This window comes from Microtus pennsylvanicus, chromosome X, assembly GCF_037038515.1.
Source record: "Microtus pennsylvanicus isolate mMicPen1 chromosome X, mMicPen1.hap1, whole genome shotgun sequence".
Taxonomy (NCBI): Eukaryota; Metazoa; Chordata; class Mammalia; order Rodentia; family Cricetidae; genus Microtus; species Microtus pennsylvanicus.
The window spans coordinates 43,607,530-43,679,618 of record NC_134601.1 but is presented as its reverse complement, the minus strand read 5'-3'; the positions used below and the strand labels follow the sequence as shown (position 1 = coordinate 43,679,618).

The window sequence follows — 72,089 nt, the reverse complement described above, 5'->3', positions numbered from 1 at the left end:
CCACACCACCACCTTCAACCCACAGCAACCACCAGGCACCTCTCAAGAAACTTTTCTCTCCTGTCTCCAAAGTCGCCAAGACCCCCACCCCCAGACATGGAACTCTCTGTATCCTCTCAGATACCTGCTTGCGGACGGGCCTAGGCAGCCAGGGGACTCACAGCTCTCTCGAAAGATTCCAGGAGACCCAGGACAGCCAACCTAGACACCAAGGGAGAAATGAGCTCTTCTCATTTGTCGCACTTGGATGCCTATAGCACATACCCACCCCTGTCCTTTTCTGTGACATCCTTCCAAAAAGATCCAGGTGAATCCAAGTCCCCTGGCCAGGGGCCTTCAAATCCCCCGCCCCTCCCCAAGGGACCAAGACCCATGGAAAAGAAACGCATGGCCATGGACAGAGTGCCTCTGCCCACCCACCGGCAAGGCAAAACGCCAACACACATTAAAAAAACACCCAACAGGCCAGACTCAGTCTCTTTCTGCCGCCCCATCCCCGTCTCCTTCCCTCTATCTATGTATCTGCCTATCCACCTATCCTCCGAATCCACCTCTACCATTATTATCTCGGCTGTCTCCAGCCCTGGCATCTGGGCACAGTCCCATCCGTGGTATCCTAGGAAGCTGGACCTGTCTGGACACCAGGTGAGAGACGGAGTTCATTTGGGAATTGCTTTTCATGCCCAACAGGAATCCTACCCGTGTGGGCACTCAGAGGCCGGCCTCCACAGGTCCACACTCCCGAGAATGTCAATGAAGGGACTTAAAGGTGAGCCCTCTCCCCGCCTCCTGGAGACAACCATGTCTAAGCTCTTCCAAGTCGCCCTCTCCACGAAGCCTCCTGGAGTCTTCTGCACTGAGACTAGAAGTGGAACCCCCAGGGAATGTGTGTGTGTGTGGGGGGGGGGTGGCAGGGACACACGTCTGTGTTGGGCAGCCGGCTCTGAGATCGTAGAAATGCCAGTGTGGCCAATGATAACGAAGGTACTGCCACTTCCGGGTGGCTCCCACAAACTGCTCTCATCCATCAAGAAACATGGACAGACACCCCCTGACCCCACCAAAACGCACCGTTTCCTGGACCACGCCATACTTCTACCCACATGAGCTGGAACTGAAGGATGCAGCCTTAAAAGTCTTCACCTACGTGCCATACACCATTAAGCCTGAGCTGACCAACAGAGCTGTTACACGCTGTGACCTCTGAGGCACTTCTTAGGGCATGTCCCAGGACTGATACCCTCTGTTAATTTCAGAGTCTTCTCTGAGTATTCTTGTAGCTGAGCTGATGCCTGGACAGCCCAGGGCTGGTGAAGGGGCTTTTGGACCCTAGACCCTGTGACTTCTCCCTGGGAGTTACTCAGGGTGTCCTCGGCGGGAGAAGACAGGTGTATGCCGCCTGCATGGGCGCCCCTTATCAAAGATCGGGGGTTTGCCTTGGAGGGCAAGGGCACTGAAGCCTGGCCTGGATGGTACCCACAGGCCTGCCTGGCCTCTTTTCGGCAGCCTCCATTCCACACCCTGACCTGGCTACTTCTACTCGGATTCACCCTGAGCCATCAACCCGAAGTGAGCTCGTTGCCCTCTGGGTATGCACAAGCAGGTGGTCCATGATGGTGTTGGTGGCGGGTGCCTTCTCACAGACCCCTTGTAGGGTTCTGCGGAATTAGCTGTGGATCAGAAACCTCTTCTGGCCGGTCCCGGTCCCGGTCCCTGAATTGCTAGCCCAGCACGGCTCAAGGAAAAGCCATCTCACAGAGAAAGCAAAGGGAAAGAAAGGAGGGCCCTGCAGAAAGCGAAAGAGAGGAGAGAGGATGGCAGGGAGGGAGTTGTGTGGATGACAGACACTGTGTGTGTCACAATGGTTAGCTGGCCCTGAGACCCTGAGCACATGGCCAGAGATGCTGGGCTGTGTGTACGGTTTCAGGCAGGAGCTGTGTGTGCTGCTGGAGAGGCTGAGCCAAAAGCTAGAGGTTCCCTGGGCGGGCCTGTGCACAGGACGTGGGGTGGCGGGCACCCCGAGGTCCCCAAAGGAATCCGGAGGAGGCCCAGGATGCAGAATGTCCTGCAGCGAGCAAGGTTCTCTGATCCTGCCAGACATGGCGGCCTCAGGACCCGGGAGGCCGTGCTCCCGGTGCCCAGCAAACCATGGGCGGTGGCGCTCGGCGCGGGTCACCTAGGTCCGGCTTGCTCCCACACCTCTCGTGGGTCAAGGAAACTGCGGGGAACCATCTTAGTAGCACTGGGGAGCTGCCCTTTAGCCAGCCCGCCGCCATGTTCACGGGAGCACGGGAAGCTGCTGGCGGGATCGGCAAAACAATTCCTCTTGATGGCAGTAGTGCACCGCGAATGCCTACTGTAGCGGGGCACGGGCACACGCCCTCCGCCCTTTCCGAACAGAAAAAAGAGAAAGCCAAGCCCAGTTAGCCAAGCTCCAAGATGGCCGCCCCCAACCAACCCACTGGGCCAGGCCTGGCCAGAGATGGGTGCCTAGGCCTTTTGCAAGGGATCCAAGGGCCTGTGGACCCTGAGGGGTGGAGGAGTTCAGTGCGGAGATGGGCTCCGGGAACCTCTAAGCTTCTCCACCACACTGCCTGGAGGGAGACACTGGGCTTTGTGCTTAGGCCAGCCCCTGAAGGCTCTGCCTTTGGTTCCAGGGGTGCTCTGCTTGCCAGCCTGCAGGCCACTGCATGCCAGTCTGGACCACGGGGGAGGAGCCTCAGAAGCAAATTCCAATTCGTGGACTTGGGAACATGGAGCCCAGGGTCCCCACCTAGCTGTGCAGCCAGAGTGTTCTGAGAGCCGCCCCCTGGCCCTGTCACAGGTCCAGCAACTCCTTCCTTGACCCTGTCCCTCTGTGTGAACAAGAAGGCTGCCAGGTAGGCCTTGGGTCTGCTGACACCTTAAATTAAACCGGGGCAAAAACCAAGCTTCCAGGTCCTGGTGGCCAGCCAAGAAGGGGCCTGCCTCCCAGGCTGACCCCGTCCGTGCTCCTAGGCTAGGGCAGCACCTAGGTAGGGACTGGTGGGCCCAGTCTGAGAATTAGGGCCCCCAGGGAAGATGGGCAGATGCCCCAGAGCAGACCACCACCCACCTGAGTGTGTCCGCAGCCCCCGGACCGGCTTCCCACCTGGCAGAAGGCAGCAACGGGATGGACGGACACAAGGCAATGGGCAGGCAGCTGTGTGCGTTCGTGAGGGCTCCAGTTTCGCCGGCCTGAGCCCCGAGGCCCAGGGTCCCATGGGTCCCATGCTCCTAGGGGAGAGGAGAAGAGCCACAGGACACCTTGGACTTCATGCCCAAGCTCCCCGCCATGCGGCTTCAGGTGGCTGTGACCCCACAGCGGCCTCAGCTGGGACCCGAGCAAGCCAGGGTTCATCTGCGACCTCGCACCTGGCAGGCCCCCAGGACCCTCTTGTGAACACAAGGACACATGGAAGAAGACACATTCCATCCCACGTGCCCCCTTGCCTACCAAACCCTGGGCAGGCTGCCAAGCCTAGCACTCTCTTCTAGGCATCGCCAGGCAACCATTGTGAACTGCCTCCAGCTCTGTCACAATCGGTCCTCTCCCCCACAGGCCTCCATCCCCCACACCACCACCTTCAACCCACAGCAACCACCAGGCACCTCTCAAGAAACTTTTCTCTCCTGTCTCCAAAGTCGCCAAGACCCCCACCCCCAGACATGGAACTCTCTGTATCCTCTCAGATACCTGCTTACGGACGGGCCTAGGCAGCCAGGGGACTCACAGCTCTCTCGAAAGATTCCAGGAGACCCAGGACAGCCAACCTAGACACCAAGGGAGAAATGAGCTCTTCTCATTTGTCGCACTTGGATGCCTATAGCACATACCCACCCCTGTCCTTTTCTGTGACATCCTTCCAAAAAGATCCAGGTGAATCCAAGTCCCCTGGCCAGGGGCCTTCAAATCCCCCGCCCCTCCCCAAGGGACCAAGACCCATGGAAAAGAAACGCATGGCCATGGACAGAGTGCCTCTGCCCACCCACCGGCAAGGCAAAACGCCAACACACATTAAAAAAACACCCAACAGGCCAGACTCAGTCTCTTTCTGCCGCCCCATCCCCGTCTCCTTCCCTCTATCTATGTATCTGCCTATCCACCTATCCTCCGAATCCACCTCTACCATTATTATCTCGGCTGTCTCCAGCCCTGGCATCTGGGCACAGTCCCATCCGTGGTATCCTAGGAAGCTGGACCTGTCTGGACACCAGGTGAGAGACGGAGTTCATTTGGGAATTGCTTTTCATGCCCAACAGGAATCCTACCCGTGTGGGCACTCAGAGGCCGGCCTCCACATGTCCACACTCCCGAGAATGTCAATGAAGGGACTTAAAGGTGAGCCCTCTCCCCGCCTCCTGGAGACAACCATGTCTAAGCTCTTCCAAGTCGCCCTCTCCACGAAGCCTCCTGGAGTCTTCTGCACTGAGACTAGAAATGGAACCCCCAGGGAATGTGTGTGTGTGTGAGGGGGGGGGGGTGGCAGGGACACACGTCTGTGTTGGGCAGCCGGCTCTGAGAACCTCGAAATGCCAGTGTGACCAATGATAACGACGGTACTGCCACTTCCGGGTGGCTCCCACAAACTGCTCTCATCCATCAAGAAACATGGACAGACACCCCCTGACCCCACCAAAACGCACCGTTTCCTGGACAACGCCATACTTCTACCCACATGAGCTGGAACTGAAGGATGCAGCCTTACAAGTCTTCACCTACGTGCCATACACCATTAAGCCTGAGCTGACCAACAGAGCTGTTACACGCTGTGACCTCTGAGGCACTTCTTAGGGCATGTCCCAGGACTGATACCCTCTGTTAATTTCAGAGTCTTCTCTGAGTATTCTTGTAGCTGAGCTGATGCCTGGACAGCCCAGGGCTGGTGAAGGGGCTTTTGGACCCTAGACCCTGTGACTTCTCCCTGGGAGTTACTCAGGGTGTCCTCGGCGGGAGAAGACAGGTGTATGCCGCCTGCATGGGCGCCCCTTATCAAAGAGCGGGGGTTTGCCTTGGAGGGCAAGGGCAGTGAAACCTGGCCTGGATGGTACCCACAGGCCTGCCTGGCCTCTTTTCGGCAGCCTCCATTCCACACCCTGACCTGGCTACTTCTACTCTGATTCACGCTGAGCCATCAACCCGAAGTGAGCTCGTTGCCCACTCGGTATGCACAAGCAGGTGGTCCATGATGGTGTTGGTGGGGGGTGCCTTCTCACAGACCCCATGTAGGGTTCTGCGGAATTAGCTGTGGATCTGAAACCTCTTCTGGCCGGTCCCGGTCCCGGTCCCTGAATTGCTAGCCCAGCACGGCTCAAGGAAAAGCCATTTCACAGAGAAAGCAAAGGGAAAGAAAGGAGGGCCCTGCAGAAAGCGAAAGAGAGGAGAGAGGATGGCAGGGAGGGAGTTGTGTGGATGACAGACACTGTGTGTGTCACAATGGTTAGCTGGCCCTGAGACCCTGAGCACATGGCCAGAGATGCTGGGCTGTGTGTACGGTTTCAGGCAGGAGCTGTGTGTGCTGCTGGAGAGGCTGAGCCAAAAGCTAGAGGTTCCCTGGGCGGGCCTGTGCACAGGACGTGGGGTGGCGGGCACCCCGAGGTCCCCAAAGGAATCCGGAGGAGGCCCAGGATGCAGAATGCCCTGCAGCGAGCAAGGAGCAAGGTTCTCTGATCCTGCCAGACATGGCGGCCTCAGGACCCGGGAGGCCGTGCTCCCGGTGCCCAGCAAACCATGGGCGGTGGCGCTCGGCGCGGGTCACCTAGGTCCGGCTTGCTCCCACACCTCTCGTGGGTCAAGGAAACTGCGGGGAACCATCTTAGTAGCACTGGGGAGCTGCCCTTTAGCCAGCCCGCCGCCATGTTCACGGGAGCACGGGAAGCTGCTGGCGGGATCGGCAAAACAATTCCTCTTGATGGCAGTAGTGCACCGCGAATGCCTACTGTAGCGGGGCACGGGCACACGCCCTCCGCCCTTTCCGAACAGAAAAAAGAGAAAGCCAAGCCCAGTTAGCCAAGCTCCAAGATGGCCGCCCCCAACCAACCCACTGGGCCAGGCCTGGCCAGAGATGGGTGCCTAGGCCTTTTGCAAGGGATCCAAGGGCCTGTGGACCCTGAGGGGTGGAGGAGTTCAGTGCGGAGATGGGCTCCGGGAACCTCTAAGCTTCTCCACCACACTGCCTGGAGGGAGACACTGGGCTTTGTGCTTAGGCCAGCCCCTGAAGGCTCTGCCTTTGGTTCCAGGGGTGCTCTGCTTGCCAGCCTGCAGGCCACTGCATGCCAGTCTGGACCACGGGGGAGGAGCCTCAGAAGCAAATTCCAATTCGTGGACTTGGGAACATGGAGCCCAGGGTCCCCACCTAGCTGTGCAGCCAGAGTGTTCTGAGAGCCGCCCCCTGGCCCTGTCACAGGTCCAGCAACTCCTTCCTTGACCCTGTCCCTCTGTGTGAACAAGAAGGCTGCCAGGTAGGCCTTGGGTCTGCTGACACCTTAAATTAAACCGGGGCAAAAATCAAGCTTCCAGGTCCTGGTGGCCAGCCAAGAAGGGGCCTGCCTCCCAGGCTGACCCCGTCCGTGCTCCTAGGCTAGGGCAGCACCTAGGTAGGGACTGGTGGGCCCAGTCTGAGAATTAGGGCCCCCAGGGAAGATGGGCAGATGCCCCAGAGCAGACCACCACCCACCTGAGTGTGTCCGCAGCCCCCGGACCGGCTTCCCACCTGGCAGAAGGCAGCAACGGGATGGACGGACACAAGGCAATGGGCAGGCAGCTGTGTGCGTTCGTGAGGGCTCCAGTTTCGCCGGCCTGAGCCCCGAGGCCCAGGGTCCCATGGGTCCCATGCTCCTAGGGGAGAGGAGAAGAGCCACAGGACACCTTGGACTTCATGCCCAAGCTCCCCGCCATGCGGCTTCAGGTGGCTGTGACCCCACAGCGGCCTCAGCTGGGACCCGAGCAAGCCAGGGTTCATCTGCGACCTCGCACCTGGCAGGCCCCCAGGACCCTCTTGTGAACACAAGGACACATGGAAGAAGACACATTCCATCCCACGTGCCCCCTTGCCTACCAAACCCTGGGCAGGCTGCCAAGCCTAGCACTCTCTTCTAGGCATCGCCAGGCAACCATTGTGAACTGCCTCCAGCTCTGTCACAATCGGTCCTCTCCCCCACAGGCCTCCATCCCCCACACCACCACCTTCAACCCACAGCAACCACCAGGCACCTCTCAAGAAACTTTTCTCTCCTGTCTCCAAAGTCGCCAAGACCCCCACCCCCAGACATGGAACTCTCTGTATCCTCTCAGATACCTGCTTACGGACGGGCCTAGGCAGCCAGGGGACTCACAGCTCTCTCGAAAGATTCCAGGAGACCCAGGACAGCCAACCTAGACACCAAGGGAGAAATGAGCTCTTCTCATTTGTCGCACTTGGATGCCTATAGCACATACCCACCCCTGTCCTTTTCTGTGACATCCTTCCAAAAAGATCCAGGTGAATCCAAGTCCCCTGGCCAGGGGCCTTCAAATCCCCCGCCCCTCCCCAAGGGACCAAGACCCATGGAAAAGAAACGCATGGCCATGGACAGAGTGCCTCTGCCCACCCACCGGCAAGGCAAAACGCCAACACACATTAAAAAAACACCCAACAGGCCAGACTCAGTCTCTTTCTGCCGCCCCATCCCCGTCTCCTTCCCTCTATCTATGTATCTGCCTATCCACCTATCCTCCGAATCCACCTCTACCATTATTATCTCGGCTGTCTCCAGCCCTGGCATCTGGGCACAGTCCCATCCGTGGTATCCTAGGAAGCTGGACCTGTCTGGACACCAGGTGAGAGACGGAGTTCATTTGGGAATTGCTTTTCATGCCCAACAGGAATCCTACCCGTGTGGGCACTCAGAGGCCGGCCTCCACATGTCCACACTCCCGAGAACGTCAAAGAAGGGACTTAAAGGTGAGCTCTCTCCCCGCCTCCTGGAGACAACCATGTCTAAGCTCTTCCAAGTCGCCCTCTCCACCAAGCCTCCTGGAGTCTTCTGCACTGAGACTAGAAATGGAACCCCCAGGGAATGTGTGTGTGTGTGAGGGGGGGGGGGTTGGCAGGGACACATGTCTGTGTTGGGCAGCCGGCTCTGAGAACCTCGAAATGCCAGTGTGGCCAATGATAACGAAGGTACTGCCACTTCCGGGTGGCTCCCACAAACTGCTCTCATCCATCAAGAAACATGGACAGACACCCCCTGACCCCACCAAAACGCACCGTTTCCTGGACCACGCCATACTTCTACCCACATGAGCTGGAACTGAAGGATGCAGCCTTACAAGTCTTCACCTACGTGCCATACACCATTAAGCCTGAGCTGACCAACAGAGCTGTTACACGCTGTGACCTCTGAGGCACTTCTTAGGGCATGTCCCAGGACTGATACCCTCTGTTAATTTCAGAGTCTTCTCTGAGTATTCTTGTAGCTGAGCTGATGCCTGGACAGCCCAGGGCTGGTGAAGGGGCTTTTGGACCCTAGACCCTGTGACTTCTCCCTGGGAGTTACTCAGGGTGTCCTCGGCGGGAGAAGACAGGTGTATGCCGCCTGCATGGGCGCCCCTTATCAAAGATCGGGGGTTTGCCTTGGAGGGCAAGGGCACTGAAGCCTGGCCTGGATGGTACCCACAGGCCTGCCTGGCCTCTTTTCGGCAGCCTCCATTCCACACCCTGACCTGGCTACTTCTACTCGGATTCACCCTGAGCCATCAACCCTAAGTGAGCTCGTTGCCCTCTGGGTATGCACAAGCAGGTGGTCCATGATGGTGTTGGTGGCGGGTGCCTTCTCACAGACCCCTTGTAGGGTTCTGCGGAATTAGCTGTGGATCAGAAACCTCTTCTGGCCGGTCCCGGTCCCGGTCCCTGAATTGCTAGCCCAGCACGGCTCAAGGAAAAGCCATCTCACAGAGAAAGCAAAGGGAAAGAAAGGAGGGCCCTGCAGAAAGCGAAAGAGAGGAGAGAGGATGGCAGGGAGGGAGTTGTGTGGATGACAGACACTGTGTGTGTCACAATGGTTAGCTGGCCCTGAGACCCTGAGCACATGGCCAGAGATGCTGGGCTGTGTGTACGGTTTCAGGCAGGAGCTGTGTGTGCTGCTGGAGAGGCTGAGCCAAAAGCTAGAGGTTCCCTGGGCGGGCCTGTGCACAGGACGTGGGGTGGCGGGCACCCCGAGGTCCCCAAAGGAATCCGGAGGAGGCCCAGGATGCAGAATGCCCTGCAGCGAGCAAGGTTCTCTGATCCTGCCAGACATGGCGGCCTCAGGACCCGGGAGGCCGTGCTCCCGGTGCCCAGCAAACCATGGGCGGTGGCGCTCGGCGCGGGTCACCTAGGTCCGGCTTGCTCCCACACCTCTCGTGGGTCAAGGAAACTGCGGGGAACCATCTTAGTAGCACTGGGGAGCTGCCCTTTAGCCAGCCCGCCGCCATGTTCACGGGAGCACGGGAAGCTGCTGGCGGGATCGGCAAAACAATTCCTCTTGATGGCAGTAGTGCACCGCGAATGCCTACTGTAGCGGGGCACGGGCACACGCCCTCCGCCCTTTCCGAACAGAAAAAAGAGAAAGCCAAGCCCAGTTAGCCAAGCTCCAAGATGGCCGCCCCCAACCAACCCACTGGGCCAGGCCTGGCCAGAGATGGGTGCCTAGGCCTTTTGCAAGGGATCCAAGGGCCTGTGGACCCTGAGGGGTGGAGGAGTTCAGTGCGGAGATGGGCTCCAGGAACCTCTAAGCTTCTCCACCACACTGCCTGGAGGGAGACACTGGGCTTTGTGCTTAGGCCAGCCCCTGAAGGCTCTGCCTTTGGTTCCAGGGGTGCTCTGCTTGCCAGCCTGCAGGCCACTGCATGCCAGTCTGGACCACGGGGGAGGAGCCTCAGAAGCAAATTCCAATTCGTGGACTTGGGAACATGGAGCCCAGGGTCCCCACCTAGCTGTGCAGCCAGAGTGTTCTGAGAGCCGCCCCCTGGCCCTGTCACAGGTCCAGCAACTCCTTCCTTGACCCTGTCCCTCTGTGTGAACAAGAAGGCTGCCAGGTAGGCCTTGGGTCTGCTGACACCTTAAATTAAACCGGGGCAAAAACCAAGCTTCCAGGTCCTGGTGGCCAGCCAAGAAGGGGCCTGCCTCCCAGGCTGACCCCGTCCGTGCTCCTAGGCTAGGGCAGCACCTAGGTAGGGACTGGTGGGCCCAGTCTGAGAATTAGGGCCCCCAGGGAAGATGGGCAGATGCCCCAGAGCAGACCACCACCCACCTGAGTGTGTCCGCAGCCCCCGGACCGGCTTCCCACCTGGCAGAAGGCAGCAACGGGATGGACGGACACAAGGCAATGGGCAGGCAGCTGTGTGCGTTCGTGAGGGCTCCAGTTTCGCCGGCCTGAGCCCCGAGGCCCAGGGTCCCATGGGTCCCATGCTCCTAGGGGAGAGGAGAAGAGCCACAGGACACCTTGGACTTCATGCCCAAGCTCCCCGCCATGCGGCTTCAGGTGGCTGTGACCCCACAGCGGCCTCAGCTGGGACCCGAGCAAGCCAGGGTTCATCTGCGACCTCGCACCTGGCAGGCCCCCAGGACCCTCTTGTGAACACAAGGACACATGGAAGAAGACACATTCCATCCCACGTGCCCCCTTGCCTACCAAACCCTGGGCAGGCTGCCAAGCCTAGCACTCTCTTCTAGGCATCGCCAGGCAACCATTGTGAACTGCCTCCAGCTCTGTCACAATCGGTCCTCTCCCCCACAGGCCTCCATCCCCCACACCACCACCTTCAACCCACAGCAACCACCAGGCACCTCTCAAGAAACTTTTCTCTCCTGTCTCCAAAGTCGCCAAGACCCCCACCCCCAGACATGGAACTCTCTGTATCCTCTCAGATACCTGCTTACGGACGGGCCTAGGCAGCCAGGGGACTCACAGCTCTCTCGAAAGATTCCAGGAGACCCAGGACAGCCAAACTAGACACCAAGGGAGAAATGAGCTCTTCTCATTTGTCGCACTTGGATGCCTATAGCACATACCCACCCCTGTCCTTTTCTGTGACATCCTTCCAAAAAGATCCAGGTGAATCCAAGTCCCCTGGCCAGGGGCCTTCAAATCCCCCGCCCCTCCCCAAGGGACCAAGACCCATGGAAAAGAAACGCATGGCCATGGACAGAGTGCCTCTGCCCACCCACCGGCAAGGCAAAACGCCAACACACATTAAAAAAACACCCAACAGGCCAGACTCAGTCTCTTTCTGCCACCCCATCCCCGTCTCCTTCCCTCTATCTATGTATCTGCCTATCCACCTATCCTCCGAATCCACCTCTACCATTATTATCTCGGCTGTCTCCAGCCCTGGCATCTGGGCACAGTCCCATCCGTGGTATCCTAGGAAGCTGGACCTGTCTGGACACCAGGTGAGAGACGGAGTTCATTTGGGAATTGCTTTTCATGCCCAACAGGAATCCTACCCGTGTGGGCACTCAGAGGCCGGCCTCCACATGTCCACACTCCCGAGAACGTCAATGAAGGGACTTAAAGGTGAGCCCTCTCCCCGCCTCCTGGAGACAACCATGTCTAAGCTCTTCCAAGTCGCCCTCTCCACCAAGCCTCCTGGAGTCTTCTGCACTGAGACTAGAAATGGAACCCCCAGGGAATGTGTGTGTGTGTGAGGGGGGGGGGTGGCAGGGACACACGTCTGTGTTGGGCAGCCGGCTCTGAGAACCTCGAAATGCCAGTGTGGCCAATGATAACGACGGTACTGCCACTTCCGGGTGGCTCCCACAAACTGCTCTCATCCATCAAGAAACATGGACAGACACCCCCTGACCCCACCAAAACGCACCGTTTCCTGGACCACACCATACTTCTACCCACATGAGCTGGAACTGAAGGATGCAGCCTTAAAAGTCTTCACCTACGTGCCATACACCATTAAGCCTGAGCTGACCAACAGAGCTGTTACACGCTGTGACCTCTGAGGCACTTCTTAGGGCATGTCCCAGGACTGATACCCTCTGTTAATTTCAGAGTCTTCTCTGAGTATTCTTGTAGCTGAGCTGATGCCTGGACAGCCCAGGGCTGGTGAAGGGGCTTTTGGACCCTAGACCCTGTGACTTCTCCCTGGGAGTTACTCAGGGTGTCCTCGGCGGGAGAAGACAGGTGTATGCCGCCTGCATGGGCGCCCCTTATCAAAGAGCGGGGGTTTGCCTTGGAGGGCAAGGGCAGTGAAACCTGGCCTGGATGGTACCCACAGGCCTGCCTGGCCTCTTTTCGGCAGCCTCCATTCCACACCCTGACCTGGCTACTTCTACTCGGATTCACCCTGAGCCATCAACCCGAAGTGAGCTCGTTGCCCTCTGGGTATGCACAAGCAGGTGGTCCATGATGGTGTTGGTGGCGGGTGCCTTCTCACAGACCCCTTGTAGGGTTCTGCGGAATTAGCTGTGGATCTGAAACCTCTTCTGGCCGGTCCCGGTCCCGGACCCTGAATTGCTAGCCCAGCACGGCTCAAGGAAAAGCCATTTCACAGAGAAAGCAAAGGGAAAGAAGGAGGGCCCTGCAGAAAGCGAAAGAGAGGAGAGAGGATGGCAGGGAGGGAGTTGTGTGGATGACAGACACTGTGTGTGTCACAATGGTTAGCTGGCCCTGAGACCCTGAGCACATGGCCAGAGATGCTGGGCTGTGTGTACGGTTTCAGGCAGGAGCTGTGTGTGCTGCTGGAGAGGCTGAGCCAAAAGCTAGAGGTTCCCTGGGCGGGCCTGTGCACAGGACGTGGGGTGGCGGGCACCCCGAGGTCCCCAAAGGAATCCGGAGGAGGCCCAGGATGCAGAATGCCCTGCAGCGAGCAAGGTTCTCTGATCCTGCCAGACATGGCGGCCTCAGGACCCGGGAGGCCGTGCTCCCGGTGCCCAGCAAACCATGGGCGGTGGCGCTCGGCGCGGGTCACCTAGGTCCGGCTTGCTCCCACACCTCTCGTGGGTCAAGGAAACTGCGGGGAACCATCTTAGTAGCACTGGGGAGCTGCCCTTTAGCCAGCCCGCCGCCATGTTCACGGGAGCACGGGAAGCTGCTGGCGGGATCGGCAAAACAATTCCTCTTGATGGCAGTAGTGCACCGCGAATGCCTACTGTAGCGGGGCACGGGCACACGCCCTCCGCCCTTTCCGAACAGAAAAAAGAGAAAGCCAAGCCCAGTTAGCCAAGCTCCAAGATGGCCGCCCCCAACCAACCCACTGGGCCAGGCCTGGCCAGAGATGGGTGCCTAGGCCTTTTGCAAGGGATCCAAGGGCCTGTGGACCCTGAGGGGTGGAGGAGTTCAGTGCGGAGATGGGCTCCGGGAACCTCTAAGCTTCTCCACCACACTGCCTGGAGGGAGACACTGGGCTTTGTGCTTAGGCCAGCCCCTGAAGGCTCTGCCTTTGGTTCCAGGGGTGCTCTGCTTGCCAGCCTGCAGGCCACTGCATGCCAGTCTGGACCACGGGGGAGGAGCCTCAGAAGCAAATTCCAATTCGTGGACTTGGGAACATGGAGCCCAGGGTCCCCACCTAGCTGTGCAGCCAGAGTGTTCTGAGAGCCGCCCCCTGGCCCTGTCACAGGTCCAGCAACTCCTTCCTTGACCCTGTCCCTCTGTGTGAACAAGAAGGCTGCCAGGTAGGCCTTGGGTCTGCTGACGCCTTAAATTAAACCGGGGCAAAAACCAAGCTTCCAGGTCCTGGTGGCCAGCCAAGAAGGGGCCTGCCTCCCAGGCTGACCCCGTCCGTGCTCCTAGGCTAGGGCAGCACCTAGGTAGGGACTGGTGGGTCCAGTCTGCGAATTAGGGCCCCCAGGGAAGATGGGCAGATGCCCCAGAGCAGACCACCACCCACCTGAGTGTGTCCGCAGCCCCCGGACCGGCTTCCCACCTGGCAGAAGGCAGCAACGGGATGGACGGACACAAGGCAATGGGCAGGCAGCTGTGTGCGTTCGTGAGGGCTCCAGTTTCGCCGGCCTGAGCCCCGAGGCCCAGGGTCCCATGGGTCCCATGCTCCTAGGGGAGAGGAGAAGAGCCACAGGACACCTTGGACTTCATGCCCAAGCTCCCCGCCATGCGGCTTCAGGTGGCTGTGACCCCACAGCGGCCTCAGCTGGGGCCCGAGCAAGCCAGGGTTCATCTGCGACCTCGCACCTGGCAGGCCCCCAGGACCCTCTTGTGAACACAAGGACACATGGAAGAAGACACATTCCATCCCACGTGCCCCCTTGCCTACCAAACCCTGGGCAGGCTGCCAAGCCTAGCACTCTCTTCTAGGCATCGCCAGGCAACCATTGTGAACTGCCTCCAGCTCTGTCACAATCGGTCCTCTCCCCCACAGGCCTCCATCCCCCACACCACCACCTTCAACCCACAGCAACCACCAGGCACCTCTCAAGAAACTTTTCTCTCCTGTCTCCAAAGTCGCCAAGACCCCCACCCCCAGACATGGAACTCTCCGTATCCTCTCAGATACCTGCTTGCGGACGGGCCTAGGCAGCCAGGGGACTCACAGCTCTCTCGAAAGATTCCAGGAGACCCAGGACAGCCAACCTAGACACCAAGGGAGAAATGAGCTCTTCTCATTTGTCGCACTTGGATGCCTACAGCACGTATCCACCCCAGTTACTTCGTGACCTCCTAAAAGATTCCAGGTGAATCCATAGGCCACAGGCCAGGGCTTTTCATATCCTTGCTTCCCCACACAGAAGGAGCCCAGACCCATGGAACAGAAACGTGTGGCCATGGACAGAGTCCGTCTGACCAGAAACCTGTATGGCAAAACACCAACATATGGGACATATGTCTGTGCTTGGCGGCCAGTTCTGAGGTCCTAGAAATGTCATCAATTTTTCCAATCATAATGACGGTACTGCCACTTTTGGATGGTCCCCATAAACTGCTCTCCTCATGGGTCACTTTTGGACCCATGGACCAGAAACAGGTTTCTATAGGCACAATGTTTTTGCCTACTAACCTTCATGATAAAACACTAGCACACATATGATACCCCTACCCTCAACATTCCTACACTATGTCCTCACCTGTGATTCTCTCGACTCTTAAGACTAGCTTCTAGAAATAAATATCCTCGGATAGACCTGCCCATGTCTCTCTCCTTTGTTTTATAAGCAACAGGAATTCAAAACGGTTCTGAATAAATTAAAAAAAATAGATTGTCTACGTTTGGTTTTGCTTTGTAAATATAGAATCAAGAGAAACCCTATGCCAGACAAGGTTGAAAATGACAATCAACTCAGAAAGATCTCCTCTGTCCCCCGTTAATAGAGTGGGTTAGGCACTTCATTTACATAGACTTTGAGAACACACACACCTTCTGCACACACACATAAGTTTCAAAAATAAAATAATTTCCAAAACAATTTTGCAGTTGTGGATGTATTAGAAATGCCTGTTTTCTCCCCATTGGTTTGATGAAAGCAAGAGTGTGTTAGGTTACAAGGCACTAAGTCTGAAAAAGAGAAAAATTTGAATGAAGAGAACCTTAAAGTACTCACCCACAGCTTCAGCTTGGAGTATGCACCAACTTAAGAAACATGGAATGGTTCATGTTCAAAGCCTTGTTCAAAGAATAAACCTTGATGAACTTTGTAGGGCTCCGAAACTGAAATGGAGATCTATTTTGTTTTCTATTGTTTTTATATTAGTTCTTTCCTTTATCATTCAAGACTATAGAGAAAGCTTAAGTATTTCTATGTTTGAATAAAAAGTGCAAAAATCAAAAGCCATGGACATATGCGTACATGATATTCAGAATGGCAAATTAAGTAGGAACTAGTATATGTATCTATTCAGAAATTAAAATTTTTCAATAATTCAGCTTTGGAGATTACTGCTTCAGGATGATTAACAAGAAATGCAAGGATATACGGGAACAGCTACAAATACAGACAATGCTGTTATTTGCAAATAATTAGCATTTTGGCCATTTTTTTCAATAAGACTTCCTCAACCTAGCCACATTATTTTTCTTATAGAGTTTGGTATCTGAAATTATTTCTTTTCCAAAAAATTTAAAATTTAATTTTTGTTACCTTTTTAAAATCTTTGGGAACATGTGACTCTATGACAAGGTAGTTTTATTTGTACAAGCAAGGTGCTGGTATCCCCAATGAGTGCTGTAAAATATTCATGAATATAACTTCATTTCTTCTGTAGTTCATAAAACCCTAGAGTCTAGAATCTGGATCAGTGAAAGTGTGAATGCCCTTTGTTGTGTGTCTTTCATCCCAGCAGTTGAGAGACTTAGAAAGAAGGATCTCTGAGTTGGAGGTCAGCCTGGTCTACAGAGCAAGTTCCAATACAGCCTGGGCTACACAAAACAACCATATCTCAGAAAACCAAAAAAGAAAAAATAACTTAATGGTCCCGATTTTGCGTGAACTTGCCAAGGGACATGCGTAAATGCTTTTTTATATTTTAATAGTCCTCTGTCCATTGAATATACACAGCAGCTGATGTTCAGTTTTGCACAGTAAACGACAGTAATGCAGGGCTTTTGTTTATTTGTTTGTTTGTTTTTTAGGGTTTTTTTGCTGCCTTTTTTTTCCTCCCTGAAAGATCCTTCCCATTAAAAGTCCTTACCAGTAAGTTTGGGGAACAAAGCCATGCACAGGGCGGCCACACTTTAACAATTGCTTAGCCAGGCTTTATCAGTCCCTTTGATTAACCCACCACAGCACCCGCGCTTCTCGGGCGGTGCATAGGAGCAGAGTAATGGGACCCCTGCTTAGTGTGCAGGTCCTTGAGCCCTCTCAGGCCTCCAGCAGTGTCCTCTGACCCAGGGAAGTGATTCCAGGTTTCCCGGGAGACCCTACTGGCAAGGCTTTCCAGATGCTGCCCGGTGCACAAAACTGCAGTGTTTCTAAACTCACGACCTAGGCCAAACCACGTGGTGCCTCCACCACCAACCCCTGGCGCTTTCTCAGTGAGATCCAAGGCCCAAGGTCCCAGGCTCAGGGTCACACACTCAGGCACAACAGGGTGGCTGCGGATGATGCAAAAATCTTACCTTGTCGAGGCCAGACTGTCCTGTGCTCCAATCTCAGACTTGGAAGGCTACAAAAGCCAGCAGCACCCATTCTGCGCCTTCTCCACAGTCTCCCTATGCTTAGATCGGGATAAGTAGGGAAAAAAGGGGAAGGTAATCCAATCCCTTTGAATGCTGGCCCCGCCCAGGGGATAACAGAGCTAGAGCAGATCCGCCCAGGAGTTTCAAAGGGGCGGGGACCTGTGGGCCTGGGAATGCCATGTGGGTTTCTTTGCAATTTGCTTAGAAAGGATTTGGTTCCCTTATGTGAGATGAAGGGAGGACAGTAGGACCCATACAATGGGAAATTAACCCTCAAGATCCTCGAAAGCATTTACGGAAAAAAACAAGCTTAAATAAATTTTAATAAGGATTAAAGTTTTGTGCTTCCATGCTCCTATGGATACTTTGCATGTATGTATGAACGTATGAATGTATGCATGTATACCTCATGCATTGCTAGTGTCCACAGAGGCCAGAGGAGGACGAGAGAGGGCACTGGAGCCCGTGGGTTTGGAGTTCTAGATACAGTTGGATGTGAGTTGCCTTACAAGTCCTGGGAATTGTGCCTGGGTGTTTTGAAAGAACAGTGATTGCTCTTAACTGCTGAGTCATTTCTCCAGCCCAGCAATAGGGTCAAGTCCTCAAGTTCTGGTAGGCAACCAGACCAATGTCAATAGCCTGTATTGTTCTGGGGGAATCTCTTGAAACATCAAACCACAAAACTTAAAGGGATGTTCACACAGCTGGCTCCAGATTTTTGTTCAAAAGTCTGTACTTTTGATGGGAGAACATCAATCCCCAAGATGGAATAATTTCAATTAAACTATGTGAACAGGGTTGTTTATGATTTCTATTGCTGCAAAAAGACACCATGAAGATGACAACTCTTATAACACAAAATATTTATTGGGGTGGTTTACATTTTCCAAGTTTTAGTCCATTATCATCTTTGTTGGCTTACAGGCAGAAATTATTATTTAGAATTATTTAGTGATATTCTTGAACTGTATCAGCAAAAGTATGCTCTTAAATATAAGCATCATAGCTTTCACTGCAGGGAAATGAAATAGTCAATGCCCATTTTTAAGTTCAAGCCTTGATGTTCAAAGAAAATACAAGTGCACAGAACTTATAGCAGAATTCGATAATCTGTATCATTTTTTTTGTCACACTGAACGCTGTGAGAGAAAAATTGTCTTGTCGGCTAGAGGGGGAAAAGAGACCCTCATGCTTACTTTTTGGCAAATTCACATATTATTTTAGATAAATTCACACATTTCATCTGCAAAGACATAAATTATTTTCATGTGTGAAACAGAGCCTGACATCAGTCCCACAAAGTGTGTGTTTTGTGCATACAAGCAAAACTGTTTGGAAAAATCATTTCATGATTGTGCTAATAATTGAGTTCATCACACTTCTTTCCAAGCAGAAATTGCTGCCTGTGTTGAGCTTTGGGTTTAGCTCCCAACATCACAAGAAAGGGATAGTGATAACAATAATGGCTATTTTTCTTTTTCTTTCTTTTTTTCTTTTTTGAGACAGGGCTCCTTTGGTAGTGTTTTCTGTCCCAGAATTGGCTATGTACACCAGGCTGGCCTAGAACTCAAGAGATCCATCTACCTTTGCCTCCCTTCAAAGTGCTGGTATTAAAAACATAGTTGCCCTTTATTAGGAATCTATAATTCTCTCTATTTACTTAATTGTGTGTCTTTTTGTTCATCACTGGAGTGAGGTAATTTTGAACTACATCCCTAGCACTTTTGAATTTGAAAAAAATGTTTTGAGATAAGGTCTGTGTAAGCATTCCAAGCTAGCTTAGAACTTTCTACCCTCCTGCCTTTATCTCTAGAGTAGCTGAAGTTATACATCACCAAGTAAAATTACTGACAAATATTTTAATGCATGTATCTTAATGAAGTTGGTCTGTTAGTTATTTTGTTCACTTTTTTATAGTTACTGAAAATATATTTGCATATCATTAAATATTTAATCCTTTTAAGGGTGAATATGCTGAAAACTGAATCTCCTGTTTAAGCTATATCCCAGTCTGTACAACTTTACATTAGTCTCTCATTCTTTACATTTCCTTATTAGTTCCCTACGTCATTTAAAGAACTGCCTATTGCTTAGCCTTTGATTAGGGCAAAAGCAACAACCTTTTTGCTCCTACAGGTTGAATGCCTGTAGAATCTGGATATCACATACTGGTTTAGAAAGTTACAACAAGCAGCTATCTTTGCGTATTGAAGTTGGACTTTTCCCAAATAACCACACAGGTACTTCTTATTAATTATAAATGCTCAGTCAATCTCTTGGATTTATTTTTTAGCTAGTTCAGAGAGCCTTAATTAACCTATTCTATTAACTATGTGCTTATAGGGATTCCTAAGAACACAGTTTATTGTTCATAGGCCACATTGTTATTAAGGTGTAATAGAAAAGTCCAGTTGTTGTGATTTGTGTAGGTAGGAAGGGTATTCGGCTAGGTGAGCAGGTTAAAGATTGGTTAATTTGAATGATTTCAGTAAATGAGTCCAGACTTACCTGGTAACTGGCCCTGGGGAGACTAGGGCTAGGGAAATACTCATGAAGGGGGTGGAGATGGAGGGCGAGTTGGCTTCTGTGTTTTTACATGGGAAAGGCACTAATCCAAAGAGTATTTACTATCTTTAGACCTTGGGCATGGCATTGTCTCCTGGATCAGCAAAAGCATATGAGGTCACACCATCAGAATCACAGACAAAAAAAGCCCGATTAAAACGATCTTTTGTAAAATATTTCTTTAATTTATTTTCCGTACGGATGTCTGATTCAGGGGTATCCCTTTGAGACCAGATCCATGGTAGAAAATAAAGGAGTAAAGGCACTGAAATCCCAAGGCAGGAGTGGTTATAATAGCCTTTGTTATCTAGAGCTGGGAGTGGAATCCGCGCTCTCAGAATTGCCAAGCAGGCTCTAACTGCTGAGTCACACCAGCAGTCTTGCAACTGACTTTTAAAGGCCACCATCAGTGTGGAGTTTGTTGCCTCCATTCCCTGTACTCTGCACCGCCAGTATTCTTTCCCAGTTGAATCCCCTGTTATGACCACCTGCATGCTGCTGGACCCAGCCTTGGGTCAAAGGCCCAGACTTCACTGGTTTTGTTTATCCCTCACTTATTTTCTGGCTGCTTAGGTAGAAGAAATAGAAGAATCAGAGGGAAGGGGCAGGAGAACAATAGAGCCCCTGAGGTTCTTTATCTTAGCCAAGCAGGTGACTTTGTACTTTAGGTCTGCAATATTTTCATTGCCTTCCCCTGGGAAGGGTTCATTCCTGTTGTTGATTATTTATATGTTTGTCAGGGATTGTGCTATGCTGTCATACTTAGCAGAGAAAATTGGGAACATAGTGGTGAGCGAAATAGTGAGGGAAGCAGAGGAGGAGGAGGAGAGAAGGGGAAGTGGGAGGAGAATATGAAAGAAGGGAATGATTGAGATGGGGGAAGGACAGAGAGGGAGAGCAAGGAAAGAGATATCTAGATTGAGGGAGTCATTGTGGGGCTAGCAAGAAACCTGGTATGAGAAATTTCCAGGCATCCACAAGGAGAACCCAGCTAACAACCCAAGCAATTGTGGAGAAGGTGCCTGAACTGTCCCTGCCCTATAATCAGATGGATGACTCTCTTATATGTCATCATAGAACCTTCATCCAGCAACTGATGGAAAGAGATGCAGAGATATACTGGCTAGCATTGGTCTGAGCTTCCAAAGTCTAGTCGAAGAGAGGGAGCAGTGATAATATGAAAACAGGAGTCAGACCATGATGGGAATACCCAGTGACACAGCTTACCTGAACTAATTAGAAGTTCACTACTTCAGGCCTAACAGTAGAGGAACCAGCGTAGGACCGAATTAGGCCGCTCTGAATGTGGGTGACAGTTGTATGACTGTGGCACCTGTGAGACCAGGATTTAACCATACTGCTTGTCTACTGGCTCTTTGGAACCCATTCTCTTTGGAGGGATAGCTTGCTCAGCCTAAATATAGTATGGAGGGTCTTTGTCCTATCTAAAAGCAATGGGCCAGACATTATTGACTTCCCATAGCAAGCCTCACCCTCTCTGAGGAGTGGATGGTGGGAGAGTTGACAGGGGTGGAAGGAGGTTAGGGAGCAGGAAATATTATTGGTATGTAAAAAGAGAAGCCTGGCGGTGGTGGTGCACGCCTTTAATACCAGCCCTTGGGAGGCAGAGGCAGGCAGATCTCTGTGAGTTCGAGACCAGCCTGGTCTACAAGAGCTAGTTCCAGGACAGGCTCCAAAACCACAGAGAAATCCTGTCTCGAAAAACCAAAAAGAAAAAAAGAAAAACAAAAGAGAAAATATATCCTTTCTTAAAAATTAAAATAATTAAAGAAATATTGAAGCATGCATTTAGGAGTTAATGAAATCTTACTCTTCCTATTTAATTTTTTTGAGACAAGGTCTTAATATACATCCATGGTTGGCACTATGTAGAACAGCCTGGCCTTGAACTCACAGGCAAGTCTCTGCCACTGACTAGCAGGTACTGGGATTAAAGGCACGTGTTCCCATACCTTGTCCCAACTGATTTGAATTTAATTTTGCTATGTACCTTCTGAATTTGAATCAATAATTTTAACATATGTGTTGTATATGTTCTTAAAAATGTTATCGATAAAATCACATATATGTGAGTGACAAAAATAAATCATCTGCCAGAAAATTGCATGTGGATTTTAGTGATATCTTCTTGACTTTGGTAATCTTTTGTCATGTAAATGTAATCATTCAAAGTTCAGTTTTGTAGGTGTATTTTTATATAGTATATCTCTAAAATAAAGTTCAATATCATCTCAATATGGAGGAACTATGAATAAAATTCTGCAACTTATAACTATATTTTTGTTGGTTGATCTGGAATCCAGTATGTTATCTTTTAAAGTGTGAAGTAATATAGAAACGTCGATTTTGTTTTTGTTAACTTGATGTGGAATTCCCCTCTGTATGCTGTGAATATTATTGGTGAATAAAAGAACTGCTTTGAGCCTATAGCAGAGCTATAGGGGAATATACCTAGGTGGAGAAAACTAAACTGAATGCTGAGAGAAAGAAAGGTGAAGCTAGAGAAATGCTATGTAGCCCCACCAGAGACAGATGCCAGAATTTTAGCTGGTAAGCAACAGTCACGTGGCCATACACAGATGACTTGAAATGGGTAAAGTAATATGCAGGATTTAGCCAATAAGAAGCTAGAGGTAAGGGGCCAAGCAGTGATTTAAATAATATAGTTTCTATGTGATTATTTAGGGTCTAGGCAGCCGGAAACCAACAAGTGGCCTCCTTACAACATTAACTAGAACTTTAAACTGCACTTAGGTTTTTTCAAAACCTGCATATATGGTTATTTTTATTTCTTTTCCTTAGTAAATAATGAAAATGCAGTGGTGTTAACATTTCAGCATGTGACAAGAACAAACAAAATTTTATACACTTTTTCTATGTCCTTGCAATGCTGTGTTTTCCCACATCAACACATTAAGCACATAAATACATTACTAATTAGTTGGATTTTTATGCTTCTTTTGTAGAATATCTTGAACAGACATGCTTTTCTCTGTATAGTAATCACATTTTGGAGTGCCAAATATGAAGGACTCCATGTACATATTTGTTATATAATATTATAGCAATTGTGGCAACTTTAATACAAAATCGACAGCAGAACATTCTATCACAATCATGTATAGCATGAAGGAAGAGTTATGCATTTCTCCTAAATGTTTTCTTAAGCTAATACAATAAAAGTTAGACCCAAGCTGATGGCTCATTGCAGGTAGTTAAAATTTTGAATAGGCTAGTTCAAGAATGGCTCCAGGTCAGGTAGTAGAAACTTTAGAGCAGGCTGTTTCAAGGATGCAGATCAGTATAGTCTCACTCCGGAAGGTTATGTAAGGACTCAGGCTCCTGCTCTCTCTGGTTCCATGCTTCATGAACCGTCAGGATCCTCCCTGCCACAAGCTCTTTACCATGTTCTGCCTTGTTGACGTTCCAAAGCAGTGCAATTAAACAAGCGTGCTGAAACATCTAAATCTGGGAAACAAACTTCTCTTCCTTACTATAGTCTATTATGTCAGACATTTTCCACAATGACAGAAGGCAAACATCAAACAAAGGTGAGAGAAAACATCCAAGATGGTTGAACATGGAAACCTTTAATTCTGTAGGAAGAGACTGAACGTAATAGAGTCCACTTTGTCTTGAACAGAGCATGTACCAAGAACAAGGGAACTAAAATGTGGTCCAAAAGTATAAATTGCCTTGGGTGGGTTACTTAGTCTAGGGGTTGCAACCCACCCTGCAGTTCAGTAATTCCAGGGTCCCGAAGAGGCACTATCTGAAAAGACTTGAGCAAGAGAGAGGAAGAAGGCCAGGCAGATTTGTTGAAGCCTCCGTTTATTAGAGTCAGGGTTACAGCTTATATAGGATAAGGAATTTGGGGGGGGCGCACAGGGGCCTGGGCTCTTGCCACGTGGTTCACGTTGGTCACATAGGCCAGGAGGTTACGAAAGGTCAGGTCACATAGGCCAGAAAGTCACGAGTTGACACACCTAGTTCTCTAGATAGTCTGGAATGTGGGGCGGGTTCCACTAACAGAGATAGCTCTCTATTAACAGCTAATTGGGTGTGGGGTAGGCTCTGTCAATAGAACAGTTTCTCAATGTAATTGGGGGGTGTGGGGTTCTCTGCAGGCTCCCCAGGGCGATGGTTCCTGTAATAATTTTGGGGGGAAAGTGGCTCCTGACACAAGAGGGTAAACAACTTCCTTCTGTGCACTAATACACTCTGGATAAACAGATAAGCCACAGAAATATTAAGCATCTGAGTGGCAGGAACCTTGTATTGTTTGTCTGTTCATTTTTGCAACCCTTGGCAAATAAGTATGAAATAAAGAAAAACTGAGCCACTCTATGGGAATGTGTGTAGATTCTTTTACTCACTTTTTTTTATGTTTATTTCTTCTTCTTCTTCTTCTTCTTCTTCTTCTTCTTATTATTATTATTATTATTATTATTATTACTACTACTACTACTATTATTATTATTATTACAAATTTTCACCTCCCCCTTCCTCCCATTTCCAACCTCCTCGCCCCATTCCCCTTCCCCCTCTCTCCAGTCCAAAGAGCAGTCAGGGTTACCTGCCCTGTGGGAAGTCCTAGGTCTTACCCTCTCCATCCAGGTCTAGGAAGGTGAGCATCCAAACAGACTAGGCTCCCACAAATCCAGTACATGCAGTAGGAACAAAACCCAGTGCCATTGTCCTTGCCTTCTCATCAGCCTTCATTGTCCGCCATGTTCAGAGAGTCCGGTTTGATCACATGCTTCATCAGTCCCAGTCCACATGGCCTTGGTAAATTCCCATTAGATCAGCCCCAAAGTCACAGTGGATTTGCGCACCCCTCGAGGCCCTGACTTCCTTGCTCATTTTCTCTCTTCTTCAGCTCCTCATTTGGACCTTGGGAGCTCAGTCCAGTGCTCCAATATGGGTCTCTGACTCTATCTCAATCCATTGCCAGATGAAGGTTCTATGGTGATATGCAAGATATTCATCAGAGTGGCTATAGTATAGGGTCAGTTCAGGCTTCCTCTCCTCAGCTGCTCAAGGAACAAGCTGGGGACATCTCCTTGGACACCTGGGTACCCCTCTAGAGTCCAGTCAACACTCAAATGGCTCCCTTAATTAAGATATATACTTCCCTGCTCCCATATCCACCCCTCCTCCATCCCAACTGTCCCATACCTCCATGCTTTCCCCATCCTCCCCTTCTCACTTTTCTCTCCCCGTCTCCCCTTACCCCTGTCCCACCCCCACCCCCAAGCTCTCAATTTTTGCCAGGAAATCTTGCCTATTTCCAACATCCAGGAGGATAACTACATGTTTTTTTGGGGGGGTTACGCCTTCCTATTTAGCTTCTCTAGGATCATGAATTATAGGCTGAATGTCCTTTATTTATGGCTAGAATCCACTAATTAGTGAGTACATACCATATTCATCTTTTTGGGTCTGGGTTACCTCATTCATGATAGTGTTCTCTATTTCCATCCATTTGCATGCAAAATTCAAGTTTTCATTTTTTTTTAACGTTGAGTAGTACTCTAATGCGTATATATTCCACACTTTCTTTATCCATTCTTCCATTGAGGGGCATCCAGATTGTCTCCAGGTTCTGGTAATTACAAATAATGCTGCGATGAACGTAGTTGAACAAATGCTCTTGTCATATAATAGGGCATCTCTTGGGTATATTCCCAGGAGTGGTATTGCTGGATCCTGGAGTAGGTTGATCCCGAATTTCCTGAGAAACCGCCACACTGATTTCCAAAGTGTTTACACATGTTTGCATTCCCACCAGCAATGGATGAGTGTTCCCCTTACTCCACATCCTCTACAGCAAAGGCTATCATTGGTGTTTATGATTTTAGCCATTCTGCCAGGTGTGAGATGATATTTCAAAATTGTTTTGATTTGCATTTCCCTGATTGCTAAGGAGGTTGAGCATGACCTTAAGTGTCTTTTGGCCATTTGAACTTCTTCTTTTGATAATTCTCTGTTCAGTTCAGTACCCCATTTTTTAATTGGGTTAATTAACATTTTAAAGTCTAGTTCTTGAGTTCTTTTTTTCATCCTTTTCTTTCTTTCTTTCTTTCTTTCTTTCTTTCTTTCTTTCTTTCTTTCTTTCTTTCTTTCTTTCTTAAAATTTCTGTCTCTTTCCCGCCACTGCCTCCCATTTCCCTCACCCTCCCCCAATCAAGTCCCCCTCACTCGTTAGCTCAAAGAGCAATCAGGGTTCCCTAACCTGTGCGAAGTCTAAGGATCACCCACCTCCATTCTTGAGTTCTTTATATATTTTGCAGATCAGACCTTTGTCTGTTGCGGGGTTGGTGAAGATCTTCTCCCAATCAGTAGGTTGCCTTTTTGTCTTAATGCCAGTGCCCATTGCTTTACAGAAGCTTCTCAGTTTCAGGAGGTCCCATTTATTCAATGTTGCTCTTATTGTCTGTGCAACAGGGGTTATACATAGGAATTAATCTCCTGTGCCCGTATGTTGTAGACTATTTCCCACTTTCTCTTCTATCAGGTTCAATGTGTTCAGATCGATACTGAGATTTTTAAATATTTGGACTTGAGTTTTTTGCATGGTGATAGATATGGATCTATTTTCATTCTTCTACGTATTGACAACCAGTTCAGCCAGCACCATTTGTTGAAGATGCTTTCTTTCTTTCATTGTATACTTTTAGCTCCTTTGTTAAAAATCAGATGTTAATATATTTGTGGGATAATATCTGGATCTTCTATTTGATTCCATTGATCTACTTCTCTGTTTTTTTTTTTTTGCCAGTACCAAGCTGTTTCCACTACTGTAGCTCTGTAATAGAGTTTGAAGTCAGGGATGTTAATGCCTCCAGAAGTTCTTTTATTATATAGGGTCGTTTTGGCTATTCTGGGGTTTTTTGTTTTTCCAAATAAAGTTGATTATTGTTCTCTCAAGGTCTGTGAAGAATTTTGTTGGGATTTTGATGGGTATTGTGTTGAATTTATAGATTGTCTTTGGGAGAATTGCCATTTTTACTATGTTTATCCTACCCATCCAAGAACATAGGAGGTGTTTCCATATTCTGGTGTCCTCTTCAATTTCTTTCTTCAATGCCTTAAAGTACTTGTCAAATAGATCTTTCTCTTCCTTGGTTAGAGTTACCCAAGATACTTTATGCTATTTGTGACTATTGTAAAAGGTGAAGTTTCTCTGAATTCCCTCTCTGCTTCACTATCCTTTGTGTGTAGGAGGGCTACTGATTTTTTTGTGTTGATCTTGTAGCCTGCCATTTCACTGAAGTTGTTTATCAGCCGTTGGAGTTCTTTGGTAGAGGTTTGGGGGTCACTAATGTACACTATCATATCGTCTGCAAATAACGAAAGTTTGACTTTTTCCTTTTAGATTAGAATCCCCTTGATCTCCTGATCGTGTCTTATTGCTATTGCTAGGACTTCAAGAACTATGTTAAAGAGATATGGTGAGAGTGGGCAGCATTGTCTTCTCCCTGAATTTAGTGGAATGGATTTGAGTTTCTCTCCATTTAACTTGATATTAGCTGTTGGCTTGCTGTTTATTGCTTTTATTATATTTAGGTATGATCCTTGTATCCCTAACCTCTGCAAAAGCTTTACCATAAAGGGGTGTTGAATTTTGTCAAATGCTTTTTCTGCATCCAATGAAATGATCATATGGATTTTTCTTTGAGTTTTTTCATATGATGGATTACATTGATAGATTTTCATATGTTGAAGCAGCCCTGCATCTCTGGGATGAAGCCTACTTGATCATAATGGATATTTTTTAATGTGTTCTTAGATTCTGTTTGCCAGAATTTTATTGAGAGTTTTTGCACCGATGTTCATGAGTGAGATTGGTCTGTAATTCTCTTTCTTGGTTGGGTCTTTGTATGGCTTTGGAACCAGGGTGACTGTAGCTTTGTAAAAAGAGTTTGGCAATGACTCTTCTGTTTCTGTTATGTGAAACACATTAAGGAGTATCGGTATCAGGTCTTCTTGGAAGTTCTGATAAAATTCTGCATTAAATCATCAATCAGGTCCTGGGCTTTTTTTGGTTGGGAGGGCCCAGACCATTGTATCTAGTACCATCTCTGGGCTGGTGGTCCTCATTTCTATAAGAAAGCAGGCTGAGCAAGCCATGATGAGCAAGCTAGTAAGCAGCACCCCTCAATGGCCTATGCATCAGCTCCTGCCTCCAGGTTCCTACTCTGCTTGAGTTCCTGCCCTAGCTTCATACAATGCTATGGAAGTGCACCAAATAAACATATTCCTCCCAGAGATAATTTGGTCATAATGTTTCACTGAAGCAATAGAAATCCTGACTAAGACAGTTGCCCTAAGTTTCCCTCCGCACTTCTGAACAAAGCTTTACAAAAGCAAACCTTTGACTGTTCTCATGTTTTCACACAAGGTCTCACTGTACAGCACAAACTGGCCTTCAGTTTCATAGTCTGTATTTTCTGCCCTCTAGTGCCAGGATTTATTATTGTGAGCCTCCAATCCAGGCAAGGTTATGTAGTTCTTTGTTTTTTTCTTTATGAAATGCATTGTGTGCTGATCCTGGACCACAAATAAGGATCCAGTGAGGACTTGTGACAGGCCACAAGGAGACACTTGAGAAAACCTCTGACTGTAAGAAAATGATTGCATACCAATTTAATTTAATCTAGCAATTCAATACTGTGAACCCGAGAAATTATTTTTTGCTTTTTTCCTAATGCCATTTGTGTACAGTTCTGTCTGTACAGGGGGGTGAGCATATTTATGTGTACACAGTAGCACTTATACACATAGGCAATCTTGTACATGTTTGTGCATGTAAAACCTAGAGGGCAACATTTAGTTTTGTTACATAGGACCTAACAACATGTTTCTTTGAAACAAATCTCTTTTGGATACTGAGTTTTACCCATTAGGTCAGGTTGTCTTGCCAGTGAGTCCCAGGGATTCCCCTATCTTTTTTCCATCCTTGACACTAGGGTTATAAGTATACACCCTTATGGCTCAAAGATTTTTAAAACGAACTATTTATTTAATTTGTTCAGGGATTATGTGACCTGCCACAGTGAACATGGGAGATCAAAGAACAATTTGTTTGTTTGTACTCTCCATTCATGATGTTGGTTCCAGGGATCCCCTATAAGTCATCAAGTATGGCACCAAGTGCCTTTAACCACTGAGCAATCTCACTGGCCATCACCTAGGGGCGTTGAAGGTTTTCTGGGGATCCAGTTCAGGCCCTAAAGCTTGCCCAGTAAGCACTTTATCTACAGAGATATCTCTCCAGCAGTCCTAATAGAGTGTCTAAAAACAGAAATATTTTCCCTTTACTTTTCACATGTTATGAGAGTTATAACATTGTATGTTATAATGTTGTTTGCCAAACACAGACTCAAAATGAACCATTTTTAAAGAGAATTAAAGAAACGTTACCATTAAAATCATTTATATTTTTACACAGTAAATTTGATATCTTTTCCCTTCATTCTCATGGTATATTTCTACTTTGGGAGCATAGATTTTCTTTATTAATAATATTCCTTTTACATTTATATTTAAACATTGATGGATTAATTCATTTATTTTTCTTTTCTTTTTTGTAAACTTCTATGTAGCTAAGACTCATCTGAGACAAAATGGGTAGCCCACACTGGCTTCAAAGGGCAGGCTACCTGCCTAACATTTCTGAGTGCTGAGATTGTACATATAAATCATAATACCAGATTCATTTGTAAACTTTTAAAATTTATTTTGGATTGATATTTTTCCAAGTCATTTGTTTTAATTTATGACATTATAAAAATAATTGCATGATTTTTCAGTTCACTTTTTTCCCTACAAAACCTCCCATATACCTCTCCTTGCTCTTTAAAAAATAAACGCTTTTTTTTCTCATGAATAGTTGTTTGGACATGGGTGTATATCTGTGTGACTATATACATACATGTATATTGTTGCGGCATAAACGAATGCAGACAGATTGTAAAAATATATATAGTTTTAATGTAGAAATAGACTTACAGAACCACCGTTCCCGCGGAGACCAGGAAAGCAGAAGCGACAGCTGGGAACATGCTTGCCAAATTTATAGGCAGACATTAGCCCGAGGCAAACACGCCCCCTAAGGGGCGGGACTTATCCCTACAGTATATCTCTGTGTGTCACACACACATACACATACACGGTGACTTCTTTGTTCAGGTCTCATTTAAGGTAGTCAGCTTGGTGAGACCTTATGGGTTTAGCTTCTTACATTACAGAGAGATAAAAATCTCACCGAGAACTCTCCATTTCTCTGGCTCTTAAAGTCTTTCATACCTTCCATAATTTTCCTTAAAATTTAGATGTGAGAGTAGGTTTGTTGATGTATCCATTGGGACAGGGATCCTGGCTTAGCGATGTTTCTATTGCTGCCACAAAACACCATAAGCGAAAGCAAGTTGGGGAGGAAAGTGTTTACTTAGCTGACACTTCCATATTGCTGTTCATCACTGAAAGAAGTCAGGATAGGAACTCAAACGTGGCAGGAACCTGGAGGCAGGAGTTGATGTCACAGCATTTGGATGGGTGCTGCTTACAGACTTGCTTTCAATGGCTTACTCAGTCTACTTTCATATAGAACCCAGCATCACCCCTGGCCCAGGGGTGGGCTTGGTCCTCTCCCATCAATCACTAATGCCTTATAGCTGGGTCTTCTGGATGCATTTTTTTTGCCAACTGAGTTCCTTCCTTTTCAGATAACTCTACCTTGAGTCAAGTTGACATTAGCCTAGCAAGGTCAGATTCAAAACTATACATTTTCTTTGGTTGTGTTTTTTTGTAAGAGTCAACATCTGTTACAAGGATTTTTCTGCATGAGATCTGAGGGCTACAATTATCTGGGGGAAAAATAAACAATTGGGAAAAGTATAGATTACTTTGGTTAGATAATAAAGTAGTTGTGGTTTCTTCTTCACAACCCATGGCTGCATTGGACCTGGGTAGCTGGCTGGGTTTTCAGTAGCAGTCATAATTTCTCTCTTGTTGATGAGGTATTTAATTCAATTGGCAAGCTGTTGGTTACTGTCAAGGTATGAGTACTTAAACTGTACCTTAAGTTTACCATGCCTTGATGGTTGGCATGTTTTAGAGGTATCTTACAAGGATAAGACTGTTGGTTGCATCCCTCCATTGGAAGCTTGCATGTTCTTATGGTACCATAAAGGTTTAAATGAGAGAGAGAGAAAGAGAGAGAGAGAGAGAGAGAGAGAGAGAGAGAGAGAGAGAGAGAGAGAGAGAGAGAGAGTTGAGTGTATTGTTTTTGTGTAGATAGTTAATAGGGATTTCTCATATATTTTCCAAAAATCCTTACTACTATTTACCTTCCTTTTTCTATATTTATTCCACTCCCTCACCAGTAATTAGAGACTCCTTTTTCCTATTCCCTGATCAGATTACTTACGTCCTGATACTCCACACTCCATAGCTCCCCTGTCACCCAACTCTGGCAATGGTAGCTTTTTACTTCCTTGGTGTCTTCCATTAATTAATATGAATACAAAATAAAAAATTATAGCCCTTGGCTTTTTCAAACTTACATTGATGCTGTTGTAGGCTAGTGTGGCTTCAAATTCTGATCTTCCTATCTGGTATTTCAAGTTTGGACCACCATACCTATGCAAGTTGTGCTTTAGTAGGTCTTCTAAATGTTTCTGATTTATAATATACACTATGAAGTTTGGGCCACACTTGCATCTGTGATCTCTTCAAATACTTTTGGCAATTTTTCAGCACACAGCATTGCTAGATATTGCATATTGTACTGGTAATACTAGTTACTTGACTGAGAAATATTCTTACCACCTTCAAGTGCTTCTACTGTCTCAAGGTTTTATAAAAAATTATTTCCTTCTTGGTCTACAGGTATTCTCTGCAATTCTATATCTACACAGCCATTAGCTTAGGTACTTGGACAATAGAGAGATGCTGGAATGATCAAGGGCTCTTGGTGCTCTTTGGGAGTATTGGAGTTTCATTCTTGGCACTCAGATCAGAATGCTCACACCTGCTTCTAACTGTACTGGAGTTCAGCAGCCCTCTTCTGGCCTCTGTGAGCCAGACATATGTCCTAAACATGCATTCAGACACAAACACAAAAACTTAGAAAAAATACTAATAAATATTACAGGCATTAAATGTTTATTTTCTTTATAATATTGTAGTGACATTTCACTTTTATTTTATTATTATTATTATTATTTTTATTATTTTTATTGAGCTCTACATTTTTCTCGGCTCCCCTCTCTACCTCTCGCCTCCCCTTCAACCTTCTCCCAAAGACCCCATGGTCCCAATTTACTCAGAAGATCTTGTCTTTTTCTATTTCCTGTGTAGATTAGGTCTATATATGTCTCTCTTAGGGACTTCATTGTTGTCTGTGTTCTCTAGGATTGTGATTTGTGGGCTGTTTTTCTTGGCTTTATGTTTAAAACCACTTATGACATCTTCTTTCTGAGTTACCACACTCAAAATGATGTTTTAGTGTAGGACAATTCTATATTCTGTCAATAATATTTAAATAAATGCTGATTTGCCATTAGCCAGGAAGGATGTATAAGTGAGACAACCAGACAGGAAGTAGAGGTAGGGCAAGGAGAATAGAAGAATTCTGGGAAGCAGGAAGCTTTCTCAGATGTCCTGCCCAGACCACAGAAGAAGCAAGATGTGATGTGCCTCACTGAGAAAGGTACCAAGCCATGTGGCTAACATAGAAAAGAATAATAGGTTAATATAAGTGATAGAGCTAATAAGAAGCCTGAGCTAATTGGTCAATCAGCTTATAATTAATATAAACCTCTGTGTGAATGTCTTTGGGGTTACCTGCTGTGGGAACTGGGCAGGACAGAAACTCCAACAAGCAGGACCACTTGGCTCACATGTAAATGAAGCAGGCCCTCATGTTACAATGTTTTCCATTTTCCTGAAAAATTCAAGATGTCGTTATTTTTCTCTGCTGTGTAGTACTTCATTATGTAAACATATCACATTTTCCTTATCCATTCTTTGGTTGAGGAGCATTTAGATTGCTTCCAGGTTCTGGCTATAACAAACAATGCTGTTATAAACATAGTTGAGCACACGTCCTTGTGGCACGATTGAGCATCTTTTGGATATATACCCAAAGTGGTATTACTGGGTTGTTGTGGAAGGTTGTTTTCTAATTTTCTAAGAAATTGCCATACTGACATCCAAAGGGGCTGTACCAACTTATGTTCCCATCAGCAACGCAGGAGTGCTCCATTTACCCTACAATTTCTCCAGCATAAGTTGTCATCAGTGTTTTTGATCTTGGCCATTCTTATATATGTACTCACTCCATATATAGCTAGGGTTCTTAAACTGGAGGCTGAACAGAAAGAGTGCTGGTTATTTGGAAGAGAGGCAAGATAGGAGAGTAGATTAGCTACTTGCTATTCAGCCTCTGTGACTAAGTAGAATTTCACCTTGACCTTTGACTTCGGAATTCCTTCTATAAGGGGATGGAGATCTAGATAAAGTTCTCTTTCGCAGTGGTTGTAGAGACCTATTAGAATTCCCGCCAGGCTACAGCCAGTGCAGCAGAACCCCTAATGATAGGTGAAGATTTGCAATTATCGATTAGAACAGCAGTTGATTAAGGGGCAGCTACTGAAGTTAATGAAAAACAACAGATGTGTATATACAATGTCCTGGTACAAAACACACACACACACAAAAACCATATACAGAATTAAAGTGGTGCACACCTTTAATCCCAGCACTCAGGAGGCAGAAGCAGGCAGATTTTTGTGAGTTTGAGGCCAACCTGGTCTATAAGAGCTAGTTCCAGGACAGCTAGAACTGTTACACAGAAAAACCCTGTCTTGAAAAACAAAACAAACAAACAACAACAAAAAACCCAAATCAAAATAAATAAATAGCAGGCGCAAACAAACTGTCTGTAACTCTGGATTCCAGGGATAGGTAACATCTTCTCAACTGAAAAGAACCACACTAGGAATACATTTGATTTATAGCCTTACTTGGCAGCAAAGTAATACCCATAATATGCTAAAAGTTAAAAATTAAAATTAAATAAAGTTACTAGAAACTAGAGCCAAATATTAATTATCACAACTTTTCCTAATATATACAAGGGATAGACCTTTAGGAAGCTGGTAAAAAGCCATGGTGACACATTAGTGTAATCAGGCTGAATTATGAAGATTAGGAGTCGAAGAAAATCCTCAGCTACAGCAATGAGTTCAAAGCCAAAAAGAAATACAACAAAAATAAAGTAAATTATGTATTTCAAAGGTACAGTTTTCTCCATTTTACCACATCCTTGCCTGAATCTGAAATACCTCTTATATTATTTTACTACTCTTGTCAATTTTTACTACTGTTCACTTATTATTATTGTTATTATTATTATTATTACTATTATTATTATTATTATCATTTTTTAAGAGAGTGTTTATCTGTGTAACAGCCCTAGCTGTCCTGGAACTTGCTTTGTGGTCAATATTAGCCTCAAACTCAAAGAGATTTCCCTGCTTCCCCCTCCCTAGTGCAGGGATTAAAGGGCTGAACCAATACTGTCACCTCGCTAAAAACAGTTTTTTTTTTTGATTATTTTTTTTATTGATAAAAGGATAAAGAAAAAAAAACAATTTTCCACCTCCTCCCAGCCTCCCCTTTCCCTCCCCCTCCTCCCACTCTTCTCCCCCTCCTCCCACTCTTCTCCCCCTCCTCCCACCCCTCTCCCCTTCCCCCCACTCCTCTCCCCCTCCCTCTCCAGTCCAAAAAGCAGTCAGGATTCCCTGCCCTGTGGTAAGTCCAAGGTCCTCCCCCCTCCGTCCATATCTAGGAAGGTGAACATCCAAACTGGCTAGGCTCCCACCAAGCCAGCAGATTGCGTAGGATCAAAACTGCGTGTCATTGTCCTTGGCGTATCATCAGCCCTCATTGTTCGTCATGATCAGAGAGTTCAGTTTTATCCCATGCTTTTTTTGGTAATAGTCCAGCTGGCCTTGGTGAGCTCCCAGTAGATCAGCTCCACTGTCTCAGTGGGTGGGTGCACCCCTCGTGGTCCCGACTTCTTTGCTCATGTTCTCCCTCCTTCTGCTCCTCCAGGACCAGATGGTTTCAATGCGGAATTCTACCAGAACTTCCAAGAAGACCTAATACCTATACTCCTTAATGTATTTCACAATATAGAAACAGAAGGGTCATTACCAAATTCCTTTTATGAAGCTACAGTTACTCTGATACCAAAACCACACAAAGACTCAACCAGGAAAGAGAATTACAGGCCGATCTCACTCATGAATATCGACGCAAAAATCCTCAACAAAATACTGGCAAACCGAATCCAAGAAAAACAGTTTTTTTTAATTAAAATAAAAAATAAAAAAAGATTTGTGACCCGACAGTGGTGGGAAAGGTCTTAAATCCTGGTCACTCAGGAGGGAGAGATAGGTGAATCTCTGAGTTCTAGGCAAGCCTGGTGAGTTCCCAGGCAGCCAGACTACACAGAGAAACCCTGTTTTGAAAAGCCCACCCATCCCTCCTGATGGAGGCCTGGTGCTGAGTGGCCTAAACTAAATTCTGCCCTTTGAGCCTTGGCAACAGTGCAGGGAAGGGCAGTTATTGGAGGGCGCCATTAGCCAACTGTGGAGAGCGCCAGTCTGAGGAAGTGATTCCCGGGCGTGGATGGAGTGCACTCCTCTTTGAGATGCCATGGAATGGAACTCGACGTGGCAGCAGGATGGCAAACCTTGAGGGTAACTGGCTCTTTCTAGTCATGTCTCTATGAATGTAGCAGCTGGGCCCCTCTCCCTCCTCGGGGTCCCCACTAGTCGGGAAGGATCTTGCGGGCGAGAGGAGAGGGGGGTCTCGGTACCACAGAGCCTTCAAAGTGGCGCCTGGCTGTGGTGACCACTCCCGGGGAAGAGGCTTACACTCTGGCTCTCCTGTGCTCTTCACCAGAGAAAAATCTTCCACCCTTTCAGGCCCTGGGTCCCTTGACCTTCATCCACCAATCTGTTCTATGAGGGAATCTGCAAATTTATATGGGGCTCCAAAAGAGAAAAAAAAATGGCATCAGAGGCTGCTGCTGAGGTGGAGGGACCTCACCTCCTGCCTGGATTGGGAAGCAGAGGCAGAGGCAGAGGCAGAGGGAGAGGCAGAGGCAGAGGCAGAGGCAGAGGCAGAGGCAGAGGCAGAGAGGCAGAGGCAGAGAGGCAGAGGCAGAGAAGCAGAGGCAGAGAGAGAGAGGCATCTCTGTGAGTTTCTGTGAGTTTGAGACCAACCTAGTCTATAAAGGGAATTCCAGGACAGTCAAAGCAGTTATGATGAGAAATCTTGTCTTGAAAAAACCGATAATGATGTGCGGATTGTTTAAAGGGGCAGGGAGTAAAACTGGTTCTTTTCAAGACATGAGGCCCTTTACCGAGTTCTGACCCATGAACCGCATAGCTGGAGCCCAAGGTATCCTTCCTAAGGATATATTTATGGCAGTGCCAGAAAGACACAGAACTGACATCTAGTTGCTGGGTTTGTTTGGTTATTCGTAGAAATCATGATTACCTCCTGACCTGTCAGAGTCCAGTTGTCCCCCCGAAGCCATGGTTCCAAACCATTTCCCCAGACACCCTTGCTGTGTTCCCTACCTTTTCATTCTATTAGTATTATTATTATTACAAATTTTCAACTCCTCCCATCCTCCCATTTCCCTTCCCCTCCCCCAATTTCCCCTCCCTCTTCCTCTCCAGTCCAAAGAGCAGTCAGGGTTCCCTGCCTGTAGGAGAGTCCAGTCTCTTGCCAACCATAAAATGGCTCCCTTAATTAAGATATATACTTCCCTGCTCCCATATCCACTCCTCCTCCGTCCCAACTGTCCCAACCCCCAAGTTCTCCTCATCCTCCCCTTCTCACTGCTTTCTCCCTATCACCCTTACCACCATCCCAGCCATACCCCCAAGCTCTCAATTTTTGCCTGGAAATCTTGCCTATTTCCAATATCCAGGAGAATAACTACATGCTTTTTGTGTAGTTATTCCTATTTAGCTTCTCTCAGATCATGAATTATAGGCTCAATGTACTTTATTTATGGCTAGAATCCACTAATTAGTGAGTACATACCATATTCATCTATTTGAGTCTGGGTAACCTCACTCAGGATAGTGTTCTATACTTCCATTCATTTTTATGCATAATTCAAGAAGTCATTGTTTTTTACTGCTGAGTTATACTCTAATGCGTATATTCCACACTTTCTTTATCCATTCTTCCATTGAGGGGCATCTAGGTTGTTGCCAGGTTCTGGTAATTACAAATAATGCTGCTATGAACATAATTGCACAAATGCTTTTGTACTATGATAGGGCATCTCTAGGGTATATTCCCAGGAGTGGTATTGCTGGATCCTGGGGTAGGTTGATCTCGAATTTCCTGAGAAACCGCCATACTGATTTCCAAAGTGTTTACACATGTTTGCATTCCCACCAGCAATGGATGTGTGTTCCCCTTACTCCACATCCTCTCCAGCAAAGGCTATGATTGGTGTTTTTGATTTCAGCCATTCTAACATGTGTAAGATGGTATCTCAAAGTTGTTTGGATTTGCATTTCCCTGATAGCTAAGGAGGTTGAGCATGACCAAAGTGTCTTTTGGCCATTTGAACTTCTTCTGTTGAGAATTCTCTGTTCGGTCCAGTGCCCCATTTTTTAATTGGGTTAATTAACATTTTAAAGTCTAGTTTCTTGTGTTCTTTATATATTTTGGAGATCAGACCTTTGTCTGTTTCGGGGTTGGTGAAGATCTTCTCCCAGTCAGTATGTTGCCTTTTTGTCTTAATGACAGTGTCCTTAGGTTTACAGAAGCTTCTCAGTTTCAGGAGGTCCCATTTATTCGATGTTGCTCTTATTGTCTGTGCTACAGGGGTTGTACATAGGAAGTGGTCTTCTGTGCCCATATGTTATAGACTTTTTCCCAGTTTCTTTTCTATCACGTTCAGTGTGTTCAGATTGATATTGAGATCTTTAATCCATTTGGACTTGAGTTTTGTTCATGGTGATAGATATGAATCTATTTTCATTCTTCTACATGTTGACATCCAGTTATGCCCAACACCATTTGTTGATGCCTTCTTTCTTCCATTGTATACTTTTAGCTCCTTTCTCAAAAATCAGGTGTTCATAGGTTTGTGGGTTAATATCTGGGTCTTCTGTTTGATTCCATTTGTCGACTTCTCTGTTTTTATGTCAATCCCAAGCTGTTTTCATTACTGTAACTCTGGAATAGAGTTTGAAGTCAGGGATGGTAATGCCTCCAGATGTTCCTTTACTGTATAAGGTTGTTTTGGCTATTCTGGGTTTTTTGTTTTTCCATATAGAGTTGATTATTGTTCTCTCAATGTCTGTGAAGAATTTTGTTGGGATTTTGATGGGGATTGCATTGAATTTATAGATTGCTTTTGGTAGAATTACCATTTTTACTATGTTGATCCTACCCATCAAGAGCATAGGAGGCCTTCCCATTTTTTGGTGTACTCTTCAATTTCTTTCTTCAAAGACTTAGAGTTCTTGTGAAATAGATCTTTCACTTCCTTGGTTAGAGTTACCCAAGATATTTTATGCTATTTTTGGCTATCGTAAAAGGTGAAGTTTCTCTGAATTTCCTCTCTGCTTCTCTATCCTTTGTGTATAGGCAGGCTACTGATTTTTTCTTTTTTTAAATTTATTTTTACTTAAAAATTTCCACCACCTCCCCTCCTCCCATTTCTCTCCCCCTCCCCCCAGTCCCTCTCCCTCTTTCTCTCCAGTCCAAAGAGCAGTCAGGGTTCCCTGCCCTGTGGGAAGTCCAAGGTCCTCCCCCCTCCATCCAGGTCTAGGAAGGTGAGCATCCAAACAGGCTAGGTTCCCACAAAGCCAGTACATGCAGTAGGATCAAAACCCAGTGCCATTGTCCTTAACTTCTCAGTCAGCCCTCCTTGTCTGCCACGTTCAGAGAGTCGGGTTTGATCACATGCTCCATCATTCCCAGTCCAGCTGGTCTTAGTGAGCTCCCATTAGATCAGCCCCACCGTCTCAGTGGGTGGGTGCACCCTTCACCCTTCTGACTTCCTTGCTCATGTTCTCCCTCCTTCTGCTCCTCATTTGGACCTTGGGAGCACAGTCCAGTGTTCCAATGTGGGTCTCTGTCTCTATCTCCATCCATCATTAGATGAAGGTTATATGGTAATATGTAAGATATCCATCAGTATGGCTATAGGACAGGGCCATTTCAGGCTCCCTCTCCTCAGCTGCCCAAGGATCTAGCTGAGGATATCTCATAGACACCTGGGAACACCTCTAGAGACAAATCTCCTGCGAATCATAAAATGGCTCCCTTTATTAAGATATATAATTCCTTTCTCCCATATCTACCCTTTCTCCATCCCAACCATCCCATTCCCCCAATCTCTCCCCATCCTCCTCTTCTCACTTTTTTCACCCCATCTCCCCTTACCTCCATCCCATCCCCACTCACAAATTACCAATTTTTGCCTGACAATCTTTTCTATTTCCAATATCCAGGAAGAGAACTATATGTTTTTCTTTGGGTTCACCTTCTTATTTAGCTTCTCTAGGATCATGAAATATAAGCTCAATGTCCTCTATTTATGGCTAGAATCCACTAATGAGTGAGTACATTCCATATTCATCTATTCGGGTCTGCATTACCTCACTCAGGATTGTGTTTTCTATTTCCATCCATTTGCATGCAAAATTCAAGATGTCATTGTTTTTTACCGCTGAGTAGTACTCTAATGCATATATATTCAACATTTTCTTTATCCATTCTTCCATTGAGGGGCATCTAGGTTGTTGCCAGGTTCTGGCTATTACAAATAATGCTGCTACGAACATAGTTGAAAAAATGCTTTTGTAGTATGCTAGGGCATCTCTTGGGTATATTCCCAAGAATGGTATTGCTGGATCCTGGAGTAGGTTGATCCCGAATTCCATGAGAAACCGCCACACTGATTTCCAAAGTGGTTGCACAAGTTTGCATTCCCACCAGCAATAGATGACTGTTCCCCTTAGTCCACATCCTCTCCTGCAAAGGCTATCATTGGTATTTTTGATTTTAGCCATTTTGACAGGTATCTCAATGTTGTTTGATATCCATCTCCCTGATGGCTACAGAGGTTGAGCATGACTTTAAGTATCTTTTGGCCATTTGAATGTCTTCTGTTGCGAACTCTCTGGTCAGTTCGGTGCCCCATATTTTTAATTGTGTTAATTAGCATTTTAAAGTCTAGTTTCTTGAGTTCTTTATATATTTTGGAGATCAGACCTTTGTCTGTTGCGGGGTTGGTGAAGATCTTCTCCCAGTCAGTATGTTGCCTTTTTGTCTTAATGACAGTGTCCTTAGGTTTACAGAAGCTTCTCAGTTTCAGGAGGTCCCATTTATTCAATGTTGCTCTTATTGTCTGTGCTACAGGGGTTATACATAGGAATTAATCTCCTGTGCCCGTATGTTGTAGACTATTTCCCACTTTCTCTTCTATCAGGTTCAGTGTGTTCAGATCGATTTTGATATCCATTTGGACTTGAGTTTTGTCCATGGTGATAGATATGGGTTAATTTTCATTCTTTTACAGGTTGACATCCAGTTATGCCAGCACCATTTGTTGAAGATGCCTTCTTTCTTCCATTGTATACTTTTAGCTTCTTTGTCGAAAATCAGGTGTTCATAGATTTGTGGGTTAAAATCTGAGTCTTCTATTCAATTCCATTGGTCAACATTTCTGGTTTGTGCCAATACAATTTTTTTTGAGTAGATCTTGTAACCTACCACTTCACTGAAGTTATTTATCTGCTGTAGGAGTTCTTTGGTAGAGGTTTGGGGATCACTAATGTACACGATCATATCATCTTCAAATAATGAAAGTTTGATTTCTTCCTTTCCGTTTCGAATCCTTTTGATCCTCTGATGTTGTCTTATTGCTCTTGCTAGAAGGTCAAGAACTATGTCGAAGAGATATGGTGAGAGTGGACGGCATTGTCTTTTTCCTGAATTTAGTGGAATGGATTTGAGTTTCTCTCCATTTAATTTGATATTAGCTGTTGGCTTGCTATATATTGCTTTTATTATATTTAGTTATGATTCTTTTATCCCTAACCTCTCCAAAACCTTTATCATAAAGGGATGTTGAATTTTGTCAAATGCTTTTTCCTCATCTAATGAAATGATCATAAGGTTTTTTTCTTTCAGTTTATTTATATAATGGATTACATTGATAGATTTTTGTATGTTGAAATAGCCCTGCATCTCTGGGATGAAGCCAACTTGATCATAATGGATAATTTTTTAATGTGTTCTTGGATTCTGTTTGCCAGAATTTTATTGAGAATTTTTGAATCAACGTTCATGAGTGAGATTGGTCTTTAATTTCCGTTCCTGTTTGGTTCTTTGTGTGGTTTTCGAATCAGGGTGACTGTAGCTTTGTAAACAGAGTTTGGCCATGACTCTTCTGTTTCTGTATGTGTAACACATTAAGGAGTATAGGTATCAGCTCTTCTTGAAAGTTTTGATAAAATTCTGCGTTAAAGCCATCAGGTCCTTGGCTTTTATGGTTGGGAGGTTTTTTATGATACCTTCTATTTACTCAAAACTTATAGGTATATTTAAATTGTTCAGCCGGTCTTGATTTAATTTTGGTAAATAGTACTTACCTATAAAGAAGTCCTTTTCCTTTACATTTTCTAACTTTGTGGCATATAAGCTTTTTAGTAAGATCTAATGATTCTCTGAATTTCCTCATTGTCTGTGGGTATGTCCCCCTTTTCATTTCTGATCTTGTTAATTTGCATGTTCTTTCTCTGCCTTTTGCTTAGTTTGGATAAAGGTTTGTCAATCTTGTTGACTTTCTTAAAGAACCAGCTCTTTGTTTCATTGATTCTTTGAATTGTTTTCTGTGTTTCTATTTTGCTGATTTCAGCCCTCAGTTTGATTATTTCCAGTCTTCTACTCCTCCTGAGTGAGTCTGCTTCTTTTTTTCTAGAACTTTCAGCTGTGCTGTTAAGTCTCTAATGTGAGCCTCCTCCGTTTTTTTAATGTGGGCTCTTAGGGCTATGAACTTTCCTCTTCGCACTGATTTCATAGTGTCTCATAGGTTTGGGTATGTTTGTCTTTATTTTCTTTGAATTTAAGGAAGACTTTAATTGCTTTCCCTATTTCTTCGCTGACCCAGGGGTGGTTCAGTAGTTGACTCTTCAGTTTCCATGAGTTTGTAGGCTTTCTTCGGGTAGAATTATTGTTAAATTCTAACTTTATCCCATGGTGTTCCAATAAGACACAGGTGGTTACTAATATTTTTTTGTATCTGTGGAAGCTTGCTTTGTTACCGAGTTATGGTCAGTTTTCGAGAAGATTCCATGAGCTGCAGAGAAGAAGGTATATTCTTTCCTATTTGGGTGGAAAGTTCTATAGATGCCTGTTAAGTCCATTTGATTCATTACCTCCATTAATTCTCTTATTTCTCTGTTAGGTTTCTGTCTGATTGACCTGTCCATGTGTCAGGACATAAGGGGAATGCACACAATATTAATAAGTTTCTCTAGAAATCAAAGGAAACCCATATAATACATCCCAACCACAGTTTCCCCTCCCTCCAATCCCCTACGTCCAATACTCCCAAGGGAAGATGGGCTGATGCCCTGGAGCAGACAAACCACCCACCTGAGTGGGGCCCTAAGAGTGGGGCCCTAAATAGAGGGGAGTGTTGAAGTCTCCTACTATTAGTGTGTGGGTTTTGATGTTTGCCTTCATATCTAGTAATGTTTCTTTTACATAAGTGGCTGCTTTTATATTAGGGGCATAGATATTCAGGATTGAGACTTCCTGTTATGAGTATACAATGTCCCTTTCCATCTCTTCTGAATGATTTTAGTTTGAAGTCAATTTTGTTAGAAATTAGTATGGCCACACCCACTTGTTTCATAGGTCCATTTGCTTGATAAACCTTTTCCCAACCCTTTACTCCGAGTCGATGTTTGTCTTTGTGGTTGAGGCGTGTTTTTTGTAACAGCAGAATGTTTTTGTAACCAACCACTTAGCCTGTGCCTTTTTATAGGTGAGTTGAGTCTATTGATATTAAGTGATATTAATGACCAGTGGGTGTTAACTCGGGTTATTTTCTTTTTGGTAGTAGAATTTGTGTGTTTCCCTTCTCTGAGTTGTGCTGGTGAAGAGTCGCTAGATATCTGAGTTATTGTGGGCATTGCTGGATTCCTTGGTTTGTGATTTTCCTTCTATTTCTGTAATGCTGGATTTGTGGCAATGTATTGTTTAAATTTGTTTTTATCCTGGAATATTTTGTTTTCTCCATTGATAGTGTACAACAGCTTGGCTGGGTATAGTAGTCTGGGCTTGCATTCATGGTTTCTTAGTTTCTGTGGTACATCTATCCAGGACCTTCTGGCTTTTGTGGTTTCCATAGAGAAGTTAGGTGTAAGTCTGATAGGTTTACCTTTATAAGTTACATGACCTTTTTCCTTTTCAGCTCTTAATATTCTTTCTTTATTCTATATGTTTTGATTATTATATGGTGAGAGGATTTTTCTTTGATCCAGTCTATTCAGTGTTCTGTATGCTTCTTGAACCTTCATAGGAATATCTTTATTTAGGTTGGGAAAGTTTTCTTTTATAATTTTATTGAATATATTTTCTGGGCTGTTGAGCTTTAATTCTTCTCCTTCTTCTACTCCTATTATTCTTAGGTTTGGTCTTTTTATTATAAGAATAATGGGCTAATATAAGTTGTAGGAGTTAACAAGAAGCCTGAGATACTGTGCTAATCAGTTTATAACTAATGTAGACCTCTGTGTGCTTTCTTTGGGACTTAGGGATGCAGGAACTGGACAGGACAGGAACCTCAGTCAACAGTGCTTGTTGGTTGCTGTGGGTTGAAGGTGGTAATGTGGGGGATGGAGGGAGGTCTGTATGGGAGAGGACAGATTATGACAGAGCTGGAGGCAGTTCACAATGGTTGCCTGCTGATGCCTAGAAGACAGCCAGTGCTAGGCCTGGGAGCCTGCCATGGGCCTAGTAGGAAATGGGGCAGGTGGGATGGAATGTGTCTTCTTTCAATGTGTCCTTGTGCCCACAACAGGGTCCTGGGAGGCCTGCCTCTTGGTGCAAGGTCGTGGATGTCCCCAGCCACGCTCTTTTCCCAGCTGAGGACAATGTGGGGCTGCAACCACCTGAAGCCAGATGGTGGGTAGCCTAGGCATGAGGCCCAAGGTTTCTTGTGGCTATTCTCCTCTCCCATCAAAGCATGGTACATGTGGGACCATGGGACTCGGGACCAGCGAAACTGGAGTCTTCAAGAATGCACACAGTTGCTTGCCCTTTGCCTTGTGTCCATCTAGTTGCAGTTTTTTACCAGGTGGGAAGCCATTGCTGGGGTTAGGGCCCCACTCAGGTGGGTGGTTGTCTGCTCCAGGGCATCAGCTCGTATTCCCTTGGGAGTATTGGAAGTAGGGGATTGGAGGGAGGGGAAACTGTGGTTGGGATGTATTGTATGGGAGAGTTTCCTTTGATTTCTAGAGAAACTTATTAATATTGTGTGCATTCCCTTTATGTCCTGACACATGCAGACCAAGCACACCATGTGTTGGCTCTGACCAAAATCACACCCTAAGCTCGTGCTTTTGAAATTCACCTAAACAATTCTAAATGTTATATAAATAAAAGTCTCAGTCTTTGCCTTTTCAAATCTTTACAGAATCACAGTAAGCTTAAAATACTTATTAATATCTAGGCTTAAATGTTGTTATATGTTCCTGTTTTGTTATTCTCTTAGTTTGTCTGTTTCTATGGAAGACTTCTTCAGGCTTCTCCTTTCTTACTGTCTTTGCATTTTGTTACAGAATCATTTCTCCTTGTATATAGCTTCACGGTACATATGAATGTGTGTATGACAATTAGCAACTCTCCTATACAGTTTTCTGTTGTCTACTTTAGATTTTATGATCAATAATTTACTGATGACTATTCCCCATTGAACACATTGATCATAGTTGCACAGATGGGCCATATTTTCTCTTTTACTATTTACACAAGCTGCATGAAATGACCTACTCAGAAACATTTCCATTGCTTCCTCTCTGGTTTTCAACTTAACAGTGAGCCAGATCTTACATAATGACTATACCCTGAAGGCATAAGTCACAAAACAATCCCAAACCAGTTTGGAATTATTATTAATAAAAGGATTATTTATTTAAAGGAAAAACTTACAGATCACCATCGTAGACAACAGCCCTCCGCACGACCAGGAAAGGAGTCTATTAGCCAGAAGGGGAGTTCAAAGCAAGAGAGAGAGTTCGAGTCTACCACTGTCTTTTAAAGCAAAAGAGACCATGCCCAAGTGAGCTGGTATCTTAAAGGCTATTGGCTGAATGTGCAGAAGGAGCTCCATTGCTGTCAGTGTCTTCTCATGCCCATTCAATTGAGGATACAGCACTGAACAACAGAACAAAAATTATCACTAAACAGCACACATCATTTTTTTGTTTGCCACCAATCCTCAGCAATTTTAACATTTATGTCTTTCTTCTATGCAATAATAACATGATAATACAAACATGTGAACAGTGTCTTTAATCACTTACATTCCATATTCAACATTGTAAAATGATGTGGGATTCCCGTCTGTATGCTGTGAATATGTTTTGTTACCATTGGTTTATAAAGAATCTGCTTTGGGCCTAAGGCAGTACAGAAGAGAGCAGGGTGGGAATGTCAGGTATATATAGAGGAAAAAAGAAGGCAGAGTCAGGAAGATGCCATGTAGCTGCCAAAAGAGACAGATGATCCAGAACCTTAGCAGTAAACCATGAACCTCATGGTAAAATACAAAATAATAGGAATGGGTTAATTTAAGATGTGAGAGTTAGTTCATTAAAAGCCCGAGCTAATAGGCCAATCAGTGTTGTAATTAATATAGTTTCTGAGTGATTATTTTTGGATTATTCATCTGGGAATGAACAGGCAGTCTCTACATACAGTGATACACTATTTACAAATTGGCCTCAAGTTACTGGACTAACAAGAGAAGCAGGCTGTGGTGTAACCTCCTATGTCTTAACATGTCTCTATTATACAGGGTCTTATCTAAATCCTGAGTTCTGAACAGGTGGGAATTGAAGACATTCCAACACGGGTTTTGATCCTACTGCATGTACTGGCTTTGTGGGAGTCTAGCCTATTTGGATGCTCACCTTCCTAGACCTGATTGGAAGGGGGAGGACCTTGGACTTCCCACAGGGCAGGTAACCCTGACTGCTCTTTGGACTGGAGAGGGAGGGGGGATGGTGAAGGAAATGGGAGGCTTGGAGGAGGCGGTTGTTTTTTCAAAAAAAAATAAAAGATTTGGCAATGACTCTTCTGTTTCTAATTTGTGATACACATTATGATTTTCAGAGATAGCAGAAAAAAATGCTGTGCCATTTTAAAATGCCAGCTTTCTGGGCTGTCTTACCAGTACAATCTCTGACTCTTTGAGGCAGGAGGTCCTGCTACAGAGAGAGCATTTGATTGTTGTTTGTTAACACACTGTTGCAGCTTGCTTGCCAGCAAGGGCCTTGAAATGCCATACAGTTGTGGCAATAAACATGGCTCCAGCTGATACCTCCACCATGAGCTTAGAATTTCAGAAAGCTAAGGAATGGGCTGGATCAAGCCGTCGAAGCCACGGCTCAATCCTTTCCATATTGTTTAGGAAATTAAAGAATCATGTGGTCAGAAAAAAGAGAGATATATAGTAATAAGAGAGTCAATATGAAGTGACCTCTAGATGATTTAGAGTGTGTTAAAAAATATATGCATGCTAAAGGTTAAAGTCTTTAAAATTAAAAAGAAAGAAAGAGAGTAGTTGGGTGTGGGGATATAAACCGTTAATCACAACTCTTGGTAGACAAAGGCAGGCAGAACTCTATGAGTTCAAGGCATGTTGGTACACGTCTTTACTCCCAGTTCTTGGAAAGCAGAGGCAGAGAGACCTCAGTGAGTTTAAAGTGCGGTGTCACATGTCTTTAATTACAAATCTGGGAGGTGGAGGCAAAGAGACCTTTGTGAATTCAAGGTGTGGTGGCAAACACCTTTGATCCCGGCACTTGGGAGGCAGAGGCAGGCAGATATCTCTGAGTTTGAGGCCAGCCTGGACTACAAGAGCTAGCTCCAGGACAGGCTCCAAGCTACAGAGAAACCCTGTCTCAACAAAAACAAAAACAAATGACAGAAGAAGGGGCTTTTTATTTACCTTCTAACACACAGAGAAAGACAGGCAGACATAGACACACAGTGACAGAAGTTTAGTCTGTAGAAGCAATCAAAATAGAGATCCATTTAAAGACTTACTTTTAAGCAATTGGATGCTACTTTGTCACAAGTTCAGAAACAAAGCCAGGCAAAATTCACTTGAAGATGCATTAAATTCAAAATAGTCCTACACAGATGCAGGAATTGTGATGACCTTGTAGGAATGACTATTCAAGAAAAGTAATTAGAGCTTACAAATTACTTTGTTTTCCTGGTGATTGCTTTTACTATAGATAGAACATTTTTTAATTAACAGTTTTCACTGTACAGAAAACAATGAGTTTCAATATGACATTTCCATACACGCATATCATTGTAGTTTGTTCATGCTCTTTTTTACTCTTTTGTTTTTTTCTCCTAGTTCCCCTTCTCTCCCTAAATAGTTACTCTTCCTCTTTCATATCTTGTATGTGTGTGTGTCTGTGTGAGAGAGAGAGACATCAAATTACCTTTATCCATTAATCTGATGATGAACACCTAGGATGATGCCATAATTTGGCCATTGTGAATAGTGCCACAAAAGAAACAGGGGCTCCCTCGTCTCTCTGTAACAGGCTGGCTCAGATTCCCTTGCAGCGATTCCCAGAAGTCCTGCAGATACATCATGTGACAGTTCTATTGTCAGTGCTTTGAGGAACCTGCACTGTGATTTTCCATAGTGGCTGGATTGACATCTCCACCAGGTTTCATTTTTTCACATTCTTGCCAGCATGTGATGCCACTGCTTTGTTTTTGGTGGCCATTTCGACTGCAGTGAGATGGAATCTGAATGTAGTTTGATCTTGCAGACCTACTGCTGTCTAGGGATGTTGAACACTTTTCCTACCTTTTTCAGCCATATTTACCTTTCTTCTTCTAAGAATCGTTTGTTTAGCTCATTGGTCAATGTATTGATCGGATAATTTGGATATTGATATTGGAGTTTTTCCTATATTATGTATATTAATTCAGTGTCAGGTATAGAGCTAGCAAGAAATTCATTCTTTCTGTTTGTGGCGTCTCCACTCTGCTGCCTATTCCCTTTGCTGTGCAGCTCTACAGTTTTAGAAAACCCAATCTGTCAGTTGTGCCTCCTGAGCACTTGGAGCTCTTGTCAAAATGTCCTTTCCATGCCTCGCCTCTATCATGACGTGTTCTCCTCATTTCAGGCCAGCAGTTTCAAAATTGAAAGCCTTCCATTAAGGTCGTTGTGGCAAACCTAATTGACTTCTGTACAAGGTGAGAGATAGTGACTTAGATTAATTCTTCTTCAGGAGAACATACAGTTTTCTCAGCACCATTTGGTGAAAAAGTGGTACTTTCTGTGGTGTGAGCTTTTGGCACCTTTGTCAAAAGTTAGGTCAAATGACCATTTGTGAGTCTAGGACTTGGGAGATAGTGGCAGGAGGATCAGTAGTTCAAGGCAAGACCATCCTGGGCTGCAAGGGATCCTGTCTCAGACACACATGCCAACCTGTACCTGTGTGGATTTACTCTGAGTCTCTTTTCTATTCCTTTGTCTTTGTCTCTGTTTTGGTGCTGGTAGCATGCTGTTTTTGTCTCTGTGGTTCTGTAGTGTAACAAATTAGGGCGTTGCCATGCTTAGGATAGCTTTGGTTATGTGTGAGGTTTTGTGTCTCTGTGTGAATTTTGGAAGATCTTTAGGAATTCTGAGAAGAATAACATTTTAATTTTGATTGGGATTGCACTGAATCTGTCAATTGTTTTTGGTAAGATCACCATTTTCACAATATTAATTTTTAAATTCATATCAGAAAGTCATTCTTCAAATTGTTTCTTTGGTCTGTTAAATCTTTTTATTATTTATGAAAACATATTTTAAATGCTTTGGTGTGAAGGTGTCAGATCCTCTGGAACTGGACAGTTGTGAGCTGGGTGCTGGGAATTGAAGCCGGACCCTCTGGACGAGCAGCCAGTGCTCTATTGCCAAGCCATCTCTCCAGGCCAAATGTTTTAGATTTTACTTTTGTATATGTTTGGTTTTTTATTGCTTTATAAATAATATCATTCAAAATTTCCACTTCCTCCCATCCTCCCACTCCTCTACTCACCCTCTCCCCTCCCTCTCCTATAAAAATTGGTAATTGTTGTTTTACATTTTTAATTGTAGGGCTAAAGAGATGTCTGAGCAGGTAATGGCATATGCTCCTAAGTCTGAAAAGCACCATTCAGTTCCTGGGAGCTATTTGGTTGAAGTTTTTCTCAGACCTCTACACACTCACAGTGGTAAGTGAATGTGTATACACACACAAAGAAAGAAGTGAATGTGTACACACACACACACAAAGAAAGAAGTGGAAAATACAATAAAATTTTAATTGCACGTGTCTTCATTTTGTTTTTTCAAGACAGGGTTTCTATGTGTAGCTTTGGAGTCTGTCCTGGAACTCGTTCTGTAGAGGAGGCTGGCCTCAATCTCAGAGAGATCTGCCTGCCTCTGCCTCCAAGAGTGCTGGGATTAAAAGCATGTGCCACCACCACACAGCTTCATTATAATTTCAGGTGCCTTGAACAAACTTTTAGCTTAAAATTTAGGTTTATTCCTAGGCAGTTAATTTTTGACTTATTTTGTTTGTCTAATTATGTATAATTATGTGTTTTTGTGTATAGGTGTGTGTATGCGAGTGCCCTCAATGCACAGAAGATAGCACTGAATCTCAAGGAACTTGAAATGGAGGAAATTGTCAGCTACCCAAACTCTAGTTCTCTGGAAGAGAAGCATGGTCTCTTATCAGTAGGCCATCTCTCTAGTCCAGTCTCCTAGGTATTTCTATTTTTGCAATTGCTAAAGGAATTGTTTTATTTCTTTCTCAGTAAGCTCAGTATTTATAAAGAGAAAAATCTAATTCTATAGGTTTATTTGGTATTCTGCTACTGAAAATGCTTATGAGATCTAGTACTCCTTTGGATCTTTCAAGTACAGTATCTGAGAGGTAATTTGACTACTTCTGTTTTCTTTTGGCTTCTGTCTCTTGTCTTATTGCTTTGACTAAGATTTCAGCACTGCTTTGAGTAAGAGTGAAGAAAGTGGACTTTTCACCTTCTTTTTCAAAATGAAATGCTTTCAGTTTCCTCGCATTTAGTACAATGCTGGTGAGAGGTTGGCGTACATGGTCTTCATTATGATTATGTGGTTGATCTTTCTTGCTACCATAAGTGAATTTGGGCCAGTCGAGTAGCACATTTCTAGAGAGACAGCTCTCAGGGAATACACCTGGGGAATGTCGGCGGCACCAGTCAATGGGCTGGGCTCAAAGAGTGAGCAAAGAGGACAAAAGGGAAAAGCAAATTGAGCAGAGCATCATCATTCTCTGCCTCATCACCACTGGCACATTATAAAGAGCTGTCGCAACAGTCTGCCACAAGAGCTGGAGCCACTGTCACTGCCATGGTATCACAATATGACGGGCTGTATTCTCTCCAAAGCCTGCACAAATTATGCCCTTGTCTTCTGAAGGTACTTTGGTCTGGTATTTTGTCAGGAAAATGAGAAATGAAATAAGGCCAGAACCTTGGTACCAGGGTGGGAATCATTATTGTTATAAATGGGACCTTGCAGTCCATAGGCCTTAGAAATAAGGTCACTGGAGGAATGTAGAAGAGTTCTGAGTTGTTGGCTAGAAAAGTCCTTGAACACTGTACGTAAAGCATAATGGGTGGAATATGGGAAGACCAAAATGCCAATAGAAACGTGGACAGTGAAGTCTGTGCTCATGAGGTTCCAAGGGGGAACAAGGACTCTACTGGGAACTAGGTTAGATGCCATTTGTCTTACATCCTCTCAGAGAATCTGGCTGCATTCTGTCTATACCCTGAGGAGCTGCAGGGACCTGAAATCAGAAGTGATGGACTAAGTCTGGCATAGGAAATCTCAACACATCATACTAATTCCTCTGATTAACTAATTTTTACATCACATTTGTGTGTTGATGGGCAAGGCCAATCAGAAGTTGGAATTAACCAAACCAACTTAAAATAATATTCAGCTTTAATAAACAGAAGAAAGGAAACTTACAAAACCAGGGTTCCAGCGATTCAGGAGAACAGGGACACAAAGAGAGAGAGGTAGAGCACATGGATGCTTTTATTGGCTATCTGTGGCCCCAGGGGACACCCTAAGCAGCATGTGATTGGCTGAAGTCCCCCATCATCTCCCCCTTTCTCTAAACAAAATTGAACTAAACCCAATACAACTATATACAGTAGGAACAGATACCAAATATAAAATTACAAATAACAACCAATATTAAGCAAGAAACATATAACAAAAGTTTTGCTAAACATTCTATTTCAAGGAGACTAAATAATGTAGAGAGTAACTACAATTATCTTGCCTCTGACTGGCTAATTCTCACATCTTGATTAACCCATTTCTATTACTCAGTGTAGCACCACGAGCTGGTCGCTTACCAGGAAGGATCTTAACCTGTGTCCATCTTGGAGAGGTGAGCTATGGCGTCTGTCTCACTGCCTTATTCCTCCCAGCATTCTGTTCTGTCTTCCCCACCTACCTATGTTCTGACCTATCAGGCCAAGCAGTTTTCTTTATTAATTAACCAATGAAAGCAACAGTACAGCAGGCCTTGGTGAGCTCCCATTATATCAGTTGATGGATTCAGCATACAATGAATATTGAGACGTTTAGCTATAATGATGAATCTTGGGTAGGAGAAGCCATTTCCAAAGCAATAAGGAGACATCAAATTGCCAGGTGTTTTATTGGGGTAAATTAGGACATCTGCAAAGGGATTGCAGGCACAGAATTTCTAGTAATAATATCTCTTCTGGGAATGACAAAAATAGGAGACCTCGGCCTTCAGGTATATGTAGGAGATGCATTAAAGACGGCATTGGTCCAACGAATGCAGGTCAACAACAGACAGACAGGGCAATTCTATATCATCAGGTAACTCCTTGAGGGGCCTCTCGCAGGCCCCCAAGCCAACAGTGGCACAGTCATTCCCAGTCACAGTGGAGAACATGCCTCACCAAGAAAATTAAAAGCTCCAATTTCTGCTGTAAAAAGTAATACTGGTATAAATGATGAATTACACGTGGAGGATGAGTCAAAAAAAACCAGTAGGACAGAGTAAACATATATTTTGGCAGACTTCTATTAAGGATCAAAGACCAAAGCTAAGAGTCTGTATTTATTCAATAAAAGAGGCACTTTTATTGAAGGCTTATTAGACACAGGTGTGGATGTTAGTATCATTACCCCAGAATCTTGACATCCGAATTGGCCTCTTCAAGAGGTAGATGTTCAGTTCCTGGGAATTGGAACCCTATCTCGTGTAAAACAAAGCACAAGATTGGTTGAATGCATAGGTCCCGAAGGGCAAATAGGAAGACTAAGTCCATATATAGCCAATATTGCCATAAATTTATGGGGCCGTGACCTGCTACAGCAATGGAATACCCAGATTAACATTCCTGTATTTCCAGGAACTCATAATTCTGGGAAGGATAGGATGAGGTATTATGGAAAAAGGTCACCAGCCATTCAGGCTGTACAAGAACATACAGCAAATACCAAACCTTTAGAGGTACCAACAGCCCTACATTTAAAATGGCTAACTGAGAAGCCAATATGGATCAAACAGTGGCCTCTAGCTGAAGATAAATTACAGGCATTGGAACAGCTGGTGCAAGAGCAACTAGATGCTCACCATATTGAAGAATCAACCAGCCCTTGGAATTCTCCTGTGTTCGTTGTAAAAAAGAAATCTGGTAAATGGAGAATGGTGACAGATTTAAGAGCTGTCAACAAAGTAATTCAACCTATGGGCCCACTACAATCTGGAATTCCTTTGCCTTCTCTGTTACCAAAAGGATGGCCTCTTATAGTTATTGATTTGAAAGATTGTTTTTTCACTATACCGTTACAAGAAAAGGATAGAGAAAAATTTGCCTTCACAGTGCCTACTTATAATAATTCTCAGCCTAATGGGAGTTATCAATGGACTATCCTCCCACAGGGTATGCTCAATAGTCCTACATTGTGCCAATATTTTGTATGTAAGCCATTGGAAATAATTCGTAAACAATTCCCCAAACATGGATGACATCTTGTTATCTGATTCAAATAAAGATACTTTAGAAAGGATGTTTGAAGAAGTAAAGAAAGTCTTGCCTAGGTGGGGATTACAAATTGCCCCTGAAAAGATTCAAAGAAGAAATTCTATTAATTACCTAGGTTACAGAATAGGGTTAGAGAAAATTAAAATGCAAAAGGCACAAATTAGGAGAGACCGGTTAAAGACTCTTAATGACTTCCAAAGATTGTTAGGAGACATTTCCAGTCTACGACCAGCTGTTGGGATAACACCTGATGTAATAGTTCATTTGAACAAAACCTTAGATGGTGATAAAGATTTGAATAGTCCAAGAAAACTGACAGCTGAAGCAGAAAAGGAACTGACAATGACTGAGGAAAAATTACAGGAGGCACATGTGGATAGGGTGAACCCAAATCTTAGCTGCATCCTAGTCATATTGCCTTCCAGAATTTCTCCTACAGTGATTCTAATGCAGAGGAAAGATATTATTTTAGAGTGGACATTTATACCTAATAAACCAAGTAAAAAATTAAAAACTTATGTGGAAAAAGTCTCTGAGTTAATTATAAAAGGTAACCTCAGACTTCATCAACTGGCAGTTATATATCCAGCAGAAATTATAGTGCCTTTTACTACTGAAAAAATAAAAAAGTTATGGGAAGACAACGAACTGTGGCAAAGAGCTTGTGCTAATTTTTTGGGAGAAATTAATAGCAACTATCCCAAAAGTGGTAGACTTAACCTCTTAAAAAGAACTTCTTGGATTCTTCCTAGAAGTGTACGTGATGCTCCAATAACTGGAGGCCGTACGTTCTATACTGATGCAAATAAATCAGGGAAAGCAGGTTTCAAGTCAGATGAATTGAGTAAGGTGGAACAAAGCCCTTATAATTCTGTCCAGAAGGCAGAATTATATGCCATTCTTATGGTGCTAAGGGATTTTAAAGAACCTCTTAATACAGTTACAGATTCACAATATGCAGAAAGAGTTATCTTGCATATTGAAACCGCTGAATTTATACCAGATGACACAGAGTTGACTTCATTGTTTGTCCAGGTACAAGACATAATCAGGAACAGGCTTTGTCCGATGTACATAACACACATCCGGTCCCATACAGGTCTGCCTGGTCCACTAGCCCAAGGCAACGCTGAGCTTGATCAATTATTGATTGGAAGTGTGTTGCAGGCCTCAGAATTTCATAAGAAGCATCATGTCAATAGTAAAGGCCTAAAGAAAGAATTTTCCATTACTTGGCAACAAGCTAAGGACATTATATAGAGATGTCCTACTTGTTCTTTCTATAATCAAACACTGTTGCCTGCAGGGAGTAACCCAAAGGGCACCAAGAGAAATGAAATCTGGCAGATGGATGTGTTCCACTTTATGGAATTTGGTAAATTAAAATATCTACACCACACCATAGACATGTATTCAGGTTTTCAATGGGCTACTGCCCTGAGCTCAGAAAAGGCTGATTCAGTAATCACACATTTATTGGAAGTTATGGCCATCATGGGTATACCTGCACAAATAAAGACAGATAATGGTCCAGCATATGTATCTAAGAAAATGAAACGCTTTTTTGATTATTATAATATAAAACACATTACAGGTATACCAAATAATCCTACAGGTCAGGCAGTTATAGAAAGATCAAATCGTACTATAAAGGATATGCTGAACAAACAGAAAGGGACCGAAAATACCCCCAGAAATAGATTACATAATGCTTTATTAAACTTGAATTTTCTTAATGCTAATGAGAATGGAACGAAAACAGCAGAAAGACATTGGATAATGGAAAATTCTGCTGAACTAAATCAACCGATTTATTTCAAAGATGTGCTGACCTCTCAATGGAAGCCAGTATATGTGCTATGTTGGGGAAGGGGTTTTGCTCTTGTTTCCACAGGAGAAGAAAAATTGTGGATACCATCAAAATTAATAAAGTGTCGATTTGAAGAGGAGAAACCTCTTGGAAAGGAGAAATGACAACTCATTCACAATGATGATATTCATACAGGTGGTAAGAAAAACATATAGAATGGGGGCAGGGTTCTGTTCTTATCTCCACAGGAAAACACTCATCTTTGAAAAATTCAAGGGACCCTGGATATTTGGATACTGACAGATGGAAAAATACCTGCCCAATAGGAAATATCAAGAAAACTGAATGAGTTGTGTAAGTAAAATATATTAAACCATATTTCTAAATTTATAAAGCTTGTTTTGAAGTTGGACTCTGGCTCAGTCCCTCTCCAATTCCAAGCCTGTTAGTTAGAGAAAAACCCAGAGTTTCTGGAGTTTCGGTCTCATATCAAGAGCCATGATATGGGACAGAAAGAAATATGAGTTTAGAAAACATCTTTGCTTTTCTTCATATCTATCATACTTTTCATTGAATATATCTATCATGCATTTCAGTGAATATATATATATATATATATATATATATATATATATATGTCTATATGATTAATGTTTAAGTTTTTCACAATGAACAATGAGTTTTTCCTGAAGTGACATTTGAAGTTTCCAGGAAGAAGATCGGGCCCCACAACAACAAGTCCACCTGGTTGATATGACGTCATGATACTGATAGCGCTACTACAAGAACTGCTTTGGGTACCAGCTGCACAAGACAGTTCCAACTTGGTTAGTTGAAATGGTGCACATCTTATTCAACATTTTGGCCAGACCTGCACAAAATACTCAGAGACTATTGGCAATTTTAAAAGACATTGATCTTGAAATTTAACCATCATTTTACTTTCACAGGATCCCCCAGAAAGAACGTCGCCCCCATGACAGTTGGAAGTAATTCTAGAGGACCACGTTCCCTTTCCCAGTAAAGTTTGCCCTTGGGTTTAGGGACATCATTTAGGGGTTGATTATAATTAGTATACGATTGAGGGTTAGGGGAGGAATTTTATAAGCTCAGGGACCATTTTGAAAAAAAAAAGAGGGATGATGGGATAATAGATTTGTAATTGTGAGTTACTGTTTTTAGACAAATATATTGGTATAGATTCTTGTATATTGATACAAAGTTAAATTATATTGACTGTTGTAAGCATGCATGTTTCTACTTCTGTTTAAAACATTTTTATGTATTGACATATATTGTATTGATATATATATTGTATATATTTACCATATTGCAGTGTACATTTCTACCTCTGATTAAGATACTTATATAATGTTTGTGTATTGATATGTATTTACCTACTGCAATGTATATTTGTACATTGTTTATATTTGTAGGTCATTGTTCTCATTTGTTTCACAGTCGTTTATTGTCTTAGTCTTTAAGTTAGATATTGAGAATTATATAGACTAATAGTCATCTAAGTTTGTCTTTTATAATTAGACGAATCAGGTTCTTTAGATATATAGAGATTATACTCAGTATAGATAGATAATCTTCAACTTCTTCAAAGAGCTGTAGAAAATAACCTTTAACTTAACTCAGAGTTTTGTGGTAGTGAGACACAATTGCTCCTGGCAACACCACTCTATTCCCGAGAGAATGTTGAGCACCAAAGACACTCCACCTGGAGCCTTTCTTTTTGGCAGAACTGGCCTTGGGGCAAAGAAATGCCCATACCTCAACCACTGACAAAGATACAGAGCGTGCATCAATGGATAAAACAGGACTGTCATATCCTGCCTAGACAGGGTAAGACAGTTTTGAAAAGTTGCTTGCCTTTGAAAACGGTATGTCAGTTATGTTAGGCCTTAGCCAAAGTTGGTTGCTTCAACGCTGCTAACGTGACTTTGGGTGATTGCCCAGGTAGCTAGTTGTCTCTGTGATTTGTTGCATGTTTTGGAAGTTGTTTTACTGAACTTCCTAATTACCCAGGTAACATTATTTCCCTTCTCAGATCTTTGATGGGGTTGAAGACTATATAAATAGTTACTTTCTCTCATGACTTGGCCAAGTTATTTATTATACAAGACCTAAGCTAGTTAGAATAGGATATTTGTACTTATTGTATATAATTTCATAGTAGGTTTAGAACTCTTATTTAAACAAAAGGGGGAGGTGTTGCGGGAGGTCCTCCCGTTCCTCCAGCCTATAGCTGCTGAGATACCAGCCCATTGGGGTGTGGTCTCTCTCTCTTTAAAAAAGCGGCCACTTCCCTCTCCTCTTCTCTTCACTTCCTGCTCTGCCAGCGACTAGACTCCCTTCATGGTTGCGCAGAGGGCTGACGGTGATCTGTAAGTTTTTTTCCCCTTTAAATAAATACCACCCTATTAATCATAATTCCAAACTTGTGTGGCATTGTTTATGACTTATGCCTTCAGTCTTCCGGTCTTACTGCCAAGAACTCAGCTTTTCAATAAGAATGTGTATAATATGTATATGGTAAGGTAACAAAACATTATCCTGGAACTTATTGCAAGTGGGGGCCAGATAATCTCTCATAGTTAGGTAACAGTGAATAATGAAAATCTATGTGAGTTGGTTGGTACATCAGTTGTGGTTATCTTAAAAACTCTGATGTCTTACAGAGGGTTTTAATTTTGTTATAGAGGTGAGAGAGGCTGCTGTTGATAAATATACAAAATGGAGATGTTTCATGAAAACAGGGATATCAAGGTATTATGAACCTTAGTTGATTACAGAAAATAGTAAAGGATATAGTATTAACATGACAAAATCTTGCTGGTATTTGGTGTATGGAATGACAAAAGGAAGAAAAAAAAGAAAGATGATTTTGTCACTACGTGTTGTCATTGATACAGCTTGGTTATAGTAATGTTTCTAGCTCTTAGTGTTCTGTGTTCTCTTTTCCCTACAGGAGCCCTAAACTGAGGATCCTAGATTTAAGGGAGGATTCTGGCTGCAAGATCGTCTGCTGGAGATCAGTACTATGTCACCTGCATGCTTGTTCTCCTGTGCTCACTTGGAGCACTCTATCTTGAAGATCAAGGACCAGTATCCTATTGCAAGTTCAGATCCTGAGGTTCAACCCTCTAATAAGACTATGGAATTAAGAGTGAACATTTCCCTCAGAAGCGGTAGCACCTTAAGGGAATGTGAATATTTGGCTCTGCTTCTGAATAAAATAGAAGAGAGTTCAGGTTCTTTGCACCTGTGCTGCCGAGATTTGGAAATCTATAAATTGGGTGATAGTAGAAACACCCTGGACCATTTAGATCTCAAATGCCTTGATCACCTGTCAGTGTTTCAGGGCTGTCTGAGTGAGTTCATCATCCTTTTGACTCAGTTGGGACACCTGAGCAGACTTTGTCAGTCTAAAGTCCCTTGTAGACCTTTGAATGAGAAAGGTTTTGGAATTGTGTCTCACAGCTGAGGTGTATGGACCATCTAAATGAACTCAGTTTGTATTCTTTTGCCATCACAGATCATGTTGAAACTGTCCTGAGATAAGGGCCTGGGATAAATACTGGGTTTCCAATAGCAGCCTGTTTTTACGATGAGAGAGATAATTCTTAGATATCCTTAAGCTTCCCATAACCCTTTCTCCTTCTACCTCAGAATGGGCAATGCTGGGAGTTTTAAAACAGCCATGGAATGGTATTGTTCTATAGTTGAAGGCAAAAATGGGGTTACAAAAAGCATAGTCAGATGAGCATGTAGGCACTGAGCTCATTCCAGAAATATTGAGGTCAAAGGAACAATGCAGTTCTCCTCTGGCCATTGAGAGTTAAAGAGGGGGAATTGAAAGACTTTATGTTCCGGCACAGGTGCACATAGTCATACACTCGTATATGGTAATGTCATATCATGAGGAAAATCTCCAAGGTTCAGGCCATGACTGGAAAGGCTGTTATTTATGGACTGGTCAAAGGGAGTTTCTAGTTGGTTGCTCCTTCTGTCCCCTCTCTTCTGAGCAGGTGAACTAGCTCCCCCTTTGGTTATGTTGTATTTTCTAAGTTGATAGTATTTTCACTAAGTTTTTCACACAACTTTATAAGAATATGTTCAACATATTGTAAAAGTTAAACTAGTATTTGCCAGGGTGGTAAAGTATCTCTCACAGACCCACAAGACTATTGTGTGAAAGCTCACATCATTTGCTGATGATGAGCAAAACGGTTTGTTCTAGTTTCACAGATATAGTTCTCCTCTTCGAGTCCACATTTCTTTTAGAAATCCTTTTCTGTTTTCTCTCTGAAGAGTCCTACCAACCAGTTTGAATTTCTTACATCTAACATTCTGTGAACTTTCTTGCAATGATTTCAAGTTTCTAGCTGAGTGCACTCAAGCCAACCATTTAAAGCTGCTGAATATCAGCAATAATCCGATGTACTGGGAAGATTGTGAGCCCTTTTATCTATACAAATAGATTGGATCAGAAAAGGGAGTTCCCTCACCACGCAAGTTACTCCTAATATTCTTTGTTTTGTATATTTAGTGTTTTGATTATTGTGTGGTGAGGGAACTTCCTTTTCTGATCCAATCTATTTGTTGTTTTGTAAGTTTCTTTCTTGTACCTTGATAGGGATATCCTTCTTTAGGTTAGGAAAAATTTTTTTCTATGATTTTGCTGAAAAGAGTTTTTGTGTTTGGTCCTCTATTTCTTCTCCTTCCTCTGTTCCTATTATTCTTAGATTTAATCTTTTCAGTGTCCCAGATTTTCTGGATGTTGTGTGTTGGGAGTTTTTTAGATTTAACATTTTCTTTACCAAATGTATCCATTTCCTCTATGTATCTTCAATTTCTAAGATTTTATTTCTATCTCTTGTATTCTGTTTGTGTAGCTTGTCTCTGTGGTTCCTGTTTGAATTCCTGATTTTTTCATTGCCAGAATTGCTTCAGTTTAGGTTTTCTTTATTGTTTCTATTTTGATTTTCAGATCCTAAATAGTTTTATACATTTCTTTCCACTGTTTGTATTTTCCTGTATTTTTAAAATGGGATTTATTTATTTATTTATGTTGTTTGTGTTTTCCTGCATTACTTAAGATGTTTATTCTTTTATGTTGTAAAAGTAAATATGCTGGCCTGGCCTATTACCTGGGTACACTGTCCATTTAAAAGAAAAACCCTGTCCACTCCAATCTCCTCCTTCCTGCATCCAAAGCAAGGGGATCTCAGGCCTCCTCTCCAGCCTTCTCTTCTCTCTCTCTCTCTCTCTCTCTCTCTCTCTCTCTCTCTCTCTCTCTCTCTCTCTCTCTCTGTGTGTGTGTGTTTCTCTTCTTAGTATGTCTTCTAGAGAGGCCACTTTTGTGTCTCTCCCTTTTCCTCTTCCCCTCTACCTCCATAACCCACTATAAAGTCTATACCCAAGCTCTCATCTGTCTGTCTGTAACCTGCCAAGGTCTCCCTCCTACTAGGAGTCCTGAGGCCTCGCGTCACCTACTGCCACTCCTTGTGGGACTGTCCTTGGGTCACCTGTGTTATGAATGATAACAGTTTCTTCTTTAGTGATCTCTATCATTTTCACACATGCTGTTTTAAGGTCTTATTTGTGCTTCAGCTATATTAAGATTTTCAAGGCCTGCTGTAATAGCGTTGCTGGACTCTAGTGGAGGCATTTTCCTAGAGATTATTGTGTTTTTATACTGGCATCTAGACATCAGAGATTGGTAAGAATATAATTGTAGATGCTGATAAAATCTGGTTGGTTTTGTTGGGTGAGTGTTTTTTCCCCTTGGTTTCTCATTCCTCTCTTGTTTTAGAGTGTGGTAGCTGTGTCTTGCTTGGTGGGAAATTTTTTGACCATCTGATAGTCTCTGGGGGTTCCAGGAGTTTCTGGATATTAGCAACTGACATTTAGGAATGGGGATAGGCTAGGGTTGAGGAAATCAGAGTGTTCCAACAGGGTCTGCTCATCTAGGTTCCTTGGAATTGGAGCAGACAGTGGAGAGAGGTCATGCTAGAAGGTCTCCTATAGAGTCAAGGCTGAGACTAGAGGATTGGACCTGGAGGAATGGAAGAAAGGGTGAAATTCTGCAGTCAGCCCCCCTGCTTCCCTGGCGGGAGTGGCCTGTGGGTTAGCAGGGGATGCCTGCTGGAATTGGGGGCTGAGATAAAGCAATAAGTGGAGGAAATGAGGTTGGTTGGTTAGGAGGGGAAGGTCTTTAGGATTCACTAGAAATGGACTTGGGGGAGGGCTCCCACATGTGTTCTCCCACAGAGCTGGGAATGAGACTGGGGATTGAAGAAAGGTGAGGATCTGTAGTCAGTTTACCTGTTTCCCTGGTCTTCTCAGCTGGTGTGTTCACAAGGAATCCCTGCTGGTTTTGGAGACTGGGATAATGGGATAAATTGAGAAAAGGAAGGTTGAAGGAACTTTGTGATTCATTGGGATGGGGTCAGAGAGAAAAGGGAGAGCCCAGCAGGTGGTCTACAGAGCTGGGAATGAGACTGACAAATGTGGAAGAGCAGGCGAGGTGAATAGCTGCAGTCAGCCAACCTGTTTCCCTAGCAGGCCTAGCCTGTGGATTAGCAGGGTGCACCTGCTGGAGTTGGGGGCTGGAAGGTTGTTAGAAAGGAAAGGTCTGTGGGAGACACAAGGGATGGGGCATTGGGGAAGGGAAGGCTTCAGCAGTTTTTCTGCAGCAGAGCTAGGGATAAGACTGGGGATTGGATCAGGAAGAACAGAGGGAGTCCACCTGCTTCCCTGGAAGGCTTGGTCTGTGGATTATCTTCCCTAGAAGTTAGACTCCCTGTGGATTTGCAAGTCATCTGTATTCTCCTGCATCCCCCTGTTTAAGTCTGGGTAATTAAGAAGAATAAAAGTATTCAATTAGTCTGGGCCATAAAGAATGAAATTATATCATTTTCAGGAAAATAGATGCTAAGTAAAATAAGCTATTCCCATAAAAACAAATAGAGTCCTTTTTCTGTCTTATTTGGAATCTGAGTCTAACAAAAGCCTATGAAATTAAAAGGGGGACTATTGGAGGAAGGGCAGATTGGAAGGAATTAAAAAGTAATGGGGGACTAAAGCACTTCTGTGCATGTATGTTATGCCCAAATGTGCAAAGTCCCTGCAAAAGCAAAAAAGGAGACCGAGTCCTGTATGTTAAAAAAAAAAAAGCCTTTATTTTAACCAAGTTTGCAAACTCGGTCTCTCTGCATGCCCAACAAATTGGAATAACTGAAGAGCCCCGAACTCAATTAGAATTGGGTTTTTATAGTAGTAAAGGTGGGGATGAGGGGTTTCTGAGGTTCAGGACCTCTGATTGGTTGACATTTGCCTAGGGGTGTCCTGGTGAACATGCACTGGCAGCTGATCCTATCCACAGTGGTTGGACTGTTAGACATTTCCTTTGAATGGTCTGTTTTGGGGCAGTGGTCAGGTAATCTCAGCTTGTGTTTCCTCCTGCAACCAGGTATTGCCTCAGGGTAAACTACTGAGACTCAGGCCTCTTACTAAATTTATGGGTGGCTGATTTCTTCTCTGGCAGGTAGAATGTTTGGAAGTAAAGAACTTAGCTTATCATGGCTGGCCCCCATGGTATGGAAGTGCTATTATGAATTAACTTTAAGCAATATTAATATGTGCAAATAAAAAATGAAAAAGAGGCGTTGGAGAGATGGTTCAGGAATGAAAAACATCGTCTGCTGTTCCAGAGGACCCAGGTTTGGATCCCAGAACATAAATGTTGAGTCCTAACCATCCATACCTTCATTTCCCAGGGTTCCAACACTGACTTCTGGTCTCTGAAGGCACTGTGTACAGACATACATGAGAAGTTTCTGCATCCCGATAAACCTCTCCACTGACGCAATAATCCAAATCAGACGAAATCAATCTTAATTAGAAAAGGACCAGGTTTAATGGATACCAATGCTCCCGGGTAGCCTTCTAGCCACGCAGTGAGGAGACAGGGCAGGATGAAACCACATGTTTGGTCTCTAGGGTACAATTTAAATACCTGGTGGGAGTGGTCTTGATCATCTCTGGGGAAGAGTCATCATTTGGTGGGCTTTCTCAGAGGTGGAGTCTGAACTGAGGCAACTTCCAGGGGAGGGGACTTGGGATGAAACTTCCACCCAAGCATTCCAGACTCTGGATATATGGATGCCAGTGTCTGGGGTGACACTTCCAACCAAACACTACATACAGGCAAAACACCCAAACACGTGAAAATAATGAATCTCTAAGACAATGAAAAATATACTTGTGACATGCATATGTAATTTTGAGTTTAAACAATTCAAGTGAAAATGGTCCTAAAATTATACTTTTTATTTGTACAATATATGTTTTTATTGTCTTTTTAAAGCTGTCTATATTTTTGAGTGAATGTTAAAATATTTTACTCATCTAGTGGTTAGTATCTTGTAATTGTCTCTTATGGTAGGAGTAAGACACCACAGTATTCAGTGGGCGATTAAGTGTAATAATAAAATTCTGCGCATTTTATAATGCTAGAAAATAGGATTTTGACATTTTCATCATATCTGCTGGGGCTGTCGCTCACCTGGTTCTATGCTTGCCTACCATGCATGAAACTGAATCTGCTTTTCAGCATTGTGGATGGTAGCACGCGGTAGAAGAAAATGAAATGCAACTGAATGCTATCTGTTAATTTTGTGTCCTAAAATGCTACAAAATATTTTTGGGTTATAAATTTTTTGATGGAGTCTTTTCATATTTTCTACATATTGCAGCATGTCATCTGACAGCATAGACAGCTCATCTGCTTCTTTAAAAAATGAATGCATTTTATTTATTTCTCTTGTCTGATTGCTTGCTTTAATATTTTCAGAACTGATTTGAAAAAAGGTCAAAATTTTTAAAGTTTTCTTCATTATTGAGAATTTCATACATGTATACAATGAAATATTATTATTATCTGTCCCCCACTCTCTTCCTCTAACTCCCTCCATGTCTCACACAAAATGGTCCCCACTAATTTCATGTCATTTGTGTATATGATAACCATTAAAGGGTGTGGGGCCATCCACTGAAGCACAGGAAAACTATCAGTAACCATAACCTTAAGTGAGAAGAAAACTTTAAATTAAAAATAAGGGTGCTTAAAGTAGACATTCTTGCCATATGCCAGACCTTAGAGGTCAAACTTCCATTTGTCTTACTGAATATGATGTTAATGGTGCACTTGTTACAAATGGCATTTGGCTAGGAAATTTCCTATCTTGAGAATTTTTATCATGAATGGAAACTGAAAGTCGTCAAGCATCTTGAGATGACCATGTCATTTTTGTCTTTCATTCTGTTCATTGGGTGTGTCAATTTGACTGATGAACATGTAACATTTTATCCCCAAAATAAATCGCACCCCATCATAGTGTGTAATCTTTTGGATGGGTTGTGGAATTCAGTCTTTTAGTATTTTATTGAGGACTTTTGCATCTACATCATTAGTGTTATTGGACTCTAGTGTTCTTTTTAAATCTTGTTCATTTAGTTACTTATTTTGTGGTGGAGGGATATATACATGCACACATGAAGATCAAAGGGCAGCTACAGGAGTCAGTTCTCTTCTATTATGTATACTCCAGGAATCCAAGCAAGGTCCTAGGACTTGGTGGCAGGCTTCTTCACCTGTTGAGCCATCTCACCAGTTCTAGGTATTTTCCTTATGGTATGTGTCAAGCTAATGAGAGTATTTTCTTTGGTACCAGCATTATGCCAACATCATAAAATGGGTTTACGTAGATTTCCTCTACTGACATTTCCTGACAGAATTTAAGAACTGGACCTGATTCTCTTTTAACTTTATATGTGGGTATGCTAGTGCATGTGCACTTGTGCATATGTAAGTGTGGTGCATGTATATTTGGTATATCTACATGTGTGTATAGTCCTGAAGGCCAGAGGTGGATGTCTCGTGACCCTCTCTACCTCTTTGTTCCTCAGCTTTATTCCACTGAGGCCAGCTCTCTCACTGAATCTGGAGCTTGAACTTATGTCGAGAAAGCCACAGTGGTCCTCCCATCTCCACCCATACAGTGCTGGGGTTGTAGGTCTGACTGCAGCCACACTGCAGTCAGAAATTTCAGGTTTCTTCGATCTAAACTCAGGTCCTCATGTTTGAGCAGCAATTGCTCCTACTTACTGAACCATCTCTCTCAAACCTTAATTTCTATTTAAATATACAACAGAATTCATCAATAGTGTTGAATCACTGGTTCATTTGCCTCAGTAAGTTGTATGTTTCTAGAATGTATTGGTTTCTTTTCACTTTTCCAATGTCTTAATAATAGGCCTTTATGTTCCTTTTTTATTTCTATCACACATACTATAATTTCTCCCTTTTCATCTTATTTTCCATTTGTGTGTGTGTGTGTGTGTGTGTGTGTGTGTGTGTGTGTGTGTGCTGATGTGGAAGGGCATACATGCACGTCCCATTTGAAAGTCAGAGTCATATTTGCTGCATGAGTTGTCTCTTTCCACTTTTACGTGGCTTCCAGAAATTGAACTCAAATCCACTAGGATTGTGAGGCAATCTCTCTACCTGCTGAGTCATCTCACAGGCCCCATTATTCTTATTTATTTCTTTAAATGAGTAATTGAGTATTCTTTTTTATTGGTTTGAAATTAATTTATAATTTTTTAAAAAATTTATTTTATGTTAACATGCAGAGTAATTTACTTTATTATCATATTCTATTTAGATATGTCACAATTTTTCCTTATTCATTCATTTCATATGCATTCCCCTCTTGCACAATCGTCCCCCCTTGATTTAACTTTTTGTTTATTTGTTTGTTTTTGTTGTTGTTGTTTTATGTTTTTGAGACAAAAGCAAAATCTAATATCCAAAGTAGCATACCTTTTGACTTAAATTTTGAAGTCAAGGCATTTTCAAAATATACATGTTGGATTAATCCAGCAGCATTTAAAATCAAATATCTTATAGCAACTTTCGTTCCTTCCTCAGTATTCATACAGTTCAAAGATAACACAATCATATATAGTGTTCAGACTTTGTGTGCACTTTCCATCTTTATATGGCTTTATTTTAAACTCTATTTTTTTATTTTTAAATTATGTTTTTTTGAGGCTAGGTTTCTCTGGCTTTCATGGCACTCACTCTGTAGACCAGGTTGTCCTTGAACTCACAGGGATTCACCTGCCTCTGTCTCCCAAGTGTTGAGATTAAAGGTGTGTGCCACCACACCCAACTATTCTCTTTTTTTTCTTTTAAGGACTTTATCCTTTTTCTTTTCCTCCCAAGCCTACACATATTTTTAAATGCAGTGTAAAGCATTTAGAGGTTTCTTTGTCTTTGAATCTATCTTTACTGTATATCCCTCTTTTTTTGACAACACAAGTCTTTAATTTGCTAAGCTATATGGCTAGGATTAAAGCCTGTAGCTTTGACGGCTAGATCCAGGCCATTCTTTAGCTTTCTGAGAGTCTAGCCTCATGGCAGAGGTACTGGCCAGAGCCAAGTTTATTGCCACAACTCTATGGCATTTCAAGGTCCCTGACACCACCATGAAGAATTCTGTCAGCAATTCATAAACACCATTTAAGTGTTTGGTGGCAGGGCCTCTTAAAAGAGCTGCAAGGTTTTTGCAGCTAAAGCTGAACCAGGAAGCCTCTCTTAAATGAGATGCGCTTTCCTCTAGCAAACAGAGCCAACCCGCGAATATGCTGCTATCAATAAGCTGTTCTTAACTATATTCTTTTGTGTCTAGAATTACTTCGCAAGCTCTCTCAGTGTTTATGTGGATGCAGATGTGATTGTGGAAGATACCAAATAATCCTACACTAGTTCAGAATTATGTATAATAAAGGGTTATTTATTTAGGGGAGACTCACAGATCACAGAATGGGGAACAGGAACAGAGTCTAGCAGCCAGAAGCAAGAATGAGAGCACACATGCTTTACAGCTGCATTTAAGTATAAGTATAGCATAGTATAGTAAGTATAAGTGACCACACCCAAGTAGGCTAGTATCTTAAAGTCTATTGGCTACAGGAATGGAAGAAACTCCCACAGCACCTCCCCTTTTTCTTAAATAAGAGAGTTCCAAACCCAATACGAAACTATATACACTAAAAACAGATAGTATGTATAAGATTAGAATTTCAACCAGCATAAACAATATTAAGCAAGGAACGTATGCTAGATGTTTTAGTAAACATTCTATCCTAAAGAGTCTAAGTCTTGTATGGGAAACGAATTGCCGGAAGAAACTGAAATGACCTCACCACAGTGCCTTGCAAATCTTTTGGGGACTCAACTCTAATACTTCTTTATGCTTCTGAACCTTGATCTAGATTTAAGTCATCACAACCCACTAAAGATGGATTTTGAAGAGTTAGTCACAAAGATATGGCACACATCTTTATCCTCAGCCCTTGAAAGGTGAAGGCAAGGTGGGGGGGTGAGAAGTTCAAGGTCAACTGTGGCTCCAAGGCGAGTTTGAGGCAAGTCCCCTGGGCTACATGAGACCCTGTCTCAAAAATAACATTCATATATAATTCAGTTGATAGGGGACTTGCCTAGTATGCTTGGGCCTTGGGATGAATCTCTGGAAAAAGATAAATAAAGAGCACTGGCACACACCTGGGATCTCCATACTTAGATGGTAGAGCTAGCAGGATCAGGAGTTCAAGATCATCTTCAGTTAGGTACATGAAAATTTCAAGGTCAGCCTGGGGAACCTGAAGCCATGCCCCAAATGAATAAATAAATCTGCAGATGAACAAAAAGTTTATCCTGGAGTCATTACAAATAAACCTACATGACTTGAAGCTGGGCAATGGTGATGCATGTCTTTATTCCCAGCACTTGGGAGGCAGAGGCAGGCAGATCTCTGTGAATTCAAGGCCAGCCTGTTCCACAAGAGTCAGTTGCAGAACAGGCACCGAAGCTGTCAGAGACAGAGAAACCCTGCCTCAAAAAACTAAAAAAGAAAGAAAGAAGGTAAGGAAAAGAATGACTTAAATTTTCTATCTACAGAAAAAGATGAGAAATATTTGTAGAAATGGACACTAAGTATGTAGGATATGGGGCAATGGTAGAAGAAACAGGACTCTGAATTTACTGCCAAGAGTTAACCTTTTAACATTAAAAAAGCTGCTTTTTTTTCTTGATTGGCTAAAAATGAATGCAGAGGAAAGGCCACAGGGTATGAGAGTGGACATAGGAGGAATTGGAAGTTAGTTTGATTGAGGTGCATTGTGTGAAATTAAGAAATAATCAATAAAGATGTTATCTTGGGGAAATAATAAGGAAACGAAAATAATGAACCCAGAGTTGGTTCACAGGAAAAGAAAATGCTACAAATGCCAAATTTGCCTTCGTTTATTATAGAATCAGGTAATTAAAAGCTTAAGAATGTTAAAAATGTGGGGAAGGACAGATTGAGGAGATAACTCAGCAATTAAGAGTCCTTGCCACTCTTCTAGAAGACCAGAGTTTAGTTCCTCACACCCACATCAGCCACCTCACAATTGCCTGTTAACTCTGCCTCAAGAAGTATCCTACCCCTCTTCTGGCCTCCCAGAGCACCTGCACAGGTGTGTCATCTGTGCATGCACAGTTAAACATAAAAATCAATTTTAAAAATGTTCAAATGCACCTGTCATTTGTAATTACACCCACTTGAGAAGGTTCAGACACATGGCTTTTGCGATGACTGAAGAACAAACATCTCAGGATCTCTAGTACCCTTGAAGAATTTTAGCATTACTCTTCTCTGTCATGCAATTAGGACATCGAAATGCTGTCGAAGTGAGTAGGTCCCAGGCTGGTAAACGCCAAGTGAAAACAGTCATGTATGATAATCCATTATAACAAGCAAACCCAGAAGCCTATGTCCTATTAGCTGCTTCTCTTGAGAGTCCTACTATAATATCTAGAACCAGAACATTGAACTCAACGTGCGTTCTAACACACACTTTCTTACTGAAGCACAACCCTTTCCCCGCAGCCCTTAATGTATATGAAAAGATGCTATTGTATGACTGCCTTGCACTGCCCAAAGAAAACTAAATCCCCAGGGTTATGATAGTAGGATTGTAGGGCCTGTGCGAGGGCTCTACTCTTGTGAGTATGAATAGAACCCTAAGGGAAAGTAGGCAAAAGCTTTGAGAAGCCACTTTGACCCTCTCCACTTTTTCTAGAAGGGGCTGGCTTCAAAACAGAGAGAAGCCTCACCAGACACAAAATCTGCTGACACCCTAAGTTTGGATATCCCAATCTCAAAAGCAGTAAGTTTACAAATTATCTTGCTAAAGCATTTTGCCATAGTAGCTACTTCAATCTTTCCACCAAGGCAATAGTATCTTGCCTTATCAAATGTTGCCACTAGAGGACAGCACAAGCCTAAAAATTTTGGAGAAATTTTTTTTAATTTTATTTATTTATTTATTTATTTTTATTGAGAAAAAAAATTTCCGCCTCCTCCCAGCCTCCCACTCCTCCCCCCTCCCCTCACTCCTTTCCCCCTCCCCCCACTCCTCTCCCCCTCCCTCTCCAGTCTGAAGAGCAGTCAGGGTTCCCTGCCCTGTGGGAAGTTCAAAGTCCTCCCCCCTCCATCCTGGTCTAGGAAGGAGAACATCCAAACTGGCTAGGCTCCCACAAAGCCAGGACATGAAATAGGATCAAAACCCAGTGCCATTGTCCTTGGCTTCTCAGCAGCCCTCATTGTCCGCCATATTCAAAGAGTCCGGTTTTATCCCATGCTTTTTCAGTCACAGTCCAGCTGGCCTTGGTGAGCTCCAATAGATCAGCCCCACTGTCTCCGTGGGTGGGTGCACCCCTTGTGGTCCTGACTTCTTTGCTCACCTTTGAGTTCTGGGAAAGCTGAAATAAATCATTTTTTATGACAAAGAAAACTTTTCTTTGATACTCTACCCACCCTTCTACTTAGATTCATAGTTAATTTCCATCTTGATGGACATTAAATCCACGTAGGCTTTCAGTCAAAAATGAAAGTCCCCTACCTTTGCCAGGGGCTAAATAAAGATGTTCTTTTTCAGAGGCTAGTACTGATTTGCTGGCATATGGATTTTCAAATCTTCAAATCAGGAGTGAAACCAGCAAGATGACCAAAGTAGAAATTACCAGTCCACATCTGCTGCCTGAAACAAGAAAAGCTGGTGGTAACAATCAAAGAAATGCGGCCAGGTGATGGTGGCGCATGCCTTTAGTCCCAGTACTTGGTAGGCAGAGGTAGGGAGTTCTCTGAGTATGAGGTCAGTCAGAGCTACACAGAGAAACCCTGTCTTGAAAACAAAACATAATGAGAAACAAAAGCAAGCAAGCAAGTGAAGATCAATCAACGAAATTGACACAAATACATTTGCTTCCCAGAGGGATGCACCTTCCAAGTCCCAAAGCATAAATTGCTATTTGGCATTAGGCTATTTCAAAAAAACAGATTTTGTTATGGTTTTGGAAGGCAAAAATATAATGCCTTTTAGGTAGACATGTACATTACAACTGGGATGGGGGGATCCAAATGTTTACCCAGTGGAATAGTTTTATCAGGAATGAACACAGAAAGGCCCTTCATCCTTCACATAGCAGCACACAAATACTATCACTGTGCATGCTTTTAAACTCAATCCTATGAAACATGTGAATAGCACTTCCTCCATCACCCATGTCTTGTATAGTTTAGTACATCTGATGCTATTCCTCCATTGCCCTGCTTTTCCATGTGTGTGTACAAGTATGGATACAGATGGTCAGCATTTTTGACAAGTCTATCTTAATGCTTCAGCGTAGTGATAACTATTTCAACCAACAGTCCTCCAAATGAAGTATATCTGTGATTTGCATTACAAGCCATCTGAGAGAAATGATGGAATGGAAGCCCAGGTCTGAATCAAACCTCTAAATGAAAATTTGGCAGTGCAACCTGGAAAGATGACTCACCAGCTGAGAGTACAAGTTTCTTTTGCAGAGGACTCAGATTTCCATACCCAGCACCCACATAGTGGCTCACAACCACCCATAGCTACAATGACATGGGATCCAACATCGTATTTTAATCTTTGCAGGTAGTATTTGCACATGTAGAGTATATCCATACATGCAGGTAAAACACTCACACATATAAAATAAAATAATTCTAAAATAAATTTTGAGTTGGCTGTGAAATGGCTAGTCATTGAGTCCTATAAACTAAACTCTACATAGGATTTTCACAACTTGCCTTACAGAAAGCACAAGTCGTGCGTTGCACTGGACAGGGTGCTGTGGAAGTGTGGTACACTTCCACATGTGAGTACTGCTGCAAAGGGAACTGGGGATCAGGAAAGGAGGTGTGGTTTTCATAGCTTCCCAAAAGCTATGAAACAGTAGCATAACTTCAGATGTGAAATACCAAGAGTGCCTGCATACCTCACTTTGATGAGGAAGCTAAACAGTGGCATCATCCAAATCCAAAGTAAAATAGTGCCCTGGAGACTTCAACAGGGGTAGGTCCATGGATGTAATATTCCAGACCCAATAGGAGGAACAGTTTCTAGCATCCTATTACACCATTTGGACAGTAGGGTAACTACTGGTAACAATACATTGCATATTTCAAAATCACTAGAAAAGATTTTCTAACATTCTTAACCACATAAACAAATATTTGAGATGAGAACTGGCTTAGCAGGTAGGAACACTTGTGACCAAGCCTGATAAACCAAGTTTCAGCCTTAGTCCCACAAGGTGGCAGCAAAATACCAACTTTCAAACACACATGGTGGCAGGTGCATTGCACACATGTGCACGAAATAAACATTTAAAATAATTTGAAGTGGTGAATATGGTCAGTACCCTGATTTGACCTTATAACTATATATACATGTCTCAAAATATCACACTCTGCCTTATAAATCTATGTACTATCTCATGGCAATTGAAAAAGTTAGCTGGGTAGTGGTGGTGAACACCTTTAATCCCAGCACTTGGGAAGGAGAGGCAGACAGATCTGTAAGTTTCAGGCTAGCATGGTCTACAGCACAAAGTCCAGGACACCCAGGGCTACACAAAGAAACATTGTCTCCAAAAACAGAAAAAAAGAACGGAAGGAAGGAAGAGAGAGA

The 72,089-nt window shown here is 43.8% G+C and overlaps 1 pseudogene; it reads left to right on the top strand.

The window, feature by feature from the left end:
* Positions 1-14,598: 14,598 nt before the first annotated feature.
* Positions 14,599-58,698, top strand: LOC142840323 (uncharacterized; annotated as a pseudogene).
* The last annotated feature ends 13,391 nt before the right edge of the window (positions 58,699-72,089 follow it).